The 72,089-nt window shown below is 35.0% G+C and overlaps 4 protein-coding genes across 4 annotated transcripts; 1 reads left to right on the forward strand and 3 right to left on the reverse strand.

Moving 5' to 3' along the window:
* The first annotated feature begins 11,166 nt into the window (after positions 1-11,166).
* On the forward strand, positions 11,167-16,595 carry LOC104898787 (DNA replication licensing factor MCM6). Its single transcript, XM_010685894.3, has 18 exons — positions 11,167-11,361; positions 11,449-11,601; positions 11,684-11,809; positions 11,893-12,055; positions 12,156-12,349; positions 12,454-12,652; positions 12,739-12,816; positions 13,246-13,475; positions 13,589-13,703; positions 14,060-14,134; positions 14,227-14,367; positions 14,511-14,714; positions 14,806-14,967; positions 15,050-15,105; positions 15,210-15,331; positions 15,529-15,651; positions 15,898-16,028; positions 16,137-16,595. Exons 1-18 carry the CDS (start codon positions 11,288-11,290, stop codon positions 16,275-16,277), a joined length of 2,487 nt encoding a protein of 828 aa, XP_010684196.1. The 5' UTR covers positions 11,167-11,287; the 3' UTR covers positions 16,278-16,595.
* A 2,114-nt stretch (positions 16,596-18,709) lies between these two features.
* LOC104898786 (uncharacterized) lies at positions 18,710-23,855 on the reverse strand. Its single transcript, XM_010685893.4, has 5 exons — positions 23,481-23,855; positions 22,293-22,901; positions 20,711-21,152; positions 20,509-20,586; positions 18,710-19,109 (listed from the first exon to the last, which is right to left on the reverse strand). Coding segments are annotated over exons 1-5 (1,185 nt in total). The 5' UTR covers positions 23,483-23,855; the 3' UTR covers positions 18,710-19,055.
* Positions 23,856-24,231: 376 nt separating this feature from the next.
* LOC104898810 (putative ribonuclease H protein At1g65750) lies at positions 24,232-25,329 on the reverse strand. The gene has a single exon (XM_010685917.1). It carries the CDS (start codon positions 25,327-25,329, stop codon positions 24,232-24,234), a length of 1,098 nt encoding a protein of 365 aa, XP_010684219.1.
* A 1,346-nt stretch (positions 25,330-26,675) lies between these two features.
* Positions 26,676-27,500, reverse strand: LOC104898809 (uncharacterized). The gene has a single exon (XM_010685916.1). It carries the CDS (start codon positions 27,498-27,500, stop codon positions 26,676-26,678), a length of 825 nt encoding a protein of 274 aa, XP_010684218.1.
* Between the last annotated feature and the right edge of the window lie 44,589 nt (positions 27,501-72,089).

Raw genomic sequence — 72,089 nt, forward strand, 5'->3', positions numbered from 1 at the left:
ATACTCTATAGACAACTTTTACTTTTACTACTTTAATGGAATAGTTATTGGACGAGTTGACCAACCAAAAATAGGAAATACGGTCATGACTCCGTAAACAGAATGACCTACGATATCGAGGAACCTTTGAACTAAAGAGGAATGGTGATCAATCCAACCTCGAAATACATATCACGGCGGACTATGTATCCCAACCCTTAGTGTCCAACTCTAGACGTGCACCAGTCTAAAGTCTATAACTTATCTCGTTTCACTTTACGTTAATATATTTATTACTTGTGTTGACACACAACAACCAATAACCACAATTCAAAAATCACATAATCAAACAACATTCTTTTTATCTTTGGATTAACAAGTGTTCACAACTTATCAATCAAGACTCCTTTTATTTCTTTTATCCTTTGTTGAACCTAGCCAACAAAACTCCGTACCTTTACATAGGTATAATCCATACTTACCAAATAAGATCCACGGTTCTTATAAGATAAATAATAATCTCAAGAATCTATGTAACACATGATTCCAACTTACTTAATTAATCCACTACGAATTAATACCAAAACTGAACTTATTTGCTTGCATCAAACTTCCATACAAACAAGTCATACTCATACATATTCTCAGTTTACATGTAGCACACAGGCAAGTAACATGTAAAGCAATTATAGTAAATCATATACATGAACAACAAGGTCCTATACATGATACTAATAAATAAAACATCCCTAAGGCATGTTTCTAAACCATATAGCACGTAGACTATGTACATACCTTGTGTAAACGTAACGGTAGGCCACTTTTATGCTCTAAAAGTCCCCTACTATGAATTCTCCGCCTAGAACAATCAAATAATCAAGTAAATACTTGAACTAAAAAAATACAGCAACTTTAAAAACGTCCCAAACCCTTTTAAACGTCTTTAAAAATCGTTTTTATAATTTAAACTCTCGTTATTTTTAATCCCTAGTATAGTACAACTATTCTAGTGATTAAAAATCATTAAAAACCTTAAAATACTAACTTTCTGAATTTCCAGCATTTATAAAATTTTCTAAACCTTCTGAAAATATTTTAAATGCATATAAAAATCGTATTCTAATCAAAATTCATATTCATACTTTAAATATACGTTTCTAGTGATTTAAAACCCTAAAATACCATCTTTCATGATTAAAACTAAAAAAATATAATCTGAAATTTTCTTTTATACATATGAAAACCGAAAATATATTCTTCATAATAAATAATAACTTAAATCATAAACATGTAAATAGAATAAAATAACAAAAAAATTAGGACTTTAATGGAATCTTAAGGAGAAGTAAAGAAAAACAACCGAAATAGGAGGAAGGAGAGGCGCGGCTGTGACAGCAGCAAGGAGGTGGCGCAGCAGCTTTCTTGGTTCAAAAAGGTTTTGTGACGTTTCTTGTTCAACAAGAAACGTTACTTAGCGAAGAAGAAATAATTTTGAGAGGAAATATGAAACTCACGCTCAAGAGGAAGAGGAGAGAGAAAATGTCGAGTGAGAGAGAGAATTCGGAATACGTGCAAGGGAGGAGAGAGAAAATAAGTGTAGGGCAAAATATTTGGGTTTTAGGATATTTAAATAGGCTAATCCTTTTGGGCTTAGGAAAAGAAATTTCAATAATTAAAACTTTGATGACTAACAAGATGGGCTTATTAGGACTTTAGTCATCAAATTATCCTTTCCCTTTTTATTACTTTTGGGCTTTCGATTCCATTAAGTTTTCTTTTCAAATATGCTTTTAATAATTAAACTCTTATTTAAAACATGCTTAATTAAAATATTACAAATTTTATTAAGCTAAGAAAAATTTTTAGTTGACTTTTAAAATAGTCAACCCTTTTTAAAAGTCAAATCATTTTTCAAACTCATTTGGATTTAAATATAACTACATAAATGCCTTAATATATTTATGAAAATCCTTTAAAAATGTGGGGGATTACATTAATACTCGTATGATAACTACTATTGTATGAGAACTCAATCAAGTCTAATTGGTCTTCCCAACTACCTTGGAAGTCAATAGTGCACGCTCTCAACATATCTTCCATAGTTTAGTTAGTGCTCTCAGTCTGACCATCAGTTGCAGGGAGAAAGGTGGTACTCATTTTTAATGTTGTCTCAAGGTTCAATTGTACCTTTTTTCAAAATTTTGAGAGAAGTCTCGAATCACGATCAGAAATAATATCTTTTGGAACCCCATATCTTACTACATGTTTAATATACGTCTTCGCAAGTTATTTATTCTTCCATGTCTCTTTAATTGGTATGAACACGGCAGACTTCGTCAGTCGGTCCATAATAACCCAAATAGTATCATTGTCATTTCTCTTCAATTAATTATTCAAGATAATTAATTATATTTATTATTTAATTAATTAATATTTTCAAAGATAAATTAAATATTTTCAAAGATAAAGGATTTCATTAAAATCAACTTTTATCTTTTTTAGATAGCTAATTTTCATATTTTAAATGATAGTTTTTGATAAAGATAAAATGATTCTTTAAAAGACCAAATTAAATAAAAATCGGCTTGATCTATATTGCGTCTGACGCAACGAAATGTGCACGTGCAACTATGAAGCAATCTACAAAATTCAGATACACACATGGTGTGGGCAAATGAGCAGGTTGTGTAGTTGTTGTGTTGCGTGCAATACACATGTGTGCCACGCATAGCTGTTGCACCCCGCGCAACGGTTTTTTTGATCTTATCTGGAAAATTTCCTATAAGTAGGCCACAGTTTTCCTGGTTTTGGGAATACTTTTTCTTACGATTTCTCACCCATGCTTACACTATTATACTCTCTCATATACTCAAACAAACACTTTAAACACATTCATACTTGTTCGATCTTTCATTTGATTTTGTTGAAGGCTCCAATTGCTCCTCGAAGGTCGCTATCTCTCAAACTCAAGCCAAATCAGTATATTTCTAAGGGTTATTAATCTTTTATTTTCATATTTATTTGCTTGAATTTACTAATAATGTTTTTCATGATGTAGACCTTTTAAGCAAAATTCACTCCTTTGTACATTATTAATCTCTACTCCGCTTTATCTTTGTATATAATTTCATGTTGTCATGTTTATGCTTTCATCACCAGCATGTTATTATTGTTAATCAATACATAATTAAATATTCTAATGCCTAATAAGATAATTATATTGGAAAATATGATTTAGGTGCCTAGTTTTTTTATTGCTTATTAACTTGTCACTAAAAAAAGTAGTCTTTTAATAAAACATGGACGGATTATTAACATCAACCAAGGCTTGGGCTTCGTTAAAAATGTATCATTTGCCCCCTCCTCTCCCAATATTCCCCTCTTCAATTCTCTTTATAGGGTTTTTTATTTTCTTGGCCTCCTAGGCCGAAAATAGTCTAATTTACGTCTTTAGTTTTTAGGGTTATTGTCTTCTTTACAGTTTTCTTTTCTTTTGTTATCTCTATCCATGAGAGTTTTTCTACCCCTCCTTGGTGGGTTGTTTCTAAATTTTGTACAATTTTTTTTGTTTTTATGGTGTTAATAATTTGGAAGATGATATTTATCCATGAAGGTTTAGGTTTTCACAACCAGTCGTCATTAGAGCAATTATATCACATAATCAGATTATGAAGGTTTCCAATTGGAAAGATGCAAAGACATCAAAATACACCGCTCGCGTCAAGCATGAAGTGGTGGATTGTGATCGAGTATGCTTAAAATAATTGGTTCCATTGTAAAAACTATAGTGGTTTGCGAAATTTGTATTTTTCAAATCTTAATTATCATTGTATGTATGTTTGTTCTCCCAGTCGTCACTAGGAACAGTTATATTCACAGAATCGGATTGTGAAGGTCTCCACTTGCAAAGATGCAATCAAAGACATCGAAATACACCTCTCATGAGAAGCTTGAAGGGGTGGAATTGTGCTCGAGTATGCTTAAAAAAATTAATTGGTTCCGTTGTAAAAATTATTGTGATTTGCTAAATATGTATTTTCAAAACTTCATATCATTATATGTAGGGCTACACACCGGTCCAAAATCGCATCGTGTAATCCCCTGTAGAATTATGAATTTTATAAATGTATTAACGTATAATTATTTATATTTAAATATATTTTAACGTATAGTTATTTATATGTAAATATATTTTAGTATTTAAATGATTTATTTCTTCAAAGGTTTACTATCTAAAAGTCAAAGGAATTACTTTAATGATTTAAAGAAGAATATTTTGTCTAGACATGCTTTGAAAAATATTTGAAAAGGTTAAAACACTTTTTGGATTTGGAAAAGGATTTCTAATTGGGTATGAGGAACCCAACACTTTTTGGATTAGGAAAAGGACTCTTAATTGGATATGGGAAACCCAAACACTAGTTTCATCAATCATTAAACTTTATTGGAGTCCAATCACCTTTTCCTAAACCCACAAAGGAAAACTATATATAAAAACGCCATAAACCCCCAATTTTTCCCACTCAATTATTTTCTCTCTCCTCCTTCTCCCAAGATTTCGGCCCTCTCCCTCCTTGTTTTTCTCTCTCTTTCTCGTCGATTTCTTCCTTCCCGTCGGCCGACCATCGCTACCGGTTTACTTTCCCGTCGCCTTCCTTCCCTCCTCTTCTTGCTTTGGTAAATTTCTTCCTCAAGTTATTTTCAATGCAAAGTTTATGTTTTTTAAGATTTGTTTTAATATGTTTATGTTTAAAAAGTTATACTTTGATGATTTAATTATGAATCTAAGATAATATAATTTATGTATTACAGAAATAAAAATTTAGATTTACTTATTGTGTTGAAATTGGATTTTAATTATCAAAGCATAGATTTAGGGTTTTAAAGGTTGGAAAATCATAGTAGCATGTTATAGTTTACGAGATTTATTGTTCTTATGATTTTAAAAATGTTCAAGCATGTTTGAAAAGAGTTTAAATATATAATATGTTGCTTGAAATTTGAAAGGAGTATTGTTGATGGAGATTATGATTTTAAAACATGAGTTTGAAAGTTTTGACAATTAGTATAGTAATACTATACTAGGAGGTTTTAATATAAGTTTTAATGATGAAAAAAGTTTTTAAACACTTTTAAGAAGGGTTTAAATTATTTTATTATTGCTGTAAATTCATAAAGGATTTATTGTGGATTTATATTGGTTATTTTAAGTGGGATCTTTAAGCGACTTTTAAGGTTGTGAAAGTGGCCACTCGATTTGTCTACACATGGTACATACATATCTATGTGTTGATTGGATTAGTATCATGATTCTAAGGATGGGAATTAAGTAGTATCATGTATAGGAACTACTTTGAGTTCATATATGATTTTTATTATATTATATCATGTTTTATGTCGTTGTGTGAAAGATGTTGATTATGAGATTTATATTACGTTTGTATGGAAGATTGATACAAGCATATGGGATTTGGAAACTTTATTGTATTAATTCATAGGTTTGGATCATGGTTGAATCATGTTGTTCAATTCCCTTTTTTTTATTATTTCACTACTTTATAAGGACTGAGGGCCTTATTTGGTAAGTTGATATTTTATACATTTGAAAGTTTGGTTGGTTGTTGGCTAGGTTCAACAAATAAGGGAGATTGGATTAAAGTTAGAATTAATCTTGCGTTATTAAGTTGTTTGATCACTTATCTAATCCTAAGATAAAAGTGAAAGTTTATGATTGTTTAATGATTGTATTATCTGTATTGCTTGTGAGTCATAACAAGTAATAAATTATTAATAATGTAAAATGAAACGTGGATAGCAATAACTTTAGACTTGTGCACGTCTGAAGTTGGACAAGTAGAGAGTTGGAGTACATGGTGGTAGCCCATGGCTTTTCCTGGGACCAGATTGATCACCGTGTCCTATTTTTATTTAATAAGTTCCTCGATGTCGTAGGTCCTGGGAATATGGGGTCACGCTCGAATTTCGTCTTCTAAAGGGAAGGCTAGTTTTAATCAGACAACTCGTTCCATTGACTATTCCATTTAAAGTAATTAAATTATTGGTTGTGAAGTTTAGTTCAGTAAAAGTTATCTGAAAAGTTATTATTTACTTTTGCTTATTATGTATTAGTATCATGTTAGGATTATTGTTTATTTATCTGTTACTATGTGGTACTCAACTTTGTTGATTACATGTTTTTGTTTGTGTATGTTGATCATGACTATACCTTATTGAACCTGTGATAGAGAAGTATCTAAGGATCAATAGTGCACCGTCTATCTACAGGTTTGAAAATGATGCATCATGGGTTCGGGATTGAAGAGCTTTTGTAGATTGTTTTATCATACTTTGATTTTATTTTTTCGTAGTTCACTTTGACTATTGTCGTTGACATTGACTTTTGGTTTGGTTTTGGAGTTGACTTTGTGGTTGACTAAGTTTTATTTATAAAGTTTATTTATTAAGTTTTCCGCTGCAAAATTATGAATAAGCCGATACGTTATTACACGGGCGATAATGCTTTCTCTAAGTTTTATATTTAAAAGTTATTTGGGAAAATAGAGAATTGTCAGGGTGTTACGGGACCGGAACCAGATGGACCGATGGACCAATTCAATGGATTTGCATGGACCTCGACCGGACCGGATACGATTCCTGTCTAGATCGGGCCTGCTTTTTCAGTCTGGACCTGTTTTGTCTTTTAGGGATTTTTTTCCTGATTAAAAAAAAGTTGTTTCATACAAGCATTATGCAAGTAGGCAAAATTTTGCCTTATTTCCAGCATGAGTGCTTGATTACTTCATTGTAGATTTATAGAGAAAAAATGTTAAAATCATTAGAGGTTTACATGCAATAACATAGCTCACAAATTACAACTTCACAAGCCATAACCCAAAGTACAAATTACAAGTTACAAAATCACAAGCCACGATGATAATACATAGTTTTCAATCATCATCACATATAATGATATAAATAGACATTTTTCCTTGCTTTATTCTCGACTAGATCAAAACAAGGAGTCTACAAAGATCAACTCATCGTCCAATTCAATACCTTAAACATATATTCATAAAATAAAAAACGACTTAGTAAAAAATTACATCAAAATCAATATTAGCCATACAAAATGCAAGTAAAATTCTTTATAAATAAAGGAATACCTTTCTCGAGTTGTTCTAACTTTTTGACATTTTCTTCCACCTTAACTACTGGAACTCCTTTTTTTATCTTGATCTAAGCCAATATTGTGTTCAAATTAAAGCTTGAACTGTCTAATATTAATATAAAAATAAAATATTAAAGTGATTTTATGCTGATACAAGTGAATTTTTTTTATAAATACAAAGTATAAGTGAGTGAAAGATATTACCTTAGGAGTCAATATGGATCGAGATGACAACCTCTCGCACTAAAATTGGATTTCGATGAAATAATGTACAATGGAATAACTAGTATGTCATGTGTCATATGTGATAAAATGGGATAATGATGACCATTACTACCCCACCAAGATAAAGCATCCAGATCCTCTTCCTGCACTCCTAGTTGTTTATTTATGTACCTCTCAAATTCACTACTCACATATCCTCCCAATCCTTTCAATCTTTTAACTCTATCCTTAATATTTTTCATACAAACAACACCTCCACTAATGGTACCATCCCTCTCTAAATCCAATGACATAGAATCTTCATTTTCTGCACATTAAGAAACGGAAGAAGAATACATATTTTGATACTCAGCGAACAACGAATATGCAAAAAATTTAACATCATTAGCAAGCTGCACCCCTTTTTCTTTTCCATACATGACACTAATTAAGTGTCAATTCAACAACCAACACTTTAGAATGAGGATCAAGAATCACAGCAAGATATATGAGCATATTCGTTTTCTCAACTTTCCCCCAATACTTATCAAAAAAAATTTTCTAAGAAATTGCCATAGCTTGAAAATCCAAATCAGCATTTTCCTCCCATTTATTTAACATGTCATACATTGCCGCAATCTCAAACACCTTTGTTACTTGTCACATAATGTGAACCAGGTATACAAGAAGTTAGAAGGTAAAATTCTCTCAAAAACACAACCAACCTGTCCACTTTTTTCCAATCATCAAAATCATGGGGTTTTTCATTATCGTTGAAAACCATCACAATCAGGAAGAGATATCCCACTAAATACACACTAAAATGCCAAAGTTGTATCTAACATAGTGTATGTTAAATTCCAAAGTGTAGGAACATCAAATGACAAAGAAGACTTATTATCTTTATTAGCCTTTTGATTAAGATCTTTGAATCTAGCTATTCTTGCAAGAGAATTGTTGACGTACTTCACAACCTTTCTAACTCTATCAATAGACATACATGTTCCTTAATGTCATCCCTAACAATGAGATTAATTATATGAGCAATGCACCTAATATATATGCAGAATTTTCCCATCACTAATACAACTCGTTCTTTGAACCATTCTTCTTAAGTGCAAACAAGCAACATCATTAGAACTAACATTGTGTCAATCGTGACATTTAAAAGTTTATCCTCAATACCCCATAATTCCAAGCACGCCCTCAATACCCCATAACCCCATAATCGTGACATCATGATACTTCACATTCTTTGACCCATTAACATTACCATCAGTAACAAAAGTTTTATCACAAAACCTACACTCAGCTTGAAGTTTTTCTTCATCATCCAAGTACTCAATAATATAGAACTCCCAAATCCCAATATGTTGTTGTCCTTTTCTTTTTCCTAACCAAATACTTATGTCCTTCCTTGAGTATCTTCACTAGAGGCAATGCCTTGCGCAACTCTACAAGGTCTGTTCAACTGCCAGCATCGAAAAGTGTGGTTGTCGTTTGATCAGAAGAGTAAACCAACCTTTTGGATTGGGAGCTCTCCATCTGCAAAACAAGATAGGAAATTATAACATATACAACAATAATACAATAAAAGAATAAACTAAATGCAAGTCAAAAAAACATTATACGTAAACAGAGCAACTTACATTGCAAAAAAATGAATCCGGGGCTTCCGTATTGCCTACTTGTTTGTCGGAGCCTCTGTCATTATGATATAGATAAGGTCAAATTCGATAGTATGAGAAAAGACATTTGATGATTTTGTACAAGAAATGGAGTTGAACAATGTAATTGTGATATAGATAGTGTCAATTTATGGTCAAACACCCCTTAAGAAATATAGATCAACTTCAAGGATATGAAAAAGGACGAACTTGAACAACATTAGAATGAAGTTCGTCTTAATTATGCACAAAAATAAAAATAGAAATTCAAATAGAAAAAATTAAAACACGAAATTAGAACAAATAAAAATCACAAATTCGTCTCAATTATGCACAAAATAAAAAAAACAAAAAATTCAAATAAAAAAAATTTAAACACAAAATCAAAACAAAAAAAAAAATTCTTCTCAATTATGCACAAAATTAAAATAGAAGCTCAAATAGAAAAAATAAAAAACGAAATCAGAATTTCATTTAAAAGACCTGAAATGAGATTCAAAAATCACAAAGTTATAAGAAATAAAACTGAAAAAACGAAAATAAACAGAATTAATTAATTACAGGCGTTGGAGATTTCGAGAAGTTTGGTGAGAGGTTGAGGCATCGAAGAAGGCAGTGGGAGGTTGAGCCCTTGAGAGGTGAGGCGTTGGAGAAGACACAGAAAGAAGAGAAGGGTAGCGGTGTTCATGGGTGGTTAACCGTCCCGAAACAATATTTCAATTAGGCAATCGGAAGTTTCGGTATGCTCTTTTTGCGAACCATAAACCGTAACCGTTTAAACCGGTTACCGCCTAAGCGGTCAACCGTTTTTTTCGGTACAGTTTTTCGGTTCACCATTAACCGTTGTTTAAGTTATACTATTATGTTTTACTTAATGTACATCTATATTTTCAATTTTTTTGTGCATATATTTTAATATTATATTTACTCTAATATAAAATAAATTATAAAGTGGATAATAATCAATTGGAAAACATAACTAACACTAAGAATTCACTTTATTCCTAATTACAGTGTTTATATTAGTACTAGAGTTTCTAAATAATTACATACTTCCTCTAATTGTTGTAACTTAGCAACAAATATTATAATTAATGTAATTGTTTGAAAATGTTTCACAACAATTAAATAGAGAAAAAAAGATTTCGGTATTTCGGTTAACCGATTACTCAAAAATCATAAATGTAACGTACCGTTTAACCGCTAATTTTTTCGGTTCGGTAACCGTACCGTTCAAACTTTTTTTTTGTCGGTACGGTAACCACCCATTTAGACCGATTTTTCGGTATTTCGGTACGGTATTTCGGTTTCGGTTTTTTATGAACACCCCTAGAGAAGGGGGTTGGTGCAAGCGTGCGGCTGGATAACAACAAAAATGGGCTAGGGTTTAGGAATGAGTAAGAGTTACTCATGTATTACAAACCAGAACAGAAAAATCATTTTTTCTCTAAAAAAACCCAGATCAACTAGTTTGAACTGGATTCGGACCGGTTGCCCAGAATCCACTTTTTCCTTATACGGAGGACATATTCGAGATCCTAGGTCCGTCCGGACCAAACTCCGATCCGGTCCGTACCAAACTCCAATCCGGTCTGTGCCAAACTCCAATCCGGCCTGGCGCGCATCAAACTCCGATCCAGTCGAGTTCAAATTACGATCCGGACCGTTTGTACACAACCCTAATTGTATGTATCATATAACTTACTTCCTCCGTTTCTTTTTACTCGCTACACTTCTCATTTCACGGACTCCTAGGCAATTTTTGGAGAAGAGAGAGGTAGAGAGTAAAAAGAAAAGGGATCCATGTGGGAGGAGAGAGATAGAGAGAGTTTATTGCCCAAAAAAGAAGTGTAGCAAGTAATATAAAACTTCCCATAATGGAAAGTGTAGCGAGTAAAAAGAAACGGAGGAAGTATTATTAATAATATTTTTTCTTCTGGTGAAAAGAAAAAGGAAAGGCTTGGGCTTTATTTTGACTGGAGATACTATACGAATACGACACGACATACGAGTATACGACCCACGAACCAAAAGGTCCAAAACGAAGAGTTCAAAGCTAGTAAAACTTTGCAGCCTGGCTGGTCCCATTTAACAAATTGGCGGGAAACTCCCTTATACGTATGCACATTTTGGCGCCAATTCCAATTCTATCTCATTTACCAATGACACCCTAAACCTTCCCCGCAAACTAACCGGCCGACCCAAAGAAAGAGATAGAGAGAGTAACTGAGTAAGCGCCCAAAAAGTCGATAAACTCCGGCAAAAAAACATGGACTACGGTGCTTTCTTCGTCGACGAGACGGCTGCCCCTGTTGAAAATGCTTTTCTAGAATTCCTCAAAAGGTTTAATTTTTTTTTTCTCTTTCTCTTCAATTTCATTCATTTTTGCATCATGTAATCTCTTACATCATTTTTACTTTTTTTGATCAGCTTTCGTTTGGACCCGAATTCACGGCATCCGTATTATGTATCTGAGATTGAGGTTATGGAACAAAGTGAATCAACCACTATGTTTATTGATTTCTCTCATGTTATGCGATTCGACGACACCCTTCAGAAGGCTATTTCTGATGAATATTTTAGGTACCATAAATTTTCATTATTTCTTTGGAATCTGATGGTATAATTTGTGGTTTGTAATTGATATTCAATTTGAATTGAGTAGATTTGAGCCCTATTTGAAGAATGCTTGTAAGAGATTTGTGTTGGAAGGGAGGCCCAATGTTTTTGCTGATGATAACCCTAATAAAGACATCAATATCGCTTTCTACAACATTCCTCTTGTTAAACGGTAATTTTTCGAATATAGAACAAACCCTTAATTTCAAAACAAAAACTTTACTATCATGATTTAACTTTTCTGGTGAAATGCAGACTTAGAGAGTTAGCCACTGCTGAAATAGGCAGATTAGTATCGGTGACTGGAGTGGTTACTCGTACGAGTGAGGTCAGGCCTGAGCTTCTCCATGGTACTTTCAAGTGTTTGGATTGTGGTACTGTCGTTAAGAATGTAGAGCAACAATTTAAGTACACTGAGGTTAGTGGGTGCTGCTGCTGCATATGTTTGATTGTTTGTTGCGAAATTCTGTTGCTATTTGAGGATAGTTAGTTACTAATGTTGCCTGTGATTGTTACAGCCGACAATATGTATAAATGCAACCTGTGCAAATAGAACTAGATGGATGTTGCTTAGACAGGAAAGCAAATTTACAGATTGGCAAAGGGTGAGGATGCAGGAAACGTCGAAAGAAATTCCAGCTGGTTCTCTTCCCAGATCGCTTGATGTCATTCTGCGCCATGAGATTGTTGAACAGGCTAGAGCTGGTGACACGTAAGAGTTAACGAGAAAATTAGTCGAATTGTAATGGTTTTTGCAAAGCAGCGAAGGTCTACATTGGTACTAACATGTGTATCTATGGTTTGAAATTATGTTAGGGTCATATTTACTGGAACTCTTGTGGTGATACCAGACATAATGGCGTTGGCATCTACAGGGGAGAGAGCAGAGTGCCGTAGAGATGCTTCTTCTCAACGTAATGCTAGTGGTACTGGAAATGAAGGAGTAAGGGGTTTAAAAGCATTGGGAGTTAGAGATCTCTCCTATCGGCTTGCGTTCATTGCTAATTCTGTTCAGGTGTGCTCTTAAATTATCCTCTTGAGCTCATTGAAGATGATAGGAATATGGCCTGTTCTTTTCTGACATAGGATTTTGTCACTTAGATTGCTGATGGTAGAAGAGACGTTGACATTAGAAATCGGAAGAAAGATGCTGAAGACGAGGAGAGCCAGCAGTTCACGGTTTGTTTCTTATTTTGTGCTTTTCTTAGGAAGTTTAAGTCGCATAATTCATGCATTTTTTGCATTTAGTATGTTTTGAACCAGCTAAACAGTTCCAATTTGTATGTTTTGCGTCTTTTATTGCACCTGCCTGTGTTCTTTTGGTTCAAATTACAATTGAATAGTGAGCACATAATTTCTCTGATTCTCCTTTTTTGTGTCGTAGAAGTCATTTCTAGCTGCTAAAAATTATTAGGCTAGCCTCAACGAAAAGAAAATGGATAGTTGCAGAGTTTATATATTTGATAATATACCTCAAATCTCTGAGTTAAATTCATTGTTGGGCCCGATTATGATCAGTTACCAAACCACTTGCATGTTTCTCTCATTCAGGAATTCCATACTGAGCTTTCTGACGCTTTTGTGTGGTTCTTTATCCAAAAATGACAGGCAGAGGAGCTCAACGAGATCCAAAGAATGAGAAACACTTCTGATTTTTTTAATAAATTGGTTGACAGCGTTGCTCCAACTGTATTTGGTCACCAAGATATCAAGCGAGCAATTCTTCTTATGTTGTTAAGTGGTGTTCACAAGCAAACCGAGGAAGGCATCAACTTAAGAGGGGACATTAATGTCTGCATTGTAGGGGATCCCAGCTGTGCAAAGTCCCAGTTTCTCAAGTAAATCAGTCTTTCAATCTGTTTTGGTTTTTATATTTTCTAATTATATGAATTGTTTCTACTCTTTTCTTTGCACCTAAGAGACTAATCAAGCTAGTTTATTTGTCATCCAGATATACTTCTGGTCTTGTCCCTAGATCAGTTTACACATCAGGGAAATCATCTTCTGCTGCTGGTCTGACTGCTACTGTGGCTAAAGAACCAGAAACTGGAGAGTTCTGTATTGAGGTAACTTGTCAATGGAAATTCTCCAACCTGATTTCTTATATAGCTGATATTCACTTATTGACGCCTTTACATAGATGTACAATCAAGTGGTAACTTCTACGTTTTTTGCCTTGTATTTACATATCATGTCTCCTAAATATAATGGCCGTTGGAGAGTAGATAAAGGAACTGCTTTAGTAACAAATTCTGGAAGATAGATGAATAGATAACAGATAACCCTAGAAAGAAATAAAATGGATAAAACTGTCTTATTTTGAGATCTAGAGTGGTAATTTTATCATGCCTCTTGAATCTTTCATGCATCAGTGAAGATCGGTTGGTTTGTTCTGATAGGCATTTCTTCTGAAAAATTTCAGGCTGGAGCATTGATGCTTGCTGATAATGGTATCTGCTGTATTGATGAGTTTGACAAAATGGACATTAGAGACCAGGTAATATATTCTTGATAATTGTCAATGATTTTCTCTTAGAAGTATGCTGTTCTATTCTTTTTGAAGTAACTTGTGCTTCTATCATTTGAAAGGTTGCTATTCATGAAGCCATGGAGCAGCAGACTATAAGTATCACAAAAGCAGGAATACAGGCTACTCTGAATGCAAGAACATCGATTTTAGCTGCCGCCAATCCTACTGGGGGCCGTTATGACAAAACAAAACCATTGAAGGTGAGGAATTTCACCTTCCAAATTTAGTACGATCTCTTGGATTGATCTGATTTGTTTATTGCTTTTCACCAGAGTTTAGTAGACCGGTAGTTTTGAGTTGGATCTTTCAGAAATTACACTGACTTGTGCTCATCTTTTAACAGTATAATGTGGCTCTACCTCCAGCTATCCTTTCAAGATTTGATCTGGTATATGTTATGATCGATGATCCAGATGATCAAACTGATTACCACATTGCTAGCCATATTGTTAGAGTGCACCAAAGACGTGAGGATGCATTGTCACCCACCTTTACTACTGCACAGCTTAAACGCTACATCGCCTATGCAAAAACTAAGAAACCGAAGGTCCTTCAATTTTCTTTTGAATGACTTTGACTAGAAAGCTTTATATCAATTTGCGCTCTCAACTCTAAAACTTTCTTCTGAATTTGAACAGCTAAGTTTTGAAGCAAGGAAATTGTTAGTTGACTCATATGTCACTCTTCGAAGAGGTGATGCTGCTCCAGGCAGTAGAGTCGCTTACAGAATGACTGTAAGACAGCTGGAGGCATTGATCCGGCTATCAGAAGCCATTGCAAGAAGTTACTTGGAATCAGAGGTGTTTAATCGTTCAGGAATTTGATGTTTATTCATTGCTTTTCTATATATCAACCTTAAAGTGTAGGGCTTCTTTCTTTTAGGTACTACCACGCCATGTCAAGGTTGCAGTTCGACTGCTGAAGACATCAGTTATTAGGCAAGAAAAAGAAGCTACATCTCTTTCTTAATTGTGGTCCTTTTTCGTTTTTGTTTTTTCTGTCTCCTTTGTGAGCTAAACCATATCAATCTTTTATAATGCAGCGTGGAATCAAGCGAAATTGACCTGTCCGAGTTTAATGATGAAGTTAATGATAGTGGAGTAGGTGGTGGGGGAGATGCTCAGCCTAGTCCTGCAGCAGGTGAACCAGCTTCAGCTAATACAGGTGAGATAGCACACTAAACTAAAGCCTACTGATATGATCAAAGTAGCCATCATATGATGGCGGTTGATGGGTAGAGTGCAAAATGCTAGCACTATATAAATGAAATTTGTTCATGGCCCTTTTTTTCTTGTTTTTGGTGAATATTTGCTTTTAGTTCAGAATTCAGGCGTTGATGGGTAGCTAATTCAAACTTGCAGGAGATAATGGTGGTTCTAAAGCTCAGGAACAGAACTTAGTGGTAACGGATGAACATTTTGATAAAGTGACACAAGCACTTATCATGCGGCTTAGGCAGCTTGAAGAGACTGCCGAGCAAGAAGGTGTTTCCCTATTTCGACTGCTATTTGTATTATTTCTTGTGTACTCAAATTCCATTGTGATAAATTCCAGTACACACCTTCTAAAACCAATCCTTTAGGCTATGAAAAGCTTTAAGCTTCAGTATGTTGGTTTTGGGTACTTGGACTTTTGAGGCATGTGTATTGCCTGCCTTTGCCGATTGACTATTGCTTGTTAATCATCTAATCACGCTATTGATTCGAAAAACAATGCCCATTTATTTGCAGGGAGAGGCCTACTTGGGACAAGACAGAAAGATCTGATACAGTGGTATGTGGCAAAACAAAATGAGAACAATAGCTACAGCTCTATGGAGGAAGCTCGTAATGATGTTCGAGTAGTCAGAGCTATCATTCAGGTATCTATAGAAGTTAACATGCTTAGCTGATATGTTTCCGAACCAAAATGACTATTACATTATTATACTTCTACTAAAACAACATAACTGAAAACTTGTCTTCTGCAGAAACTGATTAAAGAAGGGCATCTAATTGTCGTGGATGACGGTAGGCAAGCAGCCGCTGGAGCTGAAGATGGTGGGGGTCAACCTTCAGTGTCTAAAGATGACAGAATTTTGGCCGTTTCTCCTAATTATGTTATAGAGTGAGTTGCTGGTAATTTGACTGGATGTAACTTCAACATTCTCATCATTTTTAAGTTTAGGACTTAGGAGGTGTTGACATACAGCAGTCTGAGCTTTGTAATGTGAAATCATGCAAAGATATAATCATCTTGACTAACTGTATAGCATCACCCATATGTAGAGCAATGTATAATTGAGATTCCTATGTCTCCTGAGCAAATTATGCAATTTCAGGAGGCTTTTTGGGCTACAACATTAATCAGGGTTAGGTGTATTATGAGTATTTTATTGAGCTTGCCATATTTTTTAATATAAAATTAAGGCTCCTTTCTTTCCTGCTAAGATCATGGTGATTAAGAATTATTGTTAAATCATGTAACGAATAATATGGTTAAACTAAATGTTGGGTATAGCTTGAATACGTTTTTCCTTTAATTGGGCAATAGTTGTGAGGAGTTGTTTTCCTTTGATATACGGGGTAATTGTGCTAATTGTCGGAGGTTGTCCTTTATTTCAAGTTGTTTATGTTCTCCATGGTTGGTTATGGAAAATTAGAAAGTGAGGTTGGCAAGGGGATGGTTGCTTAGTTTGAGAAGAGTTGAATGGGAAGGTTTCTTGGAGGCTTAAGTGAACGTGAAATTGAATTAAAAGGATCACAAATCTTTTGTTGGGTATAGCCAAATTTTCCTATCCTAATCTTTAGAATTAGATCTTACAATGATAATCGAGTGGTCAACTTGGATTTTGGGTCAAAAAAATCTCAATTATGAGGGTAAGGGAAAAGGGTTCTTATGTAATAGACCAAAATGATGGTAATACATTAGAACTTGGAAAAATGGAAGTTCAAATTGGGGAACCAAAGTTTATGAATCCCTTAGGGCTTGTTTGGTATCACTGACAGTTTACAGTTTTTGGTTTTTATGATTTTAGAATCATATGATATAAGTAGTATTATAAACTTAAACTTGGTCATAATGATAGTAATCATGCTAATTTTGAAAACTGACAACTAAAAACTTGAAACTACTATTTCTGGTTTTCATATTATGATTTTTGATTTTCAAAAAAAATTAAAAACTAAAAACACAAAATGATAACGAACGGACCTTTAGTTATTTAAAAGAATGTGAGTGTGGACAGCGAGGGAAAAAGTTTTCATGGTTAGGGCATATGTTTTCTGATTTTAAAAATCAAAGGTGTGTTCGCAAGCAAATAATGATTAGCTCTCATTTCAACTCGGAAATGATCTTCGAGATCTTTGCCTTGAAAAATTTAAATCTAAAGATGGCATCTAAGTTTACTCTAGTGGTTTTTAGCATGTCACTTCAAATGCAGTTCTCCTACCAAAAAGAAACACTCAAGCTACACTCTCAAGAGAGTATTAAGTCAAAAAGGAACATGACTTTTCAAGAAAACACGAGTTAAAAGTTTCAAGTGACATAAGGTCACTGGGATTGCTCATGCTCATGCTAAGAAATGCAACTCTCACTTTTGATTGTTAGTTGTCCTGATCGTGAAAGGAATACTCTCCCACCACTTTCTAGCAAGTATGATATACCCTTTTATTGTGGATTGTCTTCCTCTAAGAAGCTTCAACGTCTTCTTATTATCCTTACTAGGGTTAAGTTATTGTCCATCACATCCAACAAAATTATAACACAATCATTGAGCAACGAAGGCCTTCATATCAAACAATTCCTTGGTAATTTTACTTGTTTTAACTTTATATGATTTGTAAGAGCTCATAAAGCTCAATTTAGTGTTGCTTTGTGTTTAGTTCATTGTTTGGGTACTCTATTCCTAGGTTGTATTTCTTTGATGTCAAAAAAAAGTTAGAGCCAAAGAATTGCATCTATTGTGCATGGACTTCCTTCGTGAATGTGTAATACTCCATTATTGCATCATTATAAAGATCGTGGATAGGTGAAGTTGGCAAAAGCTAACTCCGCGTGACAAGCTAACTTAAAAGTAGCAAGCTCATGATTTGTTCAACGAGGACAGAGCAAGAAGATCAATGAAATGAAATCCTATAACTATTTTATTGGTTTTTTGTGGAAGTTATTATAAAAGGTTTTTAAGCGTGAATTAGACTATTTAGTGAATTGTTCTTTATAAAACAGAGAGGGTTAATTTGGTACATTCAGTTTTGAGTTGGCCTCATCCTCCTCCTCTCGTTCTCTAATCTCTATGAAAGCAGTTTACTGATTCACCGGACTAGCTGTGCCTGTGAATCTATGTTAAGTTGTTAACTGTTACATGTGCGCTCTGTTGCTTCACTACGAGCAAGCATGGAATCGTTTCTTTTGATAATAATTCCTTGTTCGATTGTCTTTGCTTTCCACATTGGTTGGAGTACAAGTTTCTATTTATAAGAATGCATTTTGAGAAGGCCAATTATGAGAATATTTTTCTTTCTTTTCTTGTATGTATTCATCAGACCATTTGCGAATAAGATCTGTACATAGATCAACAGTGAAGGCGCATATTTGATATTTTGCTTCTCATCCACGACTGTGTGCAAAAATACCATACAACCAACTGGGTCACCCCCTCTCCCCACACGATTCTCTGGACCATGTCTCCTTGAGGCAAAGCAACATTTGCCATGGAGCCAGCTCTCAAGAAAACTCGAAATATTAGAACCCAACCTCCACATATCACAAGAACCAAAACTTGTCCTTGAGAGAGGGGAAGGGAGAGGAGTAGCTATAGTTCTCATATTACAGGTGCAAAGCATGTACACGTTGGGGTATTTAGTTTCACCAAAAAGCACGGTAGTTGAGGAAGCTTCCGCCTTGCATTCTACTCTGAATCACTTTCCATTGTCTCCAATCCTTTCAACCCCCTTCGCCTTGGCTGCAAGATGTCAAGACAATTTTGCAAAACCTATCAGAATCGTGCTCTACTCGTGACCAAGATAACCAAGTGGTTAGTGCATTATTCATATATCTCACTTTTAAAAGGATTCTCAACGATCTCAGAAAAAAAGTAAAGTTCACATAAGTTAATTTCAATGCGAATGAATACTACTCTAAGTCGATTGATGTGAGCTCTTTCATTTGAGCTTTTCTTTTTCCTCCCTTATCGATGTAGCAGCATTTTCCCCTCTAATGACGAAAACTAGCCTTATCGGCGGACCAAAAGAGGCAACGATACAAGGAGGGGACAGTTATCGTAAAATATACGCCTTATTCAGTCACACCAAACTTTTCTTCAAGTTGACAAATCTAGGTCATTTCAGCAGCAACAAACTTTTGGGGTTTTAAGAGTTTAGACGCGCCTTCCTCGCCAAAAAGAAAACGAAGCTCATTTAAAAAGTTAAGAAATTGGACCTATTTTAATCCATTATCATTTTATTTATTTATTTATTTTCAAAAAGGCACAAACCCATAATTTATAGATACTTCTATAAAGCAGCAAGTGTCCTGACTCCTGATGGGTGATGCTAGATTTTAATAGAAGGGCATGGATGACAATTTCAGCTGATCTCAAATATTAAATAAATATTTAAAAGAAAAAACATAATTTAGTGGAACTTCTGTTATGGGGACAAAAGAAAAGGAAAAAAAGTAGAGCAACGGTGCACACATGATAACCCTCTAATTTTGTGGGTAATAAACCCAAAAACCTACTGTTAAGGCGTTAAACATATCAAATAATGTCTTTTTCTATTTATTTAGTAAATTGCATATGAAAACAATTATTATATAGAATAAATTTTAATCAGTAGAAAACTTATCCAGAAAAACAACTTGGAGTATTCTATTTGATCACAATATGCTTTCAACAAATTTTAAACTACCTGAATAATAATAAATTTTTTAATTGCACCAATAAAGACGATATTTGTTAATTGCGCCAATGAAAATGAGATTTTTAAATAAAAAAAATAAGTACGAGACAAATAAGAATATATACATTGTGGGTAAATTCAATATTGTAAAACATAAAATTTTCATTTATAGTATTTAAAACTATAATAGAAATTATATGATATAAAAGTCAAACTATTGCAACTAATAAGAATTGAAAAACTTATAATTTGCATCCACTTTCCACCCTATACAACTAATTAGAAGGGACATTGATCCAAAGATATCTATCTTTATTCTTTATCTTGAATTCTAACAACCCCAAGTCTAATATAAAGATGCACTAATGATCAGGTCACTCAGTACCCACGATTCACGGGTATGTTAAACAAAGAAGCAGCGACTAAAAGCAAGGATATGAAAGGAGGCAAACAACACATTACCTTCTTCGCACTCTTTCTCTCTCTTACTTCATACCTAGCCCTCGTCAAGTCAGAAAGCCAAAGACCTGGAAAACAATACTAACCCACAAAAAAAGAACAAAGAAAAAATAAATGTCATAATCTATAAAAATAGCAAGTCATCAAAAATTAATTTAGTGGTATAGAATTAACTAAAACGACTAAGAAAAATAAAATGGTATACCTGGAGGGCTCTATCAACAGCTTTGGCCCTCTTTTTGGGTCTATGTGGTAGCTTAGTACCCTTCATTGCATAAAAATCATCTTCTTTTTCCTTCCTTGAAAGTGATATAAAAATCCTTGGGCATTCAACTACTTCACCTCCCTTCTCGGCATCGGCCACCGGAGAACGGACCATAGCAGCAGCATGCCCACTGCCGCTGTGGCCGTGCTCATGCTCTCCTTGGGCTACTAAATTAAGGTGATTTCCATTGACAGTAGCAGGCACTAAAGAATCATCTGACTTCACTTTTCTAATTGGCCCAGAAGAAGCTGTCTTCTTATCATTCTTCTCTATACAAGATGGGGATCGCTTCCCCACCGTAGATCTGGAAACCGGACGGCTACTAACCCCGCCATTTTTCGACGGTGATGCGCTGTTCGAGGCCATTTGATCAACTAAGTTCCTAATCATCACAAACAATAAGTAATGATGAATGAAGATATACTAGTATTTGAAAGAGCAAAATTTGTTTTCACAGTAGGACTAGATTTTAGATTGATTTTTTTCCTTCAAAGAATACTATGAAATGAAACAAAGGTTTATATAGTATCCATCTAAAAAAGCGAACATACTGTGATTAGTCTCTTTTTCTTTTCTTTTTTTATCCACCTGTATGGGGTTAAAATGGGTATAACAAAGTACATAAATTTACAAATAACACATCACGCCGCAACCTTATCACACAATCGCTGACAACAGGAAATTAGCATAATCAAGATTTGAGCTTTATATATTCAAAAAAATAAATCTAAAAAATTACTATAAATTATATAAAAAAAAAACCATTAAAAAGAGAGATGAGTGGTGTTTATGTACCCGCGGAACAATTCGAGGAAGGTGAAACAGTAGTAAACGGGCACACACACCAAATGCTTGTCATTAGAGGAGAGAGAAACGAACTACTTTTTTTTTTTACATACTCATTATTATTTATATACTCCTACTTATATCATCAAAAACAGAAATAGACTAAAATAAATTTGTTCTTCTCTAAGAGGAGGGCATATGGGTCATTAAATCGTTTCGGTTCTTGAACAAAAAATACTTTTGTTAGATCTAGAAATGAGATTAAGGGGAGAAGATTGGGTAAAAACTTAAAACCTTCACTCTCTGTTAAAACACAAGATAGAACATGCATAGATGTCAACTAGGTTAGTTGGTAAATACTTAGAGGTGGTACGAGATCAAATCTCGTCTACATCATTTACCTTTCCATAGCTCTCTACACCAAAAAAAAAAAAAACAGGACAAAAAGCTGCGGAGAAAAATAACAATTTAGAAGAAATTTTAACCTAAAAAACCCGGAAAAAAAGTCTTAAATCGGTAATAATTTTCAGAAAATATATCAAAAATCAGCAAACTTTTCTCACTTTCCTCAAATCCAAACCCATATTTTTTCAACAAATTAGATGGGTGTTTTGTCTTAACAAGGATGAAAAACACAATAGTAGAAAAAACCAGCAAACTTTCACCCAATTGAGCAACAAATTAGATGGGTGATTTTGTTAATAATAATTATTAAAAAATAAAAAAAGTGGATTACCTGTTCTTGGTAGGGAGAAAAGCAGGAGTCTCCTTAGAATAAAGCAAACCATGAGGTTTAACTCTGGTAGAACTTCCACTTCTACTACCATTACTAGAGGTTGAAGGAAGCGAAGAAGGCGGATGCGGTGGCGGCATTACAGGATTGGTTGCAGCGTGATGTTTGTCTAAAACAACGCTAACCATGGACCGACCCTCTGTTCTTGAACACCTCAATCTCTTCCTTGGACCCCATTGTAACAATAAATCATTACCGCCACCACCAACACATCCACCACTGCTGCCTCCACCGAAGCACGCGCTGTTTCGACTCGGGCTACTTTCATTAGTTTGATTGATCGCTGAAGAACTTGAGGCTTGCTGCTGTTGGTTGTGGTGGTGATGGATATTATCTTGGTGAGTTTTTGGAGGGGATTTTTGCATTATGCCATTTGCGTCGAAATTGGTGACAGCAACCGTAGTAGTTGTTGCTTGGGTAGTGTTTCCATTGTTGGGTGTTATTCTGATGTTTTCTGCACCATTCTGATCTTCTTTGCTTGACTTAAAATTGTTTGCGCTTGATTTTCTAACGCAAGTTGAAGCTAAATTATCAGGGCTCATTGTCTGGTACCTGTAAAAATTAAAAGAACTTGTTTAATTGTAGAAACTGAAAAGATAAACATATTGTAAGATCTGGGTTTTATCTAGTACAATTGCAAGATCTACTTTTGTAACTCCAATAAATCATGTTAAAATCTCTCCACCCTCTTTTTCTTTTTATTTTGGTTTCAAACTTTTCATTTCCAAACTGATCATTCTGAAATCATAAAATCGATCCTAAATTTTCAAATTGAGTTGCAGAACAACATAGAACAAAAAAAAAAGAAACTGCTTAATATTTCCAAAATCATCCATGAAAAAACCGAAAATTTTAGCATTTTTGGCAGCTTAAACTCAACCAATAAACTTGTACGAACAAAATTTGGTAGTTTCTTTACATCAACCATTTCTCAGTAAATCAAGAAAACTAGACAGATCAATAACATATACAAATCATCTTTGTAGCACATAAATAAATACATCAGCAATTGTAAAAAAAAGTAGAGATCTCTGAAACTTCAACAGCTATTGAACAACAATAGAGGTAAAAAAAGAGTAAAGTTAAGAATGAGGGAAATTCTGAGGCAGCCTAAAAACTAAAATTAATTACATTCTGAATCAAACGCCACGAGAACGAAGCTTGTTAAGATTAGATCTTCAATATAAACAGAATTTGACATGCAAATACTTCGAGGAGATTTGCATAGTAATGAGAAAATCATCTTCGCTTGAACATTCTACAAAATTTGACAGATTAAAATGTAATTGAGGGGTCAAATTTAGAGAAACTATGTTGTGAATCTCAGTTTGAGGTTAAAAATACGGTAGTTTTTTTGGTTTGAAAAGGTGTTTTGAGAGAGAAGAGAGAAGGAATGGTAAGTGAGAAGGAAGGCGGAGGAGCTTGAGTTATAGAAATGGCGACGATATAAGTATATGATGATACAGAAGGGTAGTGCTGTGTTTTTTATAGCTCCTACTATTATAAAGTCGTGGTTGGTCACTTCTGCCCTTGCTATATATTGAAAATTTTCGTAAACGTCACTTTTTTCTTGTATTTATTCTTCGGATTTTTTACTCCATACCCCGAATTTTACAAACTTAGGTTTGTTCTCTTTCACATAAAATAACTGAACTAAATCAATTGTAATTAAACTGAAATAAATCTAAATTACAACTGAAGTGAATCAATTGCAATTGAACTGAACTGAAATGAATTAATTGTAATTGAACACGAATTAAATTATAATTTTTTTTTGACGGGAAAAACGTTCATCAAACTCCAAATCGGCCAATACAAATGGGTGGATCTCAGGAGGATACTTCCCCATCCAGATTTTAGTGCTATTCAAAGACATGCTCAACTACGCTAGATTATGAGCTACCGTGTTCCCACTACGACAAATATGATTAAAAGATACAACGTTAAAGGCCTGAACATAATCTAGGATATCTTTTACTATATTCCCGAAGCTCGAGTTCTCTAGAACATGTTTCTTCAACTGAGAGATAAGTTTGAGACAGTCATTCTCCAATATAATCTCTCTGAATCCCGCAGCTCCAGCTATAGCCAGCACCTCCCGGATCGCCATTGCCTCCGCTATATCGGGCGCGAACCTACCATCCATCCTGCCACAGCAAGCCAGTCGCACTTCCCCCATCGAGTCCCTAACCACTCCACCGAACCCAATCATACCTCCAGCTAACACAGCAGCATCAGTATTTAGTTTTAAGCTCCCCTCCCTGGGTCGATGCCATTTTTTCTTTCCTGGCCCCTCACTTCGCAGACCATCCTTCACACTCTCCTTCGCAGCTTGATACTCTATGGTGAAGCGCATTGCCTTATCTATCAAATCCTTCACACTCACTTGTTTGCGCTTAAAGATCCACGCATTTCTTCGCAGCCATATACCCCATAATAAGTTCCAAAATATCTCCCACCAAGATTCCTGTACGATTGTTGCCGCAAGTTTCTCACACCATTGTGACACATTTTCATCCTCCATCTCCTGGATTTCCATCCTCAATGGTGAAAGTCTCCATATACTTCTCGCATCCCTACATAAAGTTAAGGCATGTTTTATTGTTTCATCTCCCTCTCCGCAGACCGGGCATCGCCTATCCTCCCCCATTCCTCGATACAATAAGTTCGCCTTTACTGCAATGCCATTGTGAAGGACCCGCCACCCAAAATTTTTTATTTTTGTGGGTAGGCTCGAATGCCACAACCTCTTCCATATGCTCCCCCCTACACTCTTCGACGTCGATGTAGCCTGCGTTTTCTTGGCCTCCATGGCCTGATAATACGCGCTCTTCACCGTGAATCCCCCATGGTTTGTCCAATTCCACGCCCATTTGTCCTCTCCTACATTACGTGCTATTGGGATAGTCATGATAGCCTCTACCTCCCATGGGAGAAAGAGGTCCTGCAGCATATTCAGATTCCACCTCCCATTGCTCATGAGTTCACTCACCCATTTCGGGCCCTCTGGTATCTCCCTCTCCGGGGTCCTAGGCTGAAAGTTGGGGATCTTAGGCACCCACGGGTCCTCCCAAATATTCACATTATGCCTCTGCCCCACAATCTGTCGGACTCCCTTTTTTCAGTAAATCTCGAGCGGACAAGATAGAGCGCCACGTGAAGCTGGCTATCGGGCTCATTTTTGCTTCTAGAAATGTAGTATTAGGGAAGTACTTACATTTTAAAGTTTTTGCCATCAACGTATTTGGGAATTTCAAAATTCTCCAGGCTTGTTTAGCCAAGAGCGCTTCATTAAAGGCTTGTAAATTTCTCATCCCCAAACCACCTTGCTTTTTCGCCGCGTACATCTTAGTCCAACCAACCCATGCCGTCTTCCGTTCATCTTTCTTTTGGCCCCAGAAAAAGCTCCGGAACAGCCCTTCAATTTCATTGAGCATCGTCACAGGGAGTCGGAAACATTGCATTGCATATGTTGGGAGAGCCTGCGCTACGGATTTGATCAAAACTTCTCTCCCGCTTGTGATAAAAAAATTTCTTTCCACCCTTTCAACTTCTTTAGAACTCTTTCATGAATATGAGGAAACACTTTTTTCTTCGATCCACTAACAAAAGTTGGTAGACCTAGGTATTTTTCGTGACTTTCAACGGCCTTACATGATAACTTCGTCTGAAGGATTTGTTTCTTTTCTTGTGTGATGTTTCGGCTAAAAGTCACCTCAGATTTCTCCATATTCAATTTTTGTCCCGAAGCAGCTTCATAAGTGTCCAGAATCTCCAATAGCTTTTCGGCCTCCTCTTCATTTGCACGGGTGAACAACAAACTATCATCAGCGAAAAATAAGTGGGATATAGCATCGACTTTTTTACCAATCTTGATACCATGAATTTCCTTTCTGGCTTCAGCATCTCTTAATAGTGAAGAGAACCCCTCCGCACAAATAATGAACAAAAAGGGTGATAACGGGTCACCCTGTCTGAGACCCCCGGATGGCCGGAATTGTCACGTAGGCTGTCCATTCAGTAATATCGAAAAAGTGGACGATGAAACACATTCCATAATGATTCGAACAAATCTCCCTGGAAACCCCAGTTTCAACATCATCTCTTCTAAAAAAGTCCACTCCACTCTATCATACGCTTTTCTCCACTCCCACCTTGATCCGTAGGATCCAGATTCTCCGAGCTCTCCAATCCACATACACTCAGCTTACCTACCATCTCGTTCACCCTTGAACACACTTCCACCCCCGGGATTTTCTTTGGTCTCGTAATGAAGAGATTCCTCGCACAGCTACTCACTCCTTCATTACTGCCACTTTCCATCCCCTACCGCATCCGCTTCCATGGTGACGCCTTAAGCCACCCCCCATAGTTCACCTGCGGATCCTCCTCGTCTCGGCATTCGGGGCAGTCCTTGATTCCATGTCCCATTAAGCCGCAATAGAAGCAATAAAGGGGAGGTTTTTCATACTTAACCTCAACGAAATCCTCCTCTCCTCCCCTCATCTTGACTTTAATTTTATGTGTCAGTGGTTTCCTCACATCCACATTGATGCGGGGTCGGATCGATTTATCTATGCCCACTGATCCGAAAACGTCCGCTTTAATAAAACGCCCAATCTTCTTGCCTAGGGCTTCCACATTTTCCCGTTTCAGTCGCCCTTTGAAAGGTAGGTTATATACCCTGACCCACATGGGCAGTTCGTGCAACACCATATTAGATGGCTTTGTAGCATCACTTATATCCCTCAGCAAAATTGCGTGACGATCGAAATGCCAGGGCTGACCCTCGACCACCCGCAACTTATCTCTCCAGTGGTGGAATTGGAACACATACTTGTTCTCCCCTAAACTGCTAATATCCAGTCCATGTATGGGTTGCCATACCTTCTTTATTGTAGTCATAAAGGCATTAATATTAATACTACGCTTAGTCCATGTTTCTCCAACCAGCCCCAATTCGATACGAGCCTCCTCGTCCTCATTCCATTCAATCACCTCCTCATTAGGTTTCTGGTTGTTTATTGTTAATTCGCCAATCTGTCTGTTAGCATCGGTACCGATGATAATATTATTACTACTCTCCCCATTCAAAGTATTTATAGTGAGATCGTTCTTACCAGTTGCCATGTCGCCATGTCGTTCCGCCATCGAAAGCTACGCACAATTCTCGAGTCAGCCTCGAGAAACGCCGCCCCACAGGGAACCCTAGACAATCGCCTAGAAAACCCTCCCAAGGAAACCTAGATGGAGACCTAGAGGGAACTCTAGTTTGCACTGTACTTAAGGGACCACTTTTAAATTATAATTAATGAAAATAATAATTGGAGATGAACTGATTGCAACTGAACTGAAAATAAGTTGGGGAGAACAAACTCTTATATTATACTGCATTACAGTTACCACCATTGACCACTAACCAAATGAGTCGTTAGTGTTTCTAATTTACCATATATTTCCTCCGTTTAGAAATAGTTGCACCATTTGCATATTGTTTACTATTCACATCTTGCACTTTGATTGTCTTGATTGGTCACTTCTGCCCTTGCTTTATATCGGAAATTTTCGTAGACGTCACTTTTTTCCTGTATTTATTCTTCGGATTTTTCATTCCATACCCCGAATTTTACAAACTTAGGTATGTTCTCTTCGACATAAAACAACTGAAATGAACTAATTGCAACCGGATTGAATCGAAGTGAACTGATTGCAATTGAAATGAATTGAACTGGACTGAATTGAAATGAACTGATTTAAATTATAACTAATAGAAATGATAATTGGAGGTGAACTGAACTGATTGTAACTGAAATGAAAATAAGTTGGGGAGAACAGACCCATATATATACTAGACTGCATTGCAGTTACCATTGATCACTAACCAAATGAATCGTTAATGTTTCTAATTCACCATATATTCCTTGAGTTTGTCTTATAAGAGACCGTCTACTTTTAAATTGAAATTAGGCAATAATAAGCCCAATATTAAAAATAAAATTAGCCCAATAGTGACTAGGTTATATTCCTAAGTCTTTTTTTTTTTTAATAAATTTACATGATGTATTTAGAAATGAAAAGACATTCATTCCGAGCCCCGAATAACTCAATATCTTTCTTCTATCTTTCATTTTACCGTAATTAACTTGTAATTAATTTATCTTCATCGAACTTCCTTCATCTTCATCCTTCGTTTACACCATAAATATATTCCATTCACCATCATATTCGACACTGCCATTGTAATTGATTTTCAAATACGATACATTATATAGTTCAATTTCGATTTGACCATGAATACTCCTAATATTCAGCTTTGATGGTCGAAGTTGACCATGTTAGGCTTTAATACATGCAAAAAAAATTATGTATTTCTTTCTTATTCTCTTACCAACTATCAATATAGCGGCATGTATGTGATGGTGGTAGTGCGACAACACTAAGGGTGCGTTCTCCTCAACTTAAAAAAAATTAAGTTTCAGATCCAATAAGTTCAGATAAGTTGCAATAAAGTCCAATAAGGGCAATAAGTTCCAATCAGTCTAATAAGGTCCAATAAGTTCCAATCAGGTGCAATAAGTTCCAAACAGGTGCAATAAGTTCCAATCAATTCTAATAAGGTCCAATAAGTTCCAATAAGGTCTAATAAAGTCCAAATAGTCAATGTTCAATAAACATTTGTATTATTGTCCATTATGTTATTATAAGAATTTTAATTTAAAGTACCCCAATGATTATATATTATTATACTTGTATTAGTGTCTATTTATTTTATTAAATATTTCTATTATTGTCTATTATTTTATTATTCATATTACTATTAGCTGATTATGTTATTATTAGAATTTTTTTATTAAAGTACCACAATGTATAGTATTATACTTGTATTATTGTCTATTATTTGATTATTCATATTACTATTAGGTGATTATGTTATTATTAAATAATATTATAATCATAGTCAAATAATTAAAGTTAACAATAATAATCATTATAATTACAATATTTTGCAATTCGTCTTTAAATAACTAGAGATAACATATTTTCGTTACTAATAACAATGAAAGATATAAATGTAGAGTGAGAGATAAGGAGTTAATGCATTCTACTACCTTCACACAAATGAAAGTGGGGTGAAAATTTTTCATATGTGCCAATTTTAATTAACTTGTTAGCAATAAATGTTAATCAACTTTTGATTTTCCACTAGTGCTTTATAAAATCAAAACAAGAGTATTAGATATATTAGTGGTCAAAGTTATGTATAGGCAAATATATATATAATAATTTTTTTTGTTAAATTAATTATCAGAAGAGATAATTAGTAATTATAATTTTTTTAAAGGACAAATTTTAATAATTATTACTCCCTTCGTTTCATTTTAATCTACACACTTACAGTTTTCACGCATGCCAATGTACAACTTTAAGGACATACTCCCTCTGTTTTTTTTTATCTTTCTCACTTGGAATCTTGACACTATTCATGTTTAGAAAGAATCTTCTCAAATGTTCTCAAGTTATAAGAAAAAACATAGTCATGTGGGGTCTTGTTTGATTCGTCTCAATTAGTACTTTATTAATATTCAATCGTTATAATTTTTACTAATATATAATGAGAGATATTTAAGTTTAAAAACGTGCATTGGAAGACGCGCACAGAAAAGTGAGAATGATAAAAAAAAACAGAGGGAGTATATCTTTAGTTTTGTATTTGTAAAAATTATAAAAAAGTACATATTAATAAAATACATACTAATACGAATCTAACGAGATCCCACATGACTATGTTTTTATTCATGTATAAATCACAAACGAGGGTCAAAGTGCAATTTGTGAATAGTGTAAAATGTCAAAGTGTGTAGATTAATATGAAACGGAGGGAGTACTTCATAATAAATTTTGAGGGTAGTATTTACGTTAGGGGTAATATTGATGTTATTAATGGTCAATTTTTTTTGTCTAATAAGGTCAAATAAGTTTCAATCAGGTCCAATAAGGTCTAATAAGTTTTCATCAGGTCCAATAAGGTCTAATAAGTTTCAATCAAGGCCAATAAGGTCTAATAAGTTTTCAAAGGTCAATAAGTTCCAATAAGATCCAATAAGTTCCAATCAGGTTCAATCAGGTCCAATAAGTTGAATTAGGTCCAATCAGGTTTAATAAGTTCAGTTCAAGTTCAATAAGTTCAATTCAGATAAGGTCCAATAAGTTCAGGGCCAATAAGTTGAAGAGAACACACCCTAAAATGTAATTAAGGTGAGTGATGGCGGGCAGGTGAGTGGTAGTGGCACTAGTAGAATAAATATATATTGTTGCTATTAAATTAATGTTGTTTTACCCAAACACAACAATATATGACAAAGGAAAGAAAAAAAAAGAGTGTTAACAACCTATTGCTGCAGTTTTTGAGAAAAACCACAACAATAAATTAAAATATTTTTATTAATTAATTTATTGTTGTAGTTTTTCCTACGAACCGCGGCAATAGACTTTCATAACAAATAAAACACACTCAGGGTTTGTATTCATTCCTAATACTTGGGCGCTGTTTCTCACACTACATTCATTCAATCTCTTATTCCTCTATCACTCTTTCCTCTCTCACTTCTTCGCTTACCCAATGACCGGCTCCAACCACCTTATTCTCTCTCATCACATTCCACCTTTCCTCCAATGCCATTGTCAAAGATCCCACCTTCGACTTCCCTCGCCATCCCTCTTGCCACCATCAACAACACCTACCTTTCCTCCACTACCATTGTTGAAGATCTAAGACCTTCGGACTTCCCCTCTCAGATCTGCGACTTCCCCTCGCCATCCCTCTCGCCACCATCAACAACATGGTCTACAACTCTCAACATCCCTCCCGCCACAATCAACAACGCTCCACCGCTGGAGAATCAACACTAGTTCTCCTCTGTCTTTGTAATAGCCCGCTCTTTCGAGCTGCTAGCGGAATACACTCAACAACCATAAACAACAATTAACTCTTAATTAAATTACTTCGCAGCGGAAAAACAACCTTAATTACACCAGTAACTCGACTAGTATTCCCAAATATTATATACAAACGAAATAACAGTAACTATTCTCAAATCAGCTATCTAAATACAAACTCAATTCTTAATCTAGGACACCATCATAATCTTACTTCACTTCCAATTCCGAGCGCATAATACCAAACCTGCAAATTCAGAGAAGAAAATACAAATCAAACAAAATTCCAATATGAGTGGAAAACTCTTAACCTTTACTTCAGCCTGTTATAAACATTTTATTTCTCAAATCATTTTCATCTCATTACAGCGCTGACATAGCTCACTCTCTTAAACAAATCAGTGGCAAGTACATGCTTTGGACAAAGGACAAACGCTGCCTCCAAGGTTCGTTATGGATCCCAGCAATACTACCCCCAAGGTTCGTTATGGAGCGTACCCGACCGTATCAGGTCAAAAGAGTAACCATCCTCCACCCATACCTTGCCCACTTTCTATTTTCAGTTCATAAACTAAGCCAACAAAACATTTTCGTATTCATATTCATCGAATAAAGTTTCCAGAATCAACTCATAACATCACATTCATAACTATGGCCATAGTACAAACTTATTTATCAAAAATAGAACACAGAGATACACACACACAAGGGCATGAGTAAATAATTTTACTGAACATAAAAGTTACCTGAACGCATTCCAATTCCAACAACACAACTTCCTTCATAATCCCGAATGATACTTCACTCCCAAATTATCCTCAAAGAATCACCTCACACGAGAACGATAATCAATAACCAATCTTAACATTCTAACTAGAAACATAATCATAACAGTCTAGAAAAGTATACCATCATACTAGCCATAACACTTCTAAAATGAACTCTAACTAATCTAAACTAAATATGCGAAACAGAAACTAAGCAATTCTATAATCTACACTTATATCTAAAATATCAACTCCAAACAACCAACACATCAACACAATAACAGAACAACAACAATAACACTCCACCACCAACAATAACACCAACAATAACATCAAACAATAATAACAACAACCCAACAACATTCACCACAATCACCACAATAACTCCACAACTACAACAACACCGCAACAACGATAACAACAACACCGCAACAACAATAACAACAGCCCAGCAACAACCATAAACAACAACTTCCCAGCAACTCTACCACAACCACAATGACAGAACAATAACAACAACGCAACAAGGACAACAACAAACAACAACATGGAATTAATTTACGAAACTTGAAATCAGAATTTTAAGAGAAAAAGAAAGAGATGGATATACCTCTGCTCACAAGAGCAGCGAAGCGAAGAAAAGAGGAACAGATGGGGTTTCGAGGCTTCAACAGCGACAACAACCAGCACCACCAACAACAAGGTGATGGTAGCAGCAGCCCACATTGGCGCATACGACCAAGAACAACAGTAACACCGCGGTGGCATGCGAGCAACACTGCGACAGCAAAACACGAGTAGAAGAGAATTCGTGAACGAGGATAGAGAAGCAGCAGCGCGACAACGGCATAGGTCCGGCGGTCTGCTCGTCGGTGGAGCACCGAGCACGACACGAGAGAGAGAGAACAAAAATTGGGGTGGGGTTTTGGGTGAAATGGGTTTTCATGGGGAAGGAGAAATGAAATGAGATTTGATTCCTTTGGGTTTGGGTTTTGTTTCACTAAACCGACAAAATAAAAAGGGGGGGTGTTTTGGTTACCGCCAACCGACATCTAAAAGTAATAGAACGAGAAACCGACTTTGGTTTTTCAAATTGGCGAAACATTGCTCAACTAATTGCACAAACCCAAAATACAAAATAATAATAATAGAAATAATCTCACATAATTAAATAAAAATCACATTCCACAACTCAAATAAAATAAGAATTTTCGAAACATAGTTAACTTAATAATTATATTTAGCTTCTAAATAAACGTTCTTAAAATTAGGGCTATTACAGTCTTCGCGAGTGGTAGTGAATGTTGAAGCAATGGGTAAACCCATTTTTGAAGGAGAAGCGAAGAACGATGTTGATGATTTTTTTTGTTTGTTTTTTCGGTTTTTTCACCAGGTACCCCTATGGTTACAACAAGAATGTCAGCCTTTAGCGTCTGCAAAAATCAGACGCTAAAAACGCGGAATCGGACGCTAAAAGAATTAGCGTCCGTCAACGGACGCTAAAAGTCGGATGTGAAACCCCTGGTCGCTAATACTTGGATTAGCGTCCGACAGGCGGACGCTAAAATTTTAGCGTCCGATTTTTCCATTTAGTGTCTGATTTTTAGACTTTAATTAGCGTATGACTTTTCAGACGCTAATTAGCGTCTGAAACGACAGAAGCTAAATGCAAAAAGCGGACGCTAAATGTCCAGTGCAATATGCCCAATGCATCAACGCTAAACGCTAAATGTCCATTTAAGTAGCTAGTTTCATTTTCTCTTAATACTGTGAACACAAAATGAAACATAAATGGACACAAAATAAAAAGAAAAAACATTGGAATTGAAACATGAAAATGAAACATAAATGGAAGTACTTCTTATTAATTATTATGGTAAATGCAACATATTTTACATCCCTCAGTAATATCTAGAACAAAATTACTTGAACTAAAATGATAAATAAAAAAATTACATCAACTACAATATGAAACAAAACCAATCTCTTCTCATATGAAAGACAGTATTTCAAAAATACTTCTATTCACTTATCAGAAAAAAAAAATACATCTATTCAACTAATATTTGGATTCAATCTCTTCAAATAATCCTTGAACACATCTGATCTGCAACCACCAAGATCTGCAACCATAGAATTAAAACAACAAAACATCAACACCAAAATTTAACCCAAGCATAATTAAATGAGATTAACCAAAATTAACCAAATTAACAAGAAAAATAACCAAAGATTTAACTGAAAAATTAATCAAATCCGAACTCCATAATCAAAAATCAGAATGACAAAAAATAAGTACGAAAAATCAAAATAGAAAATAATTTTTTTTTTTAAAAAAAACAGAAAACGAAATTAAAATTAAAAAACAAAATTAAAAAACAACAAAACCAAATTTTTATTTTAAAAAAAATCAAACTGAAATATATACAAATACTTTATAGCGGAAGATAAAATTTTTTTTTAGAAAAAAAAGGACAAAGATCTTAAAAAAACTTAGATCTACCATAATACTAACCCCCTAAAAACAAAAAAAATATCGAAAAATATAAAAAAAAATATTTTAAATAAAAACCCCACCCACCCAGAAAACCCACCCACCCCACGAACCAAAAAACCAGAAAACCCACCCGATCTTCGATGCTGAGCGGAGATCTTCGATGCTGAGCGACGACCACTTTCGACGGCGACAAAAACCCACCGGATCTTCGATGCTAAGCAAGGATGGCAGGGATTCGACAATGGTGGTTAGATCCAAAAAGGGGATTTAGGGATTTAGGGTTCGAAGAGGAGAGAAAGGGGAGGGAGGGCCGCGTAAGTGAGCGAGAGAGGGGAGGGAGGGCCGCGTAAGTGAGAGAGAGAGAGAGAATGAGGAGGGAGTTAGGGTTTGAGTGAGAGAGAGAGAATGAGGAGGGAGTTAGGGCCGCGTATATGAGGAGAATGAAAGCAAAGGGCTGCCACGTGTTTGAACGGGTATATGGTCGATTTTATTTTAATTTGGATTATAATTAGCGCCCGCCTCTTCAGACGCTAATTAATCAAAATCGGACCCTAATTACCGTCCGGTTAAAAGTCGGACGCTAATTTTCGCAAAACGGACGGTAATTTGCGTCCGCTCCATAGACGGACGTTAATGTTAGGAAAACGAACTCTAATTTGCGTCTGATTGTTATCCGACAGTAATGTCGAATTTACCGTCCGCTTACGGTGCCGGACGGTAAATTCAGACGCTAAAAGCGCGCATTCTTGTTGTGGGTTTTTAAAAATTCATGGGGTACCCCTAATTTTTTTAATGCGCCAGGTACCCTTATTATATCAGTAAAATGCACGAAATGCCCTTAATGACTAACAATGTCAAGTTTTCGTTAGTCATTAGGGTTAATTAACCCCTCTAATCCTAATTAAATCCTAATTAACTAACTGTACACTAACATCTAACCCTACCCTAACCCCATAACTTCAAACCCTAACCTCACAACCACCACCTAACCACCTCCACCTCCCCTCCCACTCTCTCCCTCCCCCTGCAACATCCCTCCTCCCCCTTGATTTCCCCAACCCACCCCCACCCCCACCCCGGCAGCATCCCCCCCTCCCTTGGCAGCAACCCCCTCAAAACCTCACCCCCACTCATCCACCACGTCACCTCCACTCACAAGACGGGACCTTCACAGCAGAGCGAACAACCAGACGACTGCCCCCTCTAAAACTGATTTCGAAATAATTTTTGAAAATAATTTTTATTTTGGAAAACATTTTCAGAATCATTTTCGAAAATCATTTTCGAAAACCATTTTCGAAATCATTTTCGAAACCATTTTCGGAAACCAATTTCGAAACCATTTTCGGAAACCATTTTCGAAACCATTTTTGAAAACCATTTTCGAAATCATTTTTTGAAATCAAAAATATCAATGATGAAGGAGGAGAGAGAAATTAAGAACAACATCCATGGGGGTGGGGTGGGGGGAATTCGATGGGGGTAGGGGTGGGGAGGGGGAATTTCGACAGGGGTAGGGGTAGGGAGGGGGAATTCGACGGGGTGGTGGGGGAGGGGTGGGGGAAGGTGGTGGTTGGTTGTTAAAGTTGGAGTTAGGTGTTAGGGTGTTAAGATTAGGGCTTAAGGGTTAGGGTTAGAGAGTTAATTAACCCTAATGACTAACGAAAACTTAACACCGTTAGTCATTAAGGGCATTTCATGCATTGTACTGATATAATAAGGCCATAAGGGTACCTGGTGCATTTAAAAAAATTACGGGTACCCCATGAATTTTGAAAAACCACAGGGGTACCTGGTGAAAAAACCTATCATTCACTGCCGGTGTTGATCTAGTTTTTTTATTTTATTTTTCTTTTTTTGTCTCCTGTTCTCCCCGCTGATTGTCTTATTTGTAATTTTATATTTGTAATTATTGTTTTATGCATTGTTAATTCTTGACTTTTTTACTTCATATTCAATCTTTTAGTGCCTTTGTTTTAATTTTTTGATGCTTGATTGTGGCTATGGCTTGTATATATATGTGAATTTAACATTTTAATGGTTTACATCTTTTGTTTACTTTGTAAACTTGCTGGCAGAAATCTAGAAAAAAAATATTTTTTTTACCTATACCTATTGTTGCGGTTTTGGGCTACAACACAATAATAGGTTAATTTATTGCTGTGGTTTTAAAACAACAGCAATAGATTTACCTATTGCTGCGCCTTGATTTGCGGAGGTGCAAAATCCACAGCAATATGCAATTAATCTACTAGTATGGGCAGGTGGCTGGTGCATGTATGGGGCTAAATAATGATGTAGTTTTTGGTGTTGGTAGGATTGTTGGTGGTGAAGGTGGTTAGGTTGAATCATTATAGGTTGGTGGCTAATAGGTTTACCAGGATGGTTTGCAGTGTTGTTAAGGGAGTAGGGGTGATTTGGTAAGTTGAACTGGTAGTGGGGGCTAAAATTTTGGAAAAAGGGTTCTTGCTGGTGTTAATATGGAAGAGGCAGCGGTCATTGTATGCTAAAGATATTTTTCAGCAACTTTTGGCTAACTTTTGGTGAAGGAAAGATAAATTAGGGTACAGAGAAAAATATAGTCGAGAAACGAAAAGGGTGGGGGGGGGGGGGGAGAAGAGAGGAAAGGGAAGGAGGAAGGAACCCATGCATGGAAAAAGAAGGTTTAGGGTGGGAGGACTAAATTTGTTTGTCATTAAAGACATCTTGTACATTTGTAAAAGATTAGTGGTGGAGGGATTGAAAACATATAAGGTATCATCTCAAAGAGGATTACGAAAAATTCTGGAAAAACGCCAACGACTACTGGCTTATTTGTTAAAGAAAAATGTAGTACGTTAGTATATGGTGAATAATTTGGAAACTCGAGAGTATTTGGTAAAAATACTTTTTTTATCATTGATATGGAAAATGGTTTAGCCTCCACCTCTGATTTCTTGTGGTTGAGGGATCAATCCTCATCAGGTGTATTTTGAGGGAATGGGGGAAAATATTACCCTTAATTCAAAGGTAGTAGTTAATCACGATCCATGTATGGTAATGTATCATAATCCTCTTTTTCATCCCTTCTTACTGACATAATCTACAACATATCTTATAGGAAAATTCTCATTGGTAACCTTTTAGGATTGAAAATTATATTTGGTAACCAATTTAAAACCTTATTTCATAACGTGACCTTATAGTATAGTTTTTGTTACTCAACGTGACATTAATGAGAATTTTCGTTAACAATTCCGTTAAATCTCATGTTTTTAGGAATTTTAGTGCTAGATGTGCTTAGTAAGTAACAAAATTTACTAATCTACCCTGAATTAAACCCCTCCTTTTTCCCACCTAACAAATATTGAAGTTTCAAAAAAATGATCCTCCTTCTTCTCCATTTTCTGTTTGAGAGCTCCATGTCAGTTAATCTCATGAACTCTTGGCGTGCAAAATTGGAGTTCTGCAACTGATTGCCCAGCTCCTTCTTCTCCAAATCTCCATTTTCTGGTTGCTATCAACAAGGAAGACACTCACAAAAAAGAGTTCGAGTTCGGGAAACTTAGGGTATAACACCCCTGAATTTAATTTAGGAGTGGCGTCCGAATTATAAACCTGTTCAATAATTCAACAACCCATATCCCAAATTCCAACAACTCCACCCAGCTCAAATGCCAACGTAAATCTTGTATAATTACTCGAAATCCAAACGTGTTATTCCACGATTATTACGAGAATAATCGCTAAGGAAGAACTACCTGTACCAAAACTAAATTAAATCTTAATTTAAACTATTACAACCCAACTGAATAAAAGTTTAGGTGGATTAATATTTACAACCCTAAGTCTCAAAATAATGATTATTTATAATAAATGCACCAAAAAAGAACTATTATAACTATATTTACGCAAAACTAGTGGACGTTGCTCTCCGTCCACACCCCGACTCTAAGCCTTCATGTACCTGCATATATCAGGCATGTAGTATCAACCAAACAGGCTGAGCAAGATTCAATACTGTAAAGCCAAATACATATGCAGGTAGGATGCATTAATTATATCCTACAAATCATTTACTTTTGCAACCACAATACTAAATAAAACATTATAAAACATTTTTTTTCATTTCTTTTCCAAACCAAATAATCTTCTATTTTCTTTGCTGAAATAATTTCTTCCAAAATCTTAGAATCATAAATCTATGGAGTGGAACGAACTTTCTTTCCCATTGGGCTAGCTAGGCCCTCCAGATAACTATTAGACAAAGACCCCTAGTGTGCACACCCACAAACGGCCAAACCGTAGCAGAAGATCTAAGTCCGAGGTACTGATCGACGTACCCCCAACTATTCTGTAATGTCGAGACCATGCCGACAAGGTTCCAATTCCTTGAGACACCACAAAGGCAATCTCAATCGTTTTAAAAACATAAAACTATCCATAAATCTTTTTATGTAACTATTCTATAATTCAAGGTTTGAAAACAAACTGTTCGTATTAGGAGGAACATCCTCCTATTCAAACCAATCTCAACTCAAGAGAGATACATACCTTTATATGTTTTCTCGTAATATGAAAGTTTTAGTTGAAATCTTATCTTTTGTAGACCTTTCTCGAAACTATTAAAGATTTGAGTAAGGAATCTTACCTTTTAAACTATAGCAACCCAACTAGCTCAGTCAATACGGTTCCCCAATAAAATTGGGATCTACAATATAAACATACATGTACTTAATAAATATTAATAGATTTGGCTAAAATAGTTAATGAGATTTTATTAGCTTTAGTTTTATAAAACATCAACCCTTTTTTGTATATAAAAGTAAGTATAACTAATTCTTATAACTTAATTACTTAAACTGCCATTTACCTTTGATTACCAAAGTAATTAATACCAACAATACTAAAATCTCCCTTAGTTTATATTAAATCAACATTAATATTCTTATTATACATTTAGACACTCAAAAATCCATTAGAAAAACATTCATAAGAAAACATTGAAACTTAAAACACTCGAAACTAACTATACTATTTGTATTAATTTAAGCAGAAACTTAAAATGGACATAACTTCCTCATTCGAGATCTAAATCAAGTGTTTCTTGAGATTATCTTAAATAAAATTTCAATACAAATAACTTTTTGTGAGATGGTAGTTTTGCTAAAAATGCCCAAGAACTGCTTAAAACTGCATTTTACGAAACTGTTAGGTAATTTATACGAATTACACCACAATTTTCTTTGAACAACAAGCTTACCTAACATTCTATTAATCTAAACTAACTACTAAACACCTAAATAACATTCTATTCATTTAATTCCACACCCAAATAATTAAAATCAAAACCCCCAATTCACTTTCATAAACATAAACCCTAACTTCATAATTTTAAAAGAAAAACTTAAATTAGTTGAGGAATTCAACTTACCCACTAATATAGAAGATTGGGGATGAAAAATAACTTGCAAGACGCCCCTAATATGAGGCCTAGACGCTCCAAAATGCAGCAGCAATGACCCCTTTGCTCACCGCTTGCGCCGTCTATACGTTCACTTTTATGGTGTCGCTTCTAGTGGCGGTTGTGGTTGCGGGTCGTCGCAACGGTGGTGGTTGTGTGGTGAAGGAGGGATATGAGAGGTGAGGGTGAGAATGGAGGAAATTGGTTCACTGAAGAAGGTTTTGGGTATTTTTACCCCTTCTCCCTTTTGGCTGGATAAAGAATGAACATCAGTTTCTTTATTTTTATTTTTATTTTTATTTTGGTTTAACTTTCCCTTTCCTCTTTTACATATATGAAATTATACTTCCTCTTGTTACTATTATTAGTTAAATTACTCACTAAACTTGTCCCAATATAACCCTGTAAATTATTTACAAAGTAATTCCTAAAGATAGATAAATTTAATATTAAATAAACTAAAATAAATAATATAGTTAATAAAATAAATAATAAATTATTTCAAAAATTGGGGTGTTACATAGGGTTACTATACCCAGTTAATTTCGGGTGAATTTTAAAGCAATTTCAGTCCATCTTCACTTTACGAGCATCATGTAAGTAACTTCTTCCCTTTTTTATAATTTTTGTCAATGATTTGTTTCATTTGTTTGTATTTCATTTTTGTGAGTTGTGGTGCTCTGTTATGAAGGAAAGTGTTAAATTTTGTTTCAAAAATTATGTTTTTTGTTTGCGTCATACATTTGCTATTGTATTCTATTGCCATTTAATTTCCTGAAACTGTTGGCTTTTGTTTAAAAAATGTAGAACGTGTATGTGATGCAGTTTTAATTCCTTATGGTTAAATATAAAGGGTCTGACGTGGAAGTTGTTGTTAATGATGTTGTTAAGGCAATGTTATGGATATTATCATTGATTATCGGGACAATGCTGCTAAACTAAAAACCCTAGTTCCTAAAAACCCAAAGTTTGTGTATCGTTATTGAATGAAACACATTGAGATAGTAACAGATGCAGATATGGTTAAAATGTTGAATAATTTGCATGATAAGAATATGATTAATGTATGGGTTGATGATGGTGAAAATGAGACAGATGCAGTTAAGGCTGCAATTACTTTGAGGTAAACTCAGGCTAAGGGGAGAGCACCTATGAATCCAGAAGTGTCATTACCAATTAAGCAAACACCAAGGAGAAGCCTTAGACATTTGGAGGTCCAGTTAGTTGATAAACCCTCGGATTCTAGGTCAAACCCTAATGTTGATAGTAATAGCCCTGATATGATATACAATTAAATGGGGGACATGGATGGTGTAGATTCAGGAAGTATGCATGCCTCATGCCTGTGAGGATAAGTGGGCAGACTTGGTTATTTCTCTAATTAAATCTAGTAGGGGTAAGGGCAAGGCCAAGTGCAAAACAAGAAGAGGTAAGAAACAACTTGCAAGAGGAAATTTGCTAGGGATACCAATTAATGAACTCTGTGAGAATGAGCAACATTTGACTAATCATGAATCTAATAACCTATAAGTTAGGATTAGTTCAGTACTTGTGAGGTTGTGCTCCTCTAGATCATCTAAGTCATCAGCTCTGGTGACTAAAAGGGTTCCAAAGACCACTGTAAAGAGGAAAGGCTTGGTGGTAACTTCAAGGGGCAAGAAAACACTAGACAAGTTGACTCGGAGGAGAGAGTTGGTTGAGAGAGGACTATCTGAATTGCAGGCTGGCATGGGAGATGATTATGACTTTGAGTCAACTAATGAGTCAGGTTATTCACCTACCGAGAGTGAATTTACTGATGTGTCTGAGAGTGTAGTGAATAGTGATGATGATGGAGAGCAGGATGATGTTTTATATGGACCAATGGGCCAAGACTGTTTTGATCATTATTAAGGACTTATCTGGGAAAATAAGGGTCGTGATGGTGTTGTTGACTTAAATTTGGCCAAGGAGTATAGAAATGGAGAGATGTACACCAACAAGAATGGGGAAATATTTGCATAAAGCCTAGGCAATAGTATACTGATAAACAACATTTAAGAGATGTGGTTAGGGATTGCTGCATCCAATGTGGATTTTCTGTTGTGGTTGACAAGGCTATCAACTTCAGATACACTATTAGATGTAGTGATGAAAAGTGTGAGTGGAGATCACATGCTATGAGCATGGGCTAGCAAGTTGCCTGATGGGAGCACATAGGCCATCAAATCCATTCAAAACTAAGAACATACTTGTCTGGGACTTGAGACAAGGAATCCTATGGTCAGTTTAACTTGGGTTTTAAGGGTCTTAATGGAAGATATTAGAGCAAACAATGAGATATCTACAAAGTCTATGAATAAACTTCTTTGCGACAGATTCAGGGTAAAAATGTCCATTAGTACCATACACATGATGAGAACAATGACATTGCTTGAAATACATGGTGCCCATGATGTTTCTTATGGCTATTTACCTAAGTATTGTGAAGTGGTGAAGAGCACAAATCCAGGTTCAGCTGCATTTTGTGCATGAAAACCACCAAATGATCCTAAAAAGCCTCTAGCATTTGTATCCATTTTCATAGCTTTTAGGGGTGCATTAGATGGGTTGTTTGTTGGGTGTAGAATTTTTGTTGGATATGATGGCACATTCCTGAAGGGACATTATGGTAGGGTGCTACTTTCTACAGTAGCTCTATGACGGAAATAATGAGTTATTTTCATTTGCTTGGGCTATTGTGTCTGGTGAAGACAATGAGACATGAAAGTTTTTTGTTTGGCGTCTCAAAAATGTGCTATAAGACAATGGGAGAGGAGATGAATGGTGTATCATTTCAGATAGGCACAAGGTGAGTTATTTACATTATTTTTCTCCTTTTTTCGAATAGATTCATGTTTTGTAATTGCATTTGTTCTTTAATATATGTTCCCAATACTACAGTCCTTTAAAGATGCATTATCTGGTTTATGGCCTAAAGTGGGGAGAAGATATTGTTGCAAGAATTTAGCTTCAAACTGGAAGAAGGCCCACCCAGGCCCTTTGATGTTCAGCTTGTTTCGGAAGGCTTGTGGAACCACTTCTGCCTTCACATTTAAGAAGGCCATGGATCAAATTAAGAAGGTAAACCCCAAGCTTTGTTTTGGTTGTCTAATCTAGGTGAACAATCAAGATGGACTAAGAATAAGTTCAACCCAAATATCAAATGTGATCTCAACAAAAGCAACTTTGTTGAGAGTCTTAATGCTACTTTGGGAACTGACATATGTAGACTAGTGTTGACACTCTTAGAAGGTTTTTTACTTTTCCCTAACAAACTTTTAACTGACATATTTTGTTTACTAACCGGTTTTTCATAATTGCTAGGGATAAGGAGGGTTACTATGGCCAGGTTAGCTACAAGAAGAAAAGTATGTGAAGAATGCGAGAGAGATGATGTTTGCCCAAACATCTTGAAAAGAATTCAAGTGCTTAGCTAGGATTCAAGAACCTGCCAAGCACATATCTCTGATGATGGTGAATATGAGATTGTAGATGGGAAATCAGTGTTACCAGTTAGTCTTCACAGCCAATCTTGTACATGTAATGCTTGGCAACTAACTGGTATAACATGTAAGCATGGTCTGAGGGATATACTTCATGATGGGCTAGATCCTTTTTATATTGATGAGATGTACCCTATTAAGGTGTACAAGCTGGCTTATGCAAGAGGTATCAAGTCAGTGCCAGACTTTGAGCAATGAGCTGACATTGATATTCCTACTATTGAGCCACTAAAAATCAAAAGGGGAGTTGATAGGCCTTTTAGGAATAGGAAGAGAGGTGAGGATGAAGAAAGGAAGGGGAAGAGAAGCTGCACTGTTTAGTGTAAGAAGTGCAAGAGCTTTGGGCACAATGCTAAGCTAGGACCTGTAAAGGTGGACCAACTAATGAACAAAATACTCAAAGCAAGACCAAGGGAAAGTAAGCAAGCAACAACCCTTCTTCATCTCAACCAGTTCAAGGACAGAAAAGGGGAAAACAAGCAAGAAACATCCCTTCTTCATCTCAACCAGTTGAAGGACAAAAAAAAGGAAAGCAATCAAGCAACAACCCTTCTTCATCTCAACCAGTGAAAGGAAAAAAAAAAGGGGGCAACAAGCAAGCAAGAATCCTCCCTCATCTCAACCAATCCAAGGGAAGAAAAGGGGACATCAAGCAAGCGAATAACCTTCCTCATCTCAACCAGTTCAAGGCAAGAAAAGGGCCAAAATTTATGCTTCACAACGTCTACCAACCACTAAGCACTAACTGTTATATGTTGTTTAGATTGTGTGAACTTGTGAATCATTCTCACTTTAGATTTGAATCTATAAGTGTTGCTTAAAACGTGGTTTTTTTATGTTAAACTTCAAGTACCTTGAAGTTGGTATTTTGTTGAACTTGAAGGACCTTAAAGTTGGTATTTTGTTGAACTAGAAGTACCTTAAAGCTCATATCTTAACAGTTTGTTTTGTTTAACTTCAAATAGCTTAAAGTTCATATATTGTAAATTCACAAAAACCATCTCCATTTCATTCATAAAATTCATTGAAGTAAAGCCATTAATACTTAACTAAGCTTCATTAATACATTATGCAAATCAAAAGCACAAAGTAAATAACAACCATTTTAACAAAAAGACAAGTCTTATTAATGAAGCTTTGTAAAGTTGCCTTCAAATCACCACATCTTGATCCATCTCTTCCCTTCCTGGCCTTCCTTCGCTTCTTTGCTCACCATGACCCACATATTCTTCTGTAACCCATGAAAAGAACCCACAACGCTTACACTTATAGTAAGGTTTTTGTGGGTTGTTCATTGACTCCGAAATTCTGAATTCAGCAACTCTTGGAGGATGACAATTGTAACAACGAGCTTTATTCCATTTGTAGTTTCCAAGGCTTACACCTGCTCTTGAATTCGACGAAGAAGATCTTGAATCAACCATGGTACATGGAGAATTTAAGAGAGATGACGCGGATTAGGGTTTCTCCACGAAATTATGCAGAAACTGGGTGGGACGATTTTGGGGGGGAAAGGTTTTGATTTTAAGAAGGAAATGGAAGGTGGTTAGTAAATAACCATGGTTAAACCTTAAAAGCCTATAAAACACTAGATTTTAACTAAACCAGCTCATTAATGTCATGTTTAGTTATAAAATAATACTACAAAGTCACGTTTTGAAATAAGGTTTTAAATTGGTTACCAAATATAATTTTTCATACTACAAGGTTACTAATGAGAATTTCCCTATCTTATACTACCACCTAAATTCACCTTTGTATATTTTCACTTCTCATTATTATCTACTTAATTAATTATCCTCAATACAAGCATGCTATAATTAAGTGTATTAGAGGCGTGTTTTAATCACCTTATGTTTCTTAATTTTATTTGAACTGAATTAATATGAATTTATTGAAATTTATCTTAACTTGTTCAAAGTTATTCAGGTATTTTATAGAGTGTTTAAAGGAAGGAGTTTTAGGGAATCCTGATATGATTCAAACAGCGTGTGAGTGGGCGACACCGAAGACGATATCTGATATAAGGAGTTTTCTTGGGTTATTTGGTTACTATCAAAGATTCGTGAAGAATTTCTCGAAGATCTCAAGACCAATGACCAGCCTGATGAAGAAGGAATGTAAGTTTTTCTGGACTCCAACACCTATTTTGGCTTTACTTGATGAGAGTCAGCAGTATGATGTTTATAGTGATGCTTCAAAATTTGGGTTAAGTTGTGTATTGATGCAAAACAGGAAGATCATCACTTATGCTTCTAGGCAATCAAAATCATATGATGTGAATTATCCAACCCGTGATCTTGAATTAGCTTCAATAGTGTTTGCTTTGAAGATATGGCGACACTACTTGCATGGGGCAACATGTATGTTGTACACGGATCATAAGAACTTAAAGTATATTTTCACTCAGAAGGAGTTGAACGTGAGGTAGAGGAGGTGGTTAGAGTTGATCACGGATTATGATTTGGAGATCCAGTATCATGAAGGAAAAAATAATGATGTTGCTGATGCATTGAGTCGAAAGTCGAGTAATTTAATTAATGAAATAGTGCTGTCAAGTCAGTTATGTGTAGGGTTTTCAAAACTGTCATTGGAGGTACTAGAAGAAGGAGTTGTTGAAGAATTATTGGGCTCTTTTTCAGTTCAACCCTCGATCTATGATGACATTAAGGAGGGTCAATCAATGGATGAAAAGTTAGAAAACATTCGAGAGAAGATCCAGGATAGTCAGCTGTCGAATTTCCAGATAGTTGATGATGGAAGTATCCGATTCAAAGGGGGGGTGGTATATTGTAACACCCCCAAATTTCTCCACTTTAAAAACTTATACTTTCGTAAAATACTTGGAGAAACTTAAGGGTATTACCACCAAATATAAATATATTTTGGCAATACTATAACTTGATACACAAAATATGCAGCGGAAACTTCTAACTTTATTTATAAAAATAATATTATTATCCAAAAACCACAATACTAATATGAAAAGTCTAAAGACTACTAAAATAGTGATCTAATTCTAATGATCCCAAAAGGTTCCTCCCATGCATCATGAATCATCAATAGACCTGCAAACTACCCTCTAAGGAAAGTAGGGCAAAGCCAAAACAAATAGGAAATACGAGTCAGTTGAAATACTGAGTACAATTACGTGCAAGACTTGTAAACTTGTAAATATATAATTCACATACTTTCATAAACATGCTTTATTTCACAATTCTAGTGATAACAAAAGACATTATTAAATTCACGTTAACACCAAAGAATATATCTCCTTTAATAATTCCATTAAAAGTGGAAAATAATAATATAAGAACTTAACTTAAACCCCTTTCCTTGATCCGCGATCCTAAGTGTGCACACCCCCAAGCTAGTATACCTTTATGAATACAAAGACATTGGAGTAACCTTAATGCCAACTAGTGGACTTGGAAGAACCCTTCTTGAACAAAGCCAAGGGTAATTGTAATAAGAATAATGTAGGGGTAAACCTTTCCTTTAATTAAATAAAGAATTATGATAAACAAACTTAATTATAGGGAATTAAAAAAGATAATTTAAACTTTTAAAACTAAAACTCATGCTAATATTTTTGAGTTACTCAAAGCCACTGATTTGCAAAAGTGGATTCCTTCATTAAAAAAAATGGATTATACATGCAAACTAATTTTTTTTATTTACTTTTCTAAAACAAACAAAACAATATTTGGTTGGTTTAGCATATCTACGAGTCACAAAAGCAAGAGAAAATACAAGCTTTAATTTTATCTAGCCTAAATAATAAGAAGTTTGATAAACAATTGCATATACCAATTCATATAATTCATACTAAAACACACATAACTGATGTATACATAATAATTAAAGATCAAGCCACATAAACCTACCTTGATAATTCACGAAATAAGAAAATCAACTAGTAAGAGAATGTTCACGAACGAAATCCTCCTATTAATTATAAACTAGTTCTAATCAAAACGATGAACAATATATGAACTCTAAAAGAAAATTATGCTAACTAACTAATTATAGACATGATTCATGCTCAAACAATTAAAACATGTTTTTATAAAACTCAAAAAGATCAAAAACTAGGAATTTAAACAACTTTTTAAAAAATAGAGTACTTACAAAACCTCCCGCTAAAACTCCTCGGTGAAAAACTAAAACTACTCAAAGAGACCACTCACTTTAGGGAAAAATTTTATAAGGAACTCTCAATTTTTTTTTTGGTGAAGAGAAAGTGAAGGATTAGAGGGGTATTTATAGTGTAAACTAGGGTAGAAAAGAGGTAAAACTTTCCTAAATTATTAAATTAGGGCAAAATAATTTTTTTAAAATTTTTGCAACATTACAAAGCTGCCATGCAGCAGCCGTGTAATGCAGCAAAAATTATTATTATTTTTTTTTTGAAAATAACTCTTCCCTTTATTTGTATAAATTCTTTCCTAAAATCAATTTTGCTTGATTTTAAAGAGATTGTTAAATCTTCCAAAATCAATTAAAATCCCATACTTTCTAACTCAATAATATAAACTCATAAAAATCTGATTTTATAAGATTTAACAAAATATTTTAAATATTTAAAGTTTTCGGTTTTATTTACAAGAATCGATTTTTCAAAACAACACGTATAAAAAATCCAAAAATTACATACTAAAATGTATAATCTAATTTTATTACCCAAAATGAATTTTGGATTTTATAAAATTATTTATCAAATATTTATTTAAATAACTAATCAAATAAATAAGATAATGACAAGAGTAGCTATTGTTAAAAATTACTAAAATAACCTTTAAAATTCAAACTATATTTCGCTCCAAACGATTCCCTCCAATGTGATTTTAAAATAGTTTATAATGAATTTTGAAGATAAAATTTAAAAATATTTTAAATAATCTCAATAAATGCTTAAAAATACTGGGTATTACATATATACTAAGTAATAGAGGAGAGTTGAAGCGAAAATCAATAGAAGAAACACATATCTCAGCTTATTCTATACATCAGGTGGTGATAAGTTGTATAAGGACATGAAACAAACATTCTGGTGGCCAAACATGAAGCGAGAGGTAGCAGAGTTCGTGGCTAAGTGTATCACATGCCAAAAGGTCAACTTTGAGCACAACAGGCCGTAAGGGAAGGTTCGGCATTTGGATATACTGAGTTGGAAATGGGATTCTATATAAATGGATTTTGTCTGCATTAACAAGGACTAAGGCTGAAATGATACGATTTGGGTGGTGGTAGATCATTTAACTAAATCCGCAACTTCTATACCTATGAAGAATACTTGGTGGATGGATCAATTGGTTAAAGCATATGTGAAGTGGGTGGTGAAATATCATGGTGTGCCTAAGGACATTGTTTCAGATTGTGATTCTCGATTCTTGTCCAACTTTTGGCAAAGTTTGCAGAATGCTTTCGGACTAATTTTTTAATGAGTAAAACTTTTCATCCTCCTACGGATGGACAACCAGAACAAACGATTCAAACTTTAGAAGATATGTTGCGATCTTGTATTATGGAGTATCAGTATTCTTGGGAGGATTTATTGTATTTGATAGAATTTTCCTACAATAACAATCATTATGCAAGTATTGGTATGGCTCCGTTCAAGGCTTTATATGGTCGGGAGTGCAGGAGTCTAGTATGCTGGAATAATATTAGTGAAACAATGGTGCTCTAGTATGCTCGAATGATATTAGTGAAACTGTTATGCTTGGACCTGAGTTTCTAGAAGAGACGGTGAAACAAGTGAAAGTGATTCCAGAAGAGATTAAGGCGACTGCAGATCAGTAGAAGAGTTATGCTGATTTGAAGCGAAGGGATGGAGAATTTCAGGTTGAAGAGAAGGTATTGTTGAAAATATCTCCAATGAAAGGGGTGATTCAATTTAGGAAGAAGGGCAAGTTGACCCCAAAGTAAATCGGGCTATATGAAAGGGGTGATGCAATCTGGAGAGTGGCATATAAGCTGGATTTACCAAATGACTTCAGGCGAGTCCACGAGTTTTTCACACATCTCAGTTAAAGAAGTATATTCCGGATGTGTCCCACGTACTGCAGTTTGAGACCATTGAGTTAGATGATAGTTTGACTTACGAGGAAAGACATGTAAGAATGCTTGATAGTAAATTTAGAAGTACTCAGACTAAGGATGCTATATTAATCAAAATATTGTGGTCAGCCATCAGATCGAGGAAGCAACATGGGAAATTGAAGCGGAAATGCACAAGAAATATTCGGCGTTGTTTTCCAAGGTTAGTTGTTGAGCTACATGGTCGTAACTCCTTTTAAGGGGGGTAGAATGTGATAGAGTTTCGCGCTTTTGCCACAGTTATTGCATTTTAGCATATTTTTGAGTCATTATATACATTTTAGACATGAGCATTTGAGCTAGAAAGTGCAATTTTGGATTTTAATCCGTTTTTGAGAAGTGATTATGACTTTTTGTCTTAAGTTTCAAGTACCCCATATTTTTGAGTATTTATTCAACTTATTAAAATATTTATTTTCTAATATAAATATTTTAAGAAAAAGGAATTATAGTAATTTCACTTGTTTTTAAGTTACTTTGGTGGAAGAAGGCGACAAAATTGGATATGTTAATCTTTTGGTTTAAATCTTAGTCAAAAATTAATTAGATAAATTTGTGAAAAAAAATAATTTTTTTGAAAATGAAATTTTTTTGAGCCATTTTTTCGGCAGACACCTATATTAATTTTTTTTTTGTTTTGCTAAAACTTTCAAATTTATGATGGAGGTTACAAATCTTGGTTTAATCTCCTAATTTGTAGTGAATGTTACAAACTATTTAATTTTGAAAATTAAGTACTACCTATTCTACTCCTATAAATACCCTACATTAAGTCATCTTTTCCACACAAAAACTTTGGATAATCCATACTCTCTTACTTCAAGGTTCTTGTTTCTATTCTTATCTATTCTAGTTTTATATTTCTTATTCAAGTTCCAATTTTATTTGTGTTAAGAATAAGCTTTCTATGTTTCTTACTCAAAAATATTATGTTCATGATAGGTCATTTGAGGGGGGTAAGGTGTGCAAGGAGCCCAACTGCACAGGGCCCCAAAATTATAAGGATTCCAGAATATTTTATTTTGAAAATATTAATTGATATTTGAAGAAATCATACTTGTTTCCCACCCATAATAAATTTGTCAATGACCTATCTTTAGATTTATGTCTTTAGAACTCTAACCTTCCCTCTTTATTTTCTATAACTTTAGGGGCCCAATTTTCATGTTAGAACCGAGGTCCACAAAATCTTCAAGACAACCCTGGGTCATTCATGTTTAAATTCATGATTAATTTCATGTGATAAGTTACTTATTGGTTGGTTATGAGAAATATCAAGCATCAGAATAAGTGAAGATCCTAGTATACTCTTTGTGCAAGATCAAGGTACGTTATGTAGCTAGGTATTTTAAAATATGGTTTATGTGATAAAGTTTTTTTATTGATTTAATCGTTGAATGGATTTGGAAATTTGCTTTAAAATAGTTACAATACTTTACTATTCACTCTTGGAAGTGAAAAGAAACAATGATTTTATCAATCCTTTTTATAAAAGTTTTGTTATCATTTTTTGAAAATTACATTATTTCTACAAGAAAAAGTTTGATTGATTTTTATGAATTTTTTTGAATGTTAAAAAAGTTATTTATGAGAAAAGGAGATTTATTCATGACTTACAATTCATATTATTATTATTACCGCTTGATTAACATCAAAAGGGGTTTGTTCATGACTTACAAGTCATATTATTCTTATTACCGCTTGATTAACATCAAGAAGGATTTATACTTCAAAGTCAACTTGTTGGCAATTATTGTTACCCATTGATATAGATTTGTGATGGGATAACTAGCTTGGGGGAGTGTGCATAGTTAGGAAAAAGGAAGGGGAGATAAGAAGAGGAATTGTTTTCAATGTTATTGTTAATCCAAGTTATTTGGAAATAGTTTGTTCTTAAAGGTTATTTTTGATTTGTTATTAAAAGTGTTGGAAATAGTTTATTCTTGAAAAGTTTATTTTTGAATTGTTAGTGATGGAGTTTTCGAAATATAAATTGTTACGAACTGACAAATTGTTACCTATCTAGTAAATTTGGTACTGAGTTTTATACTGAGGCTTTTTTTCTTTTTCCTATTTGGCTTTGCCCTGTTTACCTTTTGGTAAACAATTTTGAAGTTGAATTTGGATATGCATGGGAGCATAATAGGAAGGGGACCTTCACCTAAATTACAGTGTTTTATTTATTTTGAGTGTTGAGACAATATTTACTTTTATTAATAAAAAAATATTATTATTTTTGGTTAGAGTAGTCTTCCGCTGCAAGTTTTTTTGGTTAGTTAGTAGTTGGTTGACATGAATGGTTAGTCACATAGCGGTAATACTTCCAAATTACTCAAGTATTATTTATTAAATTATGTATTTAAAAGTGAGTAATTTGGCGGTGTTACAATATCATCATCATCTGCCAAAACAAAGTTAGTATGCAGACTGCAAGAGAAGATGTTAGCAGGTAGGTGCAAACAATTCAGATAAAAATGCACGTAATGATGCAATAATGCAAACTTAGACTCTCTGAGGATCGAGATGTTATCCAAGGTCAGGGTTATGCAAATTTAAGAGATAGATGGAATGCTATACAAGGTTTAAGGTTATACAAAGCTGAAGAGAAGAGATAGTTTGATTTTCAAAAACTATTTTTGATAAAATCGGGGTCCGCAAGTGAGATTTGCATGTTGCAACTCTTCGGGAATTTTATTTAGCAGATCCACCATGATATAGGAAGCCCCCACTTTGAGAAAGCTTGTCTTTAATTTAGGCACTCAAAGCCTATCTTAGAAGGTATAGGAATTGAATTGAGCATTTATAGGAGTTTTTAAAGTTTTTTCTTTGCGGAGTTAATGTAGGTAAAGTCAGAGAGCACTTTGGGCACAAGGAGAGTTTGGATTGGAAAATAAAAGGTTTAATTTGTGACTCACATATATAAATGTAAGTGGAAAAAGCTTTAATGTAGTTAGGTTCATGGTCGAGTCTTTGTCGGGATATAGAGAGAGTATGCTTCTAAATTCTAGAATGTCAAATCATAAGACCTTGATAATTTTTTTTATTGAAGCGGTCTAGAATCAAACCAGTCGAGTTCTTGATTCGATTTTTTTTGTGCCCTAACTTTTGCCCAGGCCGTCCTTTCGGGTTTTCAACCTATTGGGTTTGGATATACCTTGGAGAAGGAGTTAGGATTAATATGAGGGTTGAAAGGTTTGATGTTTAAAGTTTAAGGATTTGAATGAAGGTTTAATTGGATATGGGCCAAGGTAAGAGTGATGACTTATTTTTATTTGAATGTTAAGGTTAGATTCATGGGTTTTAAGGTTTTTTGATGGTTTGGTATGAGGTGTAGAACTTGTGTGTAATCCCCCTAACTCGACTTTAACTTTTTTCCTTTTTGTCTTACTTTTTTGCATTGCTACTTTTTTGCTCTTGCTTTTTATTTCTTTTGCTTTTGCTTTTTTTGTTTTTGGATCTAATTTTAGCCTAACATTGACTTTCTTATGTATTGATGCTTGCACGCAAATATTTGTGGTTTAGGGTATTGGAAGATATAAAGGCTATGTGTGGAGTTTTAATTTGAAAGGTTATTTAACTTAGGATCGTGAAGAATATGGTTTAAGGGATTTCTTTTGGGTTGCATGAGGATGGTTTATGGTTGTTATGACTTTTGGAGAAGATAGAGGGATAAGGAAGGAACTGACAGCTCACAGTTTCCCATGTTTTCATTTATTTATTTATAACTTTAAATTAAAGGTCATTAGAGACAATTTGATTTGAGTTTCATCATCAAATTCAAAGCATTGGTAATGGTGAAAGTCAATAAAAAGAAAAAGAAAAAATCAATTATATTTATGAAAATGAATACACTATTATAAATAAAAGTCATGAAGTGACTTAGACTCGATGAGAAAGGACAAAAATAGCAAGGGTGAAGACTCTTTGACTCACCCTTGAAAACTACAAATACTATGCCTAAAGTGAACACCTCTATGGTGAAGCGGTCAATAGCAATCTTATGACTCTAAGTGAAGTCGGGGAGGTGATAGTGCACTTGATGAGCCTTAGAGTGGGTTCACCTTTTTGCTTCTCCATTAGGCGTTCTCAAGTTGTAATCTCTCGATCGATCTTGAACATAAATCGAGTGGACCTTATTGTAAGTTTTGAGAAATGATTTTGGAAAATGAGAGATGATTTTGAGTTGAATGGTTTGAAAATGACATGGATGGGTAAGACCATGACAGAGACATGGTCCTAAGCATATGTAGACATGGACTAGACTGGACTTAACGACGTGCCTTTATGGTGATAGGGGAGACGAGCTTGGCTAGACTGAGGATTGGGCCTTTATGTTCTTAGGAAAGACTAGCTTCACTCAAGGGTTTGTCTTTATAGGGTTAAGGAGGACTAGATTTGCTAGACTCAAGGGTTGTCGTTATGGACCTAGGGAAGACTAGCTTCACTAAACTCAAGGGTTGTCGTTATGGACTTAGGGAGGACTAACTTCGCTAGACTTAAGGATTACCATTATAGACTTAGGGAGGACTAGCTTCACCAAAGGTTGCCGTTATGGTCTACTCTATGCAAATAAATAACAACGTTATATGTTCATACAATCGAAAAGTTAATCTACGTTGGTTCATTAAAGCTTCACTAAACTCAAGGGTTGCTGTTATAAACTTAGGGAGGACTAACTTCGCTAGACTTAAGGATTACCGTTATAGACTTAGGGACGACTAGCTTCGCCAAAGGTTGCCATTATGGTCTACCTCTATGCAAATAAATAACAACGTTATTTGTTCATACAATCGAAAAGTTAATCTACGTTGGTTCATTAAACACAAAAGGCTAAATTTTGGTGATATATTATTTTTGCATTCAAAATTAATAGGAACATAACAAGTTGTCCAATTATCTGAATTTAATATTGTAACATTTATTTAGGTCTTGATTAACAAAAATAAACATGTGAAGGTGATGAACACGATAAGCATGTAAGCATGCATATGAATATGATTTAGAAATATAAATGAACAGGAAGGATTTGATATTTAGAGAAGAATATACAAGAATATGAATTCCTTTAAGATCTACATCGTTAAAAGTAGATTGTTATAATGATAAGAAATAAATTTGAAGTGACTCTCATCAATTATACCTTTGTCGTGTGGGTCGTGCATAACGATCGGCAGGAGGAGCAATCGTGAAAGTTGAATGGAGAATGAATGAAAGTGTTTCTATACGTGTTTAAATTGTTTTTAAGAGTATTTGGAGTATTATGTTGGCATAAGAAAGCGTGTCGTGAAAAATTCTGCTAATCGTACAAAAAATGAAGCTATTTATAAGGAAAATAGAATTAGGAAATCACGCTGCGAAAAGATTTGACGATGCGCGGCATGCATGACCAATGTGCGACACACATTGATGACGCACGACACACATCACGATGCGTTGTGCATCGTTTGTTAGGCGTTTGCATTTTGCTGGTTGCACCCGTGTGTTATGGTGCGTTAGACACATCCGACTGTTGTAGGCGTGTTTTTATTTAACCTATGCGGGATGCGCATGTATTTGATTAACTCATTGTAAATGTTTGATTGAAAATTGTTTTGTATTGAAAGAAGACCTTAGCAAGTCTTTAAAGGAAGACTTATAAACCTAATTGGATATTGAAAAATCATATTGAAAACTTAAGGACTTATCCAATGTAGATTTTCCTGTCATGACTCCATTTATATATAATCAATGAACCAAATATTGAGTTCGAGGTGAGGGTATGAGCGAATAAGATTAGAGAATCAAATTCGCGCTTTGATGACTTTTACTTAATATCGATTCATGTCAAGTTTTATGCAAAATAATAACCAAATAATATTTTCAAACACCCTAAAATTATTAGTTTAATTTGGTTCGTTAAACACATAAAAAGACTATGTCTTAGTGACATGTTATTAAACCATCAAATGATTCGATTCCTAACAGGTTGTTCAAATTATCAGATTGATATTAAAACAATTCCTTAGGTCTTGATTAGAAATAATAACATGTAGGTGATGCAAGCATGAGCAGGACAATCATAAAATTATTTATGCATATATGAAAAATAAATAAAAAAAGAGAGAGGTTGGAATATACAAAGGAACAATTTTTATATCAAAGATCCACATCATGAAAGAAATAGTTAGCAACTTCAATATAAAAATAATGAATTTTTTCAAGGACCCTCAGGAGTATACCAGTGTGGCTTAGGTTTGAGAGAATGACAACATTCCAGCCAAGCAATCGTGAAGCCTGAAGATCGATCGAAATGTGCGTGTCTATGTGTTTGAAAGTATTGGGCCTTTATGGACTTAGGGAGGACTAGCTTCACTAGATTCAAGGGATTGCCTCTATAGGGTTAAGGAGGACTAGCTTTGCTAGACTCAAGGGTTGTCGTTATGGACCTAAGGAAGACTAGCTTCACTAAACTCAAGGATTGAAGTTATGGACTTAGGGAGGACTAACTTTGCTAGGCTTAAGGATTGCTGTTATGGACTTAGCGAGGACTAACTTCATCACTAAAGGTTGTTGTTATGGTCTAGCTCTATAAAAATAAATAACAACTTAATATGCTCATACAATTGAAAAGTTAATCTACGTTGGCTCATTAAACACAAAAGACTAAATTTTGGTGATATATTATTTTTGCAATCAAAATTAATAGGAACATATCAAGTCGTCCAAATTATCTGAATTTAGTATTGTAATATATATTTAGGTCTTCATTAACAAAAAAAAAAAGCATGTGTAGGTGATGAAATATAAATGAATAGGAAAGATTTGATATTTAGAGAAGAATATACAATAACATGAATTCATTTAGGATTTACATCATATAAAAGTAGATTGTTATTATAATAAGAAATAAATTTGAAGTGACCCTCATGAAATAAACCTTTGTCGCGTGGGTCATGTATAACGATCCGCAAGAGGAGCAATCTTGTAGCTTGAATGGAGAATGAATGAAGTGTTTGATTTGTTTTAAAGAGTATTTGGAGTATTATGTTGGCGCAAGAAAGTGTGTCGTGAAAAATTCTGCTAATCGTACAGAAAACAAAGCTATTTATAGGAAAACATGATTACAAAATCGTGTTGCGATAAGATTTGATGATGCGCGACATGCAGGACCAATGTGCGGCACACATTGATGATGCACGACACACATCACAATGCATTGTGCATCGTTTGTTAGGCGTCTGCATTTTGCTGGTTGCGCTCGTGTGTTATGGTGTGTTAGACGCATCCGACTGCTATAGTCGTGTTTTTATTTCACCTATGCGGGATGAGCACATATTTGATTAACTCATTGTAAAGGTTTTGATTGAATTTTTTTTGTATTGATGGAAGTCGCCACAAGTCTTTAAAGGAAGATTTATAAACTTAAATGAATATTGGGAAATCATAAGGACAACTTAGGGACTTATATAATTTATTTGGTAACTTCAATATAAAAATATAGAATTTATTTAAGGACCCTTAGGATTATACCGTGGCTTGGGTCTGCAAAATTGATAACCTTCGGGACGAGCTATCGTGAAGCCTGAAAAACTGAATGTATGAATGTATGTAGATTTGAATGTGTTTGCGCTTGAAAGGTATGCATTTTTTTAGGGAGGTTCTATAATGCGTAGAGAGTTTCGTAATATATTCGTCGAGTTCGAAGTGAGTTATTATGAGAAATCTCGTTCTCTAATCTTTACTGAAATCAGGCATATTTATAAGAAAAACGACACTGCGCCTCACGCGCCAGCTACGCCTGGCGCAACTGACGTGTTAAACCCATGATGCGGCATTCCCAGTAAAAAAAGGTACACGTGGCACACGTTTCGACAAAAAAAGATAAGAAGAAATTTCGCATCTCGAGAAGAGAAGTGCGCTTGATGCAGAGCAGTGCGCCAGACGCATGGCACGGTGTGTGGCACAGTGCAGGGCCAGCCATGTGTCAGGAAAGTTGCGCCTCAAGTGCACGATGCTGCGCTTGGCGCACCAGCCTGGCTTTTGACACGCCTTTGCCAACTTGTTTAGAACGCATTTTAGAAGATTCCCTTATCCGTTAATTCCGAAAATCTGATTTTACGAGATAAAATCTGATTTCAACTATAAAATAGTATCTTTGGAATATATTTATTTATTAAAATAAGTCATTTAGTTATTGTTAAGCAATTAATTAGGCTTTTCAAAGAATTGGGCTCAAAATCAATTAGTTATCATGAATAATTAATTGGGCTTTAAAATAGGACTTTGACACTTTTCGAAATGGTTTTGAATGGCTTTTTGGACTGCTCTGCCCTTGGATCAAACTAATTAAGACCATGATATATTTCATTATCGGATCCTTAGATTGGGAGAAACGATTATGTGTCGATAGAAACCTCCACTTTGACTGAGGTTCACGAAACCGAAAATCAAAGTATAGGGTGTCGCGACGGATAATGATCCTAAAGGCTCTGCAGTTTAGAACTGATCTATAACCGTCAATCTCTGTAAAACAAAGTTAGTATGCAGGACAATAACTGCAAGCAATCTGATTGCACTCGTGGTTATGGTGCGTTAGACGCATCTGGTTGCTGTAGGCGTATTTTTATTCCGCCTTCGCGAGATGAGCACGTATTTGATTAACTCCTTGTAAAGGTTTCGATTGAATATTGTTTTTTATTGAAAGAGGTCGCCAACATGTCTTTAAAGGAAGACTTATTAACCTGATTAGATATTGGGAAATCATAGGGACAACTTAGGAACTTATCCAATTTTTATATTAAATATCTACATCTTGAAAGAAATAGTTAGTAACTTCAATATAAAAATAATGAATTTTTTTCAAGCTAAAGTAGTCAAATCAAAAGTAAAATAAAAGTGAAAAGTGAAGAGAAACGAGTTGCCTCCCGTTTAACGTTTGTTTAAAGTCTAATGCTTGACTAAAAGTATACATCTCTCAATGACGGGGCTCGTGTGAGCTGAGAATCAAACAATGAATGGAGTCGATGACATGATTGTCGTGGTAGAACTTTAATCTTTGATAATTCACCAAAAACATGTCATTCTCTCCTGAAATTTCATAGGCTCTATATGGTGTAGTTTTCACTACTTGGAATGGCCTCGATCACTTGGGTTTTAATTTTCCGGGGAAGGGATTTAGGCTTTCTCTAAACAACAAGATCTTGTCTCTAAAATTGAATTCTCTTTGTTGAATTAGGTGATCGTGCCACTTCTTTGTTTGCTTCTTATATAATCTCAGAACTCATATGCATCAAATTGGAGCTTCTTTAGCTCAATTAGCTTATCCTTTTGGGCCTCTACCACCAAGTAAAGATCCATTTCAGCTCCTTAATGGCCAACCAAGCTTTATGCTCAATCTCATCGAGCATATGATAAACTTTTACATACACGAGGCGATACGGAGTGGTATATGTAGGTGTCATGAAAGCCCTGCCAACTGCCCTAAGATTATCCAAGCTCTAAATACCAATCTTTCCTTATCTTATTTACCACTCCCTCAAGAATACTCTTCACCTCACAGTTAGAGACTTCAACTTGACCTCTAGTTTGGGGATGATAGTGAAGGCCAACTTTGTGATTTATCCCATACTTCTTCAAAAGCGCCTCCAATTGCATCTTGGCGAAATGTGAACCGCCAGCACTTATCAAAGCTCGGGGTACTCCAAACCTTGGGAAGATGATCTTATTTAAAAGTTTGGTGACAACATTATGGTCATTGGTTGGGAAGGCGATGATTGCGACCCACTTAGTGACGTAATCAACCGCCATAAGTATCTACATGTTACTCACAGAGGGGACTAGAGGTTCCATAAAATCAACTCCCATACATCGAAGGGCTCAACCTCTAGAATGTTTTGTTGGGGCATCTCATTCCTTCTCATGATTCCTCCGTACCAATTCTTTGACATCTATCACATCTCAAAACAAACTCACGAGTATCTTTTTGCATGAAAGGCCAAAACATACCACTTTAGAGCACTTCAACAACAATTTTGCTTGCTCCACCATGCCCTCCACAAGCCAAAGTATGGCAATGATTGAACACCGAGGTAATCTCATGATTAGGCACACATCTTCTAAAAACGCCATCAATGCACTTATTAAACAAGAGAGGGTTATCCCAATGAGTCCTGAAGCCTCCTTGAAAAATCGCTTCATTTATTGAGAGTTGAAGCCATGAGGTTCAATCTCATAAGCTAAGTAGTTTGCAAAGTCGACAAATCATGGAATCTCATTGTTCATGATGGCAAATAGTGCTTCTTCTCTCAAGTCTTCTTCTATATGACCTCTTCATGATCACAAACCTTCTCATCAAGAGGAAGACTATAAGAATGGTCAGCTACTAAACTTTGTGTCCCCTTCTTCTTCATCTCAAAGTCGAACTCTTAAAGAAGTAACACCCACTTAATGAGCCTAGGATCTACATCTTTCCTACTCATCAAATAACAGGCTATAGAGTACAGCTTTATTGCAAGTCAAATAAGAACATAATTTGTCAAGAGCAAAGACTACGACCAACATCTCTTTCTTTGTAGTTGCATAATTCCATTGAGCATCATCCAAGGTCCTATTTGCATAGACTATCACATGTAGCCTTCATTTCTTTTGTTCTCCAAGGACAACACCCACTACAAAGTCACTAGCATCACACATTAGTTCAAAAAGAAAGCTCCAATCCGAAGCTTGCACTATAGCGGCAGAAGTAAGGGCCTTTTCCAAAGTCTCAAAATCCTATATACAAGACTTGTCAAACTCAAAAACAACATCGTTTTGGAGTAGATTCGTTAATGGTTTGGCTATTTGAGAAAAATCCTTGATAAATACCGGTAAAAACCCGCATGTCCAAGGAAGGCACGCAATCCCGTCACCGAGTTAGTGGGGGAAGTTTCTCAATAACTGAAGCCTTTGCCGCATCAACTTCAATGTCCTGCTTTGACATTATATGTCTAAGGTCAATGCCCTCCTCGAACATAAAGTGACACTTCTCCCTATTTAGGATGAGATTCGTCTCTTGACACCTTTTCAACATACTTCCAAAATTGGTAAGACGTGTGTTAAATGACGAACAACACACGCTGAAATCGCCCATGAACACTTCAATCGAATCCTCTAGGTCAGAAAAGATTATAGTCATACACCTTTGAAAAGTAGATGGGGAATTATACAAACCAAAGGGAATCCTTCAGTATGCAAATGTCCCATAAGGACAAGTGAATGTGGTTTTCACTTGGTCATCCGGATGAATAGGGATTTTATAGAATTCGGAATAACCATCAAGAAAATGAAAATGTGAATGACGATCAAGGCTTTCCAATATTTGATCAACGAAAGTACATGCATCATCAAGAAAAACATATTTAAGAGAGGAAGGGGCTTGAACTCTACCTTGGGAGGAGGCCAGAACTCTCCTATTTATTAGTGGATCTAGAAGGAACCTCAAATGCTCCTTAATATGGCTCCTCAACGGTAATACTATTAAGAAGCATAGAGAATTCCTTCGCTCTTCCATGTCCAAGCTTGGGGATCCGTAATAGAAGCATACAATTCATCCCTGATATGAACCACTCTCTTAAAATCTTCCTAATGAGTCATTTTTGTATATAGTTTTTAGGCATTTTTAGGTTGGATTATTGGATCATTTTAGTTCATATAGTTGCATTTTAGGTGTCTTTTAAATAATTTATTAAATTTGTGCTATATTACGCTTCTTTTTTGGTTTTATTAATGTTTCAGGTAGTTTAATAGCTATTTGGATACATTCGAAGTAAATTTGGGCTAATTGGATAATAGTTGAAGCGGAAGTCGACGAATCGATGTTGTTGACCGAGGAGCTATGTTTGTGGATGTTTTTTATGCGAGCTTTAGTGTTGAATGAATTGTTATTAGCTCCCATGAGGAATGCGTCACATCTTCTAAGGGCGAAACGAAGTTTTAATCGAAGAAATTCAATTATCGTGAACGAACGAAGATGACACATATCCACTATTTTGGTGGTATCTTGATTTCTGTACATCAGATTGACGCTATATGAATTGGGTTATAAAGTAGACTCAAGGATCTTTAAATCAATAGGTCACACTCACCGTGATTCTTTCTAGATTAAAATTTACATCCATGTGAATCTAACATTGCGAATCTCGACGTAGGTTCCTTGTTGCGACAATCCCAGCACCTGCAGCTTCGACGACGACTTCCTCCACCTCGGTACTTCCCACCCATAGACGGCCTCCATACCCGCGGGTGCAGGCTTGGTCGAGTGGGGCTAAGGATTGCTCGTTTCCTCCCCTTGTTATCTTTATTACTAGGCTCTTTATTCTGAATTGGAGGAGGAGTCTGGTTTTATTTTTTACATTGGGTTTTATAAACAAAAAGAAGGAAGTAACTTGATTCATGCAAAATTTTGTTTCCTAGTTTTTTGTATTACGTATTTCCTTATTTTCCTCCTCTCTCTCTTATCCATTTTTAAACCTTGTTTCACTTTTCCATTAATCGAAGCTTTGAGGTATTCTTAATTTGATTTCTTTCTTCTTGAATTATTTTTCTTTCTATTGTTTATTGTTGCTTTAATTTTGTAATTGCTCATTCATTATTTCTAAATCATGAATTTTTGGTTAATTATTAATTTTGATTTAGTTATTCCAGTTATGAGTGAGTAGTCTCTTTTCTTGACAAAGTGAAGAAATTCATGTTTATATCATGATATTTCTGCTTTGAAATTGATTGATTTACAATTTTGGGTTTTGAATAATTCCGATTGATAAGTTTAAATAGTTTGATTCTTGTAATTGGCCAAGATCAAGAGTTAATTAATCTGCTAATAGGAATTATAATTGAAAGACCATTTTCTCAGAGACTTCATTACAATTGGCAATTCTGAATATGTTAGCAATCCTACTGCATAGGTTGAACTGAAAGTATTAATACCCGACCGAAGGATTAACCATTTCTTTAATTACTTATCCTCTAGTTTATTTATTATTCAATTGATTTCTATTCTTAAATTGGTATAAGCATGGTGGACCGAATGTATGCCCTAGTGTACACATATAATCGTGTCTCCCCATTTAAGGATCCGATGATGAAACATATTGTAGTCTTGATTGGTCCGACCCAAAGGTAGAGTAGTCTGAAAAGCCATTCAAAACCATTTCCAAAAGTGTAAAAGTTATATTTTAAAGCCCAAGTAATTATTCATGATAATTAATTGTATTTTGAGCCCAATCTTTTGAAAAGTCCAATTAATTATTTAATAATAATTAATTAAATAAGATAAATATTTTCAAAAGATATTTTGTATAAGTTAAAATTAGATTTTATCTCACAAAATAAGATATATGTGGTTAAAAGATAAAAGAAAATCTTTTAACACGCGTTTTTTTTTCAAAAAACTCTCATAACATGTAAAAAATAAGCCTTGTGCTGAGCGCACCAAAGTGTCTTGAGCGCAGCTGACTATGCTGAGCACACAGACCTGCGCCGAGCACATGTGTCCTGCCATGTATTTGCCATGTAAGCCTGCGCCTAGCGCATAACCTGCGCTAGATACACAAAACTGCCATGTAGACTTCTGTGTTATATAGAGTTCTGCGTCAAGCGCAGTTCTTTCTTATCTTTTTCAAAATGTGTGCCACATGTACGCTTTTTACTGGGCATGCCGCGTCATTTGTGTCAGGCGCATGAGGCGTAGTGCCATTTTTCCGATAAATAAGCTTGATTTCCATATAGATTTCAGAATGGATTTTTCATATAAAACTCGACGAATATATTACGAACCTTTCTACAAACTCCAAAACCTCCCTGCAAAAACTCATATCCTTAAAGCACAAATACATTCAACCTACATACATACTCATTCAGATTTTCAGGCTTCACGATGCTCGTTCTGACAATCTCACAAACCCAAGCCTCGGTATAATCCTAAGGGTCCTTAAATTAATTATTTTAAAATTGAATTTACTAACTGTTTTCTAACCTGATGTAGATATTTAATATAGAATCGTCCTACTATATATTCTAAACCCTTTTTCTTTTTTTTTTTTTATTTATTTTCATACATTATTAGATACTTGTCTAATTATTCTATGCATATTATATGATTGTCCTGCATTATTGCTTTTATCAACGATATGTTATTTTTGCTAATCAAAGACCTAAATAACTATTCTAATATTAATCAAATTAATTTGACAACCTGCTAGGTTCCCTATAATATTGATTGCATAATAACATATCACTAAAAATAGTCTTTTTAAGTGTTCTTGAACCAACTTAGACTAATTATTTTTAGGGTGCTTAAAACATTATGTGGCTATTCTTTTGTATAAAAATTGACATGAATCGATATTTAATAGAGGCCAGCAAATCGGTAATATAGTTCCTGACTGTGTTGTACCCTCACCCCCGAACTCAAATCTTTGGTTCACTTTGACCATCTATGGAGTCATGACGAGAAAATTTATATTGGAAAAGTCCTTACTTGTCCCTATGGTTTTCCCATATCCAATTACGTTTATGATTCTTCCTAAAAAGAATTGTTGGCGACTTCTTTCAAAATAATTTTCAATAAAACCTTTACAGTGGGGTAGTCGAAACTAACATGTGCTCATCCCGCGTAGGCGAAATAAAAATATGCATACAATTGGGCGACTTCATTGGGGATTGTTCACTGACAAAATCTAATTACTCATCCTCTATTTTATTTGTTATCGGATTCATTTGTATTCTTAAATTGGTATAAGCATGGTGGACCAAATGTATGCCCTAGACTCTTAATTAATTGATTCAATCATTCATTTTGTTATTTCTTGCTTCTATTTTAGTTATTCATCAAATCAACATTCGTTTTCCTAAGATAGTTTACTATAATTAAGAAAAAATTAATAGAAATCCTCTCTTTGTGGAATCGTAGTTGCTAAGTCTATGCTAATAACAGAAACCGTGCACTTGCGGTTTTACTGCTTTTTAAACTCATCACTTCCATCTCACTATCAATTAGATTGACCTAACAAATTATCTCAATCAGGGTCTCTTCAGAGTCTTGAAGAACTCGAACAAAACCCTCTCATTGGCTACCTCTACCGTAATTGTATCCTATTTACAGTTATGAAGGCATCCAATGTCTTAAAAGCTTCCCTTCCAAGAATGAGAGGAGTCTCCGGATCTTCCTTCATATTCATAACCACAAAACTTCATGGCACAAACACATGCCCAACCTGTATTGGCGCATCCTCCAACTCACTATGTGACACTCTCATAGTTCGATCCGCCAACTAAATAGTCTTCCACGTAGGATGAAGAGCAAATTTGAGGTGCTTAGATATGTATAGAGGCATCAAACTCACACTTGCTCCTTAATCGACCAATGCACCCTCATGCTCCAAGTCACCTATCTTCACCAGCAAGGTGAAGCTTCCAAGGTCCCTTTACTTCTTGGACATGACACATTGCACTAGAGCACTTACTTGGTAGGGCGAGGTGATAAGTTCATCTTCTAGCTTCTTTTTATTGGAGACGATTTCCTTCAAAAACATAGCATAAACCGACATTTAAGTACTATCTCAAGGAAAGGAATGTTAATTTAAAAGCTTTTCATCACATTGAGGAACTTGTAACTCAATTCCTTCTCCACCAATCTTTGACGGTATGAAACCGTTGGCTTGGGAGAAGGGGTAGGCTCGGTATTTTGTTTAGGAATGGAGGATTAGGAGGAGGTTTTCGGAATTTACCTCTTTGATGTAGGTTTTCTAGACACCAGACCTTTGGGAGGAGGAACCACCTTGATTATGGTTTTGATTATACTCTTGCTTTTGAGCTTGGTTGTAACCTTATTGGGATTGGTTCCATCCTTGTTGAGGTTGGTCGAAGCCTTGATTGTAGCTTTTTTGAGGGTGCTTCCAACCCCCCTTGTTGATTGCTTTGCTTTTAAACCGTTGTTTGCCTTGAAAACCATTTCCTCTTTAGTTAATTGCCGCCACATGCTCGGAATTTGAATCTCATAATAAGAAGTATCATGGTTAGTACCATCACAAGTATCACAAGAAAAAGAGTTTACCTGTGATGGATTAGAAGATGCGAGGTTGATCTTATTGGAGAGATTCTTATCAAGCATTTCCATCTTAGCTTCAATTTTACCACTCTTCTTTGGTTGAGCACCTCTTCTCTATCCACCACCTCTTCAATTGTGGACTCAAGTTGGTCTTATGGGATCTTTGAAAGTTGACCTCTCACTTCGGCAACAAGGTTAGCTCGTGAAATAGTATTAAGCTTGTCATAGAAGAACCACATGAGTAAAATTTTTATTAACTCATCGTGATTGCATGAACGGACGATCATCTTCTTGAACCTTTCCCAAGCTTTCGGAAGTGTCTCATCGTTCGCTTGCTTAAATGAGGAGATTTTTCTCCTTATATATGATGTTTTCCACTCTGAAAAGTATTTATTGAGAAAAGCCAATATGAGTTCCTCCCAAGTATTAAGAGAATTAGTAATTAAGCTCTTGAGCCATGATTTTGCCTTTCCGGTGAAAGAAACCTTGAATAGATGCATCTTTGTGTAGTTTGGAGAGCCGTCGTTCGTCATAATAATGGAACAGAGTTCAAGAAACCTATCAAAATGGTGAACAGGATCTTCATCCGACCCCCCCACTAAATTGTTCCACTTTCACCATCCGAGTATACCGAGGATGAATGCTGAAATTAGTAGTAGTGATGGGGAGTCAAATACCACCTTGTAGAACGTAGGAACCCAGATTTCAGAATTCCCTAAAGAAATGCCTATTTGCTTCACCCATATTTGAATCAACTTCACTTGTTGTACTTGAGACTGGTGATTGTGGTTCTGAACCAAAAGACAATTGTTCTAGTAAAATTTCTCCGCAGCTTTTGCAAGGTTCGGTTGATGTCTGTATCTAGAGGAAAAATGGGTGATTCATATGCTTTTATTCTCATGTAGCACAACACAACTAAGTAGAGGGTTAGAAAATAACAAGCACAAATAAAAAAAAATAGAGATATTAACTATGAAACACTAAACTTAGGTTAACTTCAATCAATAGCACAATTTCCCCAGCAACAAACATTTTGATAAGAGGCTTTTAGTGTGTCGTTAAGTCACCAAAAAATTCTTTTCAAACTATATTTATACTAAAAATATAGTAAAGGCAATTCAAGGGTCAATCCACAGGGAAATTGGGATTGATCAACGTCTAACAAGTTTAAATTGCCTAATTAAAGGTATTTGGGGGGGTTTGGAATGGTTTTTTAATAACAAATAACTAATTAAAATTAAATAGAACAAAAAGATAAAATATGAGTATAAAATATCAATGATAAAACACTAGGGTCAAGGTTACTAGTATTAAACAAATGAAAGAATGATCATCAATACAATTGCGGATTCAAAAGCGATAATTGTGCAAGGTTTAGATTTCCTCGAAAATACTCAAGTCCTCTTTCGGGTGGTCCTCAAGAATATTCGCTTAATCAATCAACTAAATCCTCCCTCGAATGGTCTTTAGTTAATTGATTTAAGAGATCCAATAAGTACGAAAAACCCTTAATAAAAGGATCCCCTTAATTTATACCCAATAACTTGGCCTAAAAATTAACTTGATTCATGGGGAGGAGAAAAGGTTTTTAAATTCGATTAAGAATATTTTTTACTTCAAATACCAAAGTATAAATGTGAATAGAATCTATCTTAAGGCCTCAAAACACCAAGATCAATGCATAATCATCATTAAGTCGCCACAATTATATTAAAAAATCAAAGAAATCCCTATGCATTCTTTCACCCCAAACCTTAGATAGGAGACCACTCCCAAATCATGGAATCCAAACATAGAAATATGAAATTTACAACTATTCTAGGGCTAAACATAATTTTAATAGCATAAAATAAGCAATTAAAAACTATAATTTATGAGATCTATAACTATGAAAGAAGAGAGAATAGCAACAAGTTGAATGAATAAAAACTGCAAATTTGCAATTAAATTAATCAAAGGTACCTTTGAGATGTAGAAATCAACAAAATTTTAATCTAGAAATCAAAATTCTCAAAGTTTTAATGCGTTTTTATCTCCATGTAGATACCTGATCATAAACTCTCTAGTAAACTAGGATAACAGCATAAATCCTGAAAATAAGTATATTTATTGCTTCAATTAGGCACGCGGATTTACAAAAAATGTTCGGAACATAAGTGGTGCGGGAGCACAAACGCTATTGATTCCGATGTGCAGCAGCCCGCTCAATGATGCGAGCGCACCTTAGTAGCTGGTCTGGGCGCACCTCAATAGCTGGTGCGAGGGCACCAAGCTGTATGCCTAACTCTTCCTCTTTTTCTCTCCTTTGGTGTGGGTTATGCAAGAATATGGTTCAGACGCGCTATGTCTTAAATGAGGCTCCACAACACGCTCTATTTGTCGTTACCATCATAAACTGTCACACCTACAATCAAAATACATCAAACACACGATGAAAAAAAGTGTACTAGAAATTTGGTAAAAACAACCGAAAATCTAGCAAATTGTCAATATGATCAAGAATAATCAAGTGAATTAAATAGAAAGGGGAAATGGAGATGAAAGAGGGAATAAAGGGGACAAAGAGGATCCAAATGAGCTAAAAGCCTCCATAAAGTATGTTAGAAACACACTTATTACTTAGAATATAGAAAGCACAAATCTTTCAAAGATATCTACATCGTAAAAAAAAACTCGTTAGTCACTTCAATATAATAAAGAGAATTTCGAAAGGTAAAGGATCCTTAGGAGAGCAACAGGGAATTAATGGAGATTAATTTGTGTTTGGCTGTTAAGGAGTTGAGTGTCTATAGAGAAGTAGGCTGAACATTATATGAAAAAATCGCTATTAAAATCAAACAAATAAGGCGATACTATTAGGGTTCCAAAAACCAAGCTGTGGGAAAAAGAGCAAAGTTGTGCTTAGCGCAAAGGTTGTGTGCTGCACTCAAGAAACCTGCATCTGACGCGAGGTCTCTGCATGGCGCAACCTGCTTGCGTGTCGCATAGGTGCCTTGCGTCAGTGCGACTTTTATTTGTGATCCTCCGGTTTGGTAACTTGCTCATGGTCAGCATCGAAGATTACTTGTGCTTTTCGCCCAAAATTTTCGCTTGGCGAGATTTTCATTTTACTTTTAAAGAATTTTTTTTAAATATCTTTTATCAAACATTATCACTTTAAAGCGGGCTTCTAGAAGGATAATATCCAATTTTTATGATTATTTAATAAAGAATATGTATTTAATAACTAACTAAGATAAAATAATTAATTATCAGGAATAATTGAGTGGGCTGTTTTAAAAAATGGGTTTGGAACATTTATATATCAAAATTGACCTCGAGCATCTAAAACACTTTTGGACTACTCTCTTTTCGATCGGATAGAGTAGGACGACAATATGTATTATTGAACGCGTACAAAAATGGGGAGATGGATTTATGTGTCTATAGCAATAATCAGTCTCATATAAGTGAGTGGAATAAAAATTTATAACCTATTTTTATATTTAGTAAGTGTTAAATTTTTTTAAAAAAGTTAATTCACTCCTCCTAATTAAACCTATTTAATATTTCATCAATAAAACAAATAAATAAAAAGATTAACTAACTGATAAATGTTGTATCAATAAACTAACTCTACCACCATAAAAAAAACCTTTCACTACCTCGTGAATATTAAAGAGTGGGTCCACAATCATGTCTCCCCATTTAGCACCTAATGATGAAACATGTCATCACCCTAATTCGTCCCAAACAAAGAACGATCTGAAATGCTACGCCCAAAATCATTTCATAAGCATGGAGTATATTTATTTGTTCAAAAAAAATTTCGAGCCCATATTTAAGATCGCAAATAATTACTTGTGATAATTATTTGTATTTTCAAACCCATGTTGGGTTTGAAAAATGCATTAATAATTAATTGTATTTTAAATAAATATTAATCATTGGTGATAATTAATAAATATTTTCCAAATCAAAGGATATTATGAAAATTAGATTTTTAAACCTAAAGATAATTGATTTCGGACATCAAAAGATAATATATGATCAAAGATAAAAGATATCTTCAATTACGGAGAACTGCTCAGATCTGTGTTGCGTCATGCACACCAGTTGCTCGCGTGCAACGTCGAAACACTCAACAAAATGAAAAAGCGTAAGGAAGCTTCCGCTTACGCAGGAAGTTCGCGCTAGGCGCAAGGCCCATGCGAGGAACGCACACTCTGTGTGCTAGGTGTAAGCTTCGTCTTATATATTCGCATGATTTTCGGACTAGTTTCTCCTATAAATAGTGTTGTTTTCGAGGAATGTTTTACGTACTTTTCATACGAATTCCACATAAACTTTTAACACGAATCTCCTAAGATAATTACATACTATGAAAATACTCAAACACGCATTTAAACATATATTCAAACACATATTTAAACTCCATCTGAATTTCATTTTCAAGCTTCAAGATTGCACCTCCTGCGGATCGTTGCATAAGACCCAGGCGAAAAAGGTATACAACCTGATGGTTAATTCTAATTCAATTCTTGTTTCACTAATAATATGTTTTTCACGATGTAGATCATTAATGAATTAACGCTTTTTGAACATTTTTGTCTAAAGCTCTCCTTTGTGTATTTCTTTTATATTTCAATTCATTATACTTTTCATATGCATGTTGTACGCTATAATGCTTTTATTAGCGCACATGTTTATTTTTGCTAATCAAAGACCTAAATAAAATATTCCAAAACAAAATTCAGATAATTTGGACAATTGGAAAAAGTTCCCTGTAATTTAATTGCTTAAATAACATGTCACCAAAAACTAGTCTTTTGCATGTCTAATGAACCGACATAGATTAGTTTTATATTGCATAAACATATTGCGTGGTTAATTAAATGCATATCACTCAACATGAATTGTATTAATAAGAGGTAAAAAAATGAGTGATTTGATTCCTGATCATATTCGTACCCTTATCCCCGAACTCAATCTTTGGTTCATTTACCAATCATGAAGTCACGACGGAAAAATTTACGTTAGATAAGTCCCTAAGATGTCTTTACGATTACCTAAAATAAAATTAGGTTTATGAGTCTTCTTTTAAACAGTTGTCGGTGCCTTCTTTTTCAAAACGAAACTCAAAGCAAAAAACCTTTACAATGAGGTAGTCAAATTTGCGCTCATCCCGATTAGGCAATAAAAACACGCCTGTAATTCATACTTGTTTTATGCCCTTAAAATGACCTTAGTGTTTTGCATATGCATGACTCTTTTTTTGGGCCACTATAAGTTTTATGTCTTTGCCTCGTTAGCGCATGTTCTATGCGTGAGGCCATCCCCAAGGGGTTTGCGCTTTGTTCCTCCAAAAAGCTTCCTGAGCTACGTGTTAGATCTTAATCAAAAGCAAACCTACCCAATTATGTCAATGCTTTCTTGGAAATGACGAGAGGTTGAGTGCCTCCCACTCGTGGCCATTATTTTAAGCAATGATACGAATGTAGGATCAATATGGACCCTTCTAAGCCTTAACCTAAGTATCAAATATAGATCTTGACTTTAGGTTGGAACTGCATACTATTCTTGCCTATATGACATTATTGATTGTTTGTTTGCTATGTTTAACATGCTTTTCCCTTGAAGTAGGTTAGAAACATCGAAAATAACAAATGGATCATCGTAAAAAAAAACCCGCTTCGCTTATAGAGAGCATCAACCGAATGGCACGAGTAACTTGCATGGCTCGCAACCTGCTTGCATGGCGCGCAAGCAAGGCAATTCTCATGTTCGGCGATTTATTTTCTGGTTTCCGATCTATCTTCGCATTATCGTCCGTGATCATTTTTAGGTCATATTTTTTAAACAAAACTCACCTAGTTCATATACTAGGATCACTCTTTCCACATGCATATCACCTATGGTTGAGTCTATCCTAAAAAGTGCATATAGATGAGTGGTCATAATAGAGTTCGAGTCGTCATGCATCTCATACTATCCCATCTTATCCCTTATATCCAATCAATCTTCTCCAACATATCTATCATTTCATATTGCATCCATTTCGAAAACATATATATTTCCAAATCAATTCCACACCATTTTCTATTCTATCTTTTTCGAAAACATTTATTTATCATCATCTTACCACAGGTACAAAAAAAATTTCTCAAAATTAATCTATCCTTAATCACCATCATCTTTTCTAATAAAGATGAAAATAAAGGGGTCTTTTTCAACTAACGAATTTCAAAATTTCTAAGCTTAGTCCAATCTAATCAACCCAGTCTAAACAACTCCAAGTAACTCCAATCCAATCAATCCAATCCAAGACCATTTGCATTCATCTTAAGAACATATGCATTAGAATCTTTGTATGCATCTTAGGCCCACTTAAATTTGAGTCCTTGCATTAAGTAGGCCCACTTGCATTA

Source organism: Beta vulgaris, chromosome 7 (genome assembly GCF_026745355.1).
Source record: "Beta vulgaris subsp. vulgaris cultivar EL10 chromosome 7, EL10.2, whole genome shotgun sequence".
NCBI lineage: Eukaryota > Viridiplantae > Streptophyta > Magnoliopsida > Caryophyllales > Amaranthaceae > Beta > Beta vulgaris.

Coding starts and splice junctions, on each gene's coding strand:
- LOC104898810 (XM_010685917.1), bottom strand. CDS start 25,329: ATGAGCAATGGGAGGTGGAATCTGAATATGCTGCAGGACCTCTTTCTC.
- LOC104898786 (XM_010685893.4), bottom strand. Junction 20,587..20,710: donor CTGTTGATAGAGCCCTCCAG/GTATACCATTTT, acceptor TTTGTGGGTTAG/TATTGTTTTCCAGGTCTTTG. Junction 19,110..20,508: donor AGAGAAAGAGTGCGAAGAAG/GTAATGTGTTGT, acceptor GACATCTTGCAG/CCAAGGCGAAGGGGGTTGAA.
- LOC104898787 (XM_010685894.3), top strand. CDS start 11,288: ATGGACTACGGTGCTTTCTTCGTCGACGAGACGGCTGCCCCTGTTGAA. Junction 13,704..14,059: donor CTGGAGAGTTCTGTATTGAG/GTAACTTGTCAA, acceptor GAAAAATTTCAG/GCTGGAGCATTGATGCTTGC. Junction 15,332..15,528: donor ACCAGCTTCAGCTAATACAG/GTGAGATAGCAC, acceptor TCAAACTTGCAG/GAGATAATGGTGGTTCTAAA.
- LOC104898809 (XM_010685916.1), bottom strand. CDS start 27,500: ATGGCGGAACGACATGGCGACATGGCAACTGGTAAGAACGATCTCACT.